This window comes from Coffea eugenioides, chromosome 6 (assembly GCF_003713205.1).
Source record: "Coffea eugenioides isolate CCC68of chromosome 6, Ceug_1.0, whole genome shotgun sequence".
In the NCBI taxonomy this organism is placed as follows: Eukaryota; Viridiplantae; Streptophyta; class Magnoliopsida; order Gentianales; family Rubiaceae; genus Coffea; species Coffea eugenioides.
Genome location: NC_040040.1, coordinates 52,125,333 through 52,197,030, shown reverse-complemented (window position 1 = coordinate 52,197,030; position 71,698 = coordinate 52,125,333). Strand labels below are relative to the sequence as shown.

Genomic DNA, 71,698 nt, shown 5'->3' with positions numbered 1-71,698 from the left:
TTGTCACAACTTATTTAATACTTTTACTATGCATGTATGCTTTATCATAAGCTGTAATATTCTATATATTTAAATTATTGAATGCTAGCTAATATTATGCTTGAAAATGTAATTAAGAGACATATAATTGTTATATTATAATATTGGTGAGGAACTAATAACAATGAAATAAAACAAGTTAGAGAAAAATAAAAGAATGCGATTAGAACAAATTTAAAATTCTATTCTCGGTATATGAAATATTAACAAGTGAAAGAAAGTAGCTACCCATCCTTTAAAATTTGCAGACAAAATCAAAGGAAGAAAATCACTTTTCTTTTGTTTTATTGTTAAAAAAAGAAAAAAAAGTATAAAGGAAATTTGACACAAGCGTTGACTGAATTTCTTGGTGAAAAAATAAAACATTTGATCATGGTTATGTTCATAAGTTATAATTGCATCTTCAATCCCAAATCGACATTATATATCACTTCATCGTCAATGGTCCAGCAAATCGGAGAACAACGACCAAAAAAAAGGAGGAAAACAACATACTTTTAAAATGCATAATAAATGATTATAGAAGTTTAGCAAATTTAACTACTGTTGTAAAAGTAAAATAAGCATGAGCTTTCATTTCAAATTTCTTTTTTCATTTTAAATAAAAATTATAAATAATTGATTGAAAACTTATATATGAGGATTTTGAATACAAATAGGTCTATGAATTGTTAACATGTCCAAATGTAAGTGGTTACACATGTGTGTTGAATTTTGTATTTATTATTTTGAATTTTTTAAAACAGGTTCGGTACTGAGTACCCGAATAAAAATCTAACCCACCCAATCAATAAGTTGGGTATCTCTAACCTAACCCAACAAAATCCATAATCCAATTAACCCAACCCATCAAGGCTAACGCAATTAACCCAACCCATTTTGGATAACCAACTTCTAGTACTAAAGCCATGGAGTGAAGGAATTGAAAAAGACTCGGAGATGTTCAACTCATCACTGCTATGGATACAAGTGTGGCATATTCCAATCCACTGGCTGTGTCATGCAACAGGCTTCAAAATTGGAGAAGTGTTTCACTTAGTTCATGAGGTCATTATACCACCAAGGGATGGAAAGGAAGGAAAACACATGAAGATATTGACAAATGTGGATATATCACAGCCGCCCATCAAAGGAATACCTGTGAAGCATAATGAAATTGAAGTTTGGGCAGAATTCAAGTATGAAAAATGCCCGGATTTTTGCTACAGATGTGGAGTGATAGGGCATGGGGACAAGTCATGCAATTTTGAAGAATTAACATGAAAAACACTTATAGCTAGTTTGGGAGGATGGAAATGAAAAGAAAAGAAGAGAAATGATAAGTTAGAAAAGAAAAGAAAGGATCAAAGTTTCTATCTAAGTTGTTTGGGAGTTTTAAAAAAGAAAAGAAAATGAGTAATTTTCTTTTGTTTGGGAGTTGAATGCAAAGGAAAGGAAAAGATACTTAAACAAATTATTTTACAAATATGCCCTTTCTATAAACAAATGTGAGAGGGATTCATCGGATATTAAAATATTTTGTATAGGATTTTAAGGGTAATTTGGTCATATTAAAAAATTTACTTAAACTTCTGTCCATTCCTTCCCTTTCCGCCCAATGTTAGGCGGAAAGTTTTACGAAAGATGGAGGGCGGTGGAATCTTTCCTATTCTTTTCTTTTTCTTCTCATTTTAACTCCCAAACAATGGAAAAACTTTCTTATCCCTTCAAAACCTTTCTTTTCTTTTCATTTCCATCCTCCCAAACTAGCTATTAGAGAGAAGGCCAATATGGATCATGGCTCAATGCAGGAAACATCATGGCTTCACCTCTGAAGTCACAGAAGGAAAAGAATGAAACAACAGAGAAGTCAAGGTTAGGAAAAGACCAGTAGAGAGCCCTTACACTTAGAGGGCATGATCAGACAAACATTTTGTAAGAAAAGGGACTGAAGTAGCAGGCAAAATACAGTAGTCCAAGTAGAGAGAAGAGTAGCGAAAAGCAAATGAAAAATAAAAAGGAAAATCTGGTATAAGCAAGTGTGAAAGGAGATGGAATAAAAATAGGGGGAGAGCAGAAAAAGAGAAGTACAAAGGAGGGAGGAAATGAAAAGATGATGCAACAAGACTAGAATATGTTGGAAGTTGAGAATGGAATTCAGTAGGAGAAGGTAGCTATAGAAGTAATGTTGGTGGATAGTAAAGGGGGGAGAAAGACGGGGACAGTGAGAAGCATTAAATAAGCATAGCAGGAGCAAAAAGTAAATCAAAATCAAAAGGAAAGGAAAACGGAAAACGGAAAAGATAGTCAACAAAAAGAGAATATAGGGGCAGGAAAAAACGGTAGAGTACTCAGAATAATCCCAAGAAGTATGAGAAATCCCCTAGCAGAAATCAACTCACCAAGAAGGGAGGAGAAACTAGGAGTAAAAAGGAAGTCCCAATTAAGAGATGAACCTGATGACATGCTAGTGGACACAGACTCTATGAAGCAAAAAGGAAATAAACTGCCTAGAGTAGAACAGTAAAGGGAACTCTAGGAAAGGGTGATGGAGGCAATCCCTGAAAGGCCTCCACAGTGTTAATGAAGGTTGTGGTGTAGAACTGTCAAGGAGCAGGGAGCCTATTGACGGTTCTCCAGCTGAAGGAGGTTCCAAAAAACTCTCTCTCCTAGCATCATTTTTCTAAGTGAAACAAAGAAAAACAATAAAAGTTTATGAATTCTGTAAAAAAATAAACTACATTTGATGATAGCTACATAGTAAATTTAGTTGGTAAATCTGGGAGTTTAGCTTTGTTTTGGAATACTGTATTAGGATTATAGATATAGAGGCAGACAATTTCTGGCTTAGAAGCAAGATATGAGTGGTGCTTCATTGGATTATATGCAAGTCCAGAGGATGGAATTAAGAAAATGCAGTGGGAAAAGCTGGAAAGGAAAATAAATGGATTGGGGGAAGGCGAGGGGGAAATGGATGATGACAGGAGATTTCAACGACATTGTCTCAAATGACAATAAATGGGGAGGAAGACTAAGCCCAGAGAGAAGCTTTCACGAGTTTAAAAATTTCCTAAAAAACATTATTGCAATTGATATAGGCTATGAGGGGAAACCTTGGACTTGGATGACTCACTGGGAAGGAAAGGAAATAACACAAAGGTTGGATCGAGTGGTAGTAAGTCTAAACTGGTACCAAGCTTTTGAAAGAGCAAAGTGTATGCACATTGAGAAAGAAGCCTCTGATCACTCCCTACTCCTGATAGATACAACTCTTGCACAAAGAAAAATTGGAGGCAGATTCTACTTTGATAAGAGATGGGGACAAAATCCAGAGGTAAAAGACTTGATAACAAAGGCCTGGAGAGTACAACAAAAAAGATCTCCAATGTTCAGGATAACCAGGCAAATAAAGAAATGTAAGTAGAGCCTAATGGAATGGAGGAGAAAGAACAACAGGAACTCAAGTAGAGAGATCAAACTTTTGAAACAATAGATTCAGGAAGCAGGGGAAGGAGATTATAACTAGAACAAAGGAAGAATTGCTTAGCTGAAATTGAAACTGGGATTGGCATATAAGGAAGAAGATATTTACTGGACACAAAATGCAAGGTGAAGATGGCTACAAGAGGGTGACAAAAACACAACCTTCTTCTATGCAAGGATGACAACACGAATGAGAAGAAATAAGATAATAGCCTTGCAGAATAAGAGAGGGGAATGGTGTGAGACTGAGCAAGAAATAGAAGATGAAATTTGTGGTTTCTACAAAAAGCTCTTTACATCAACCCAGCCAACAGATTTTGAATCTATTATTGAAGATGTTCCCTACACAATCACAAATGAGATGAATGCAGTGTTGATTAAACTAGTTGATGAGTTGGAGGTAAAAATTGCTTTATTTTCAATGCACCCTGATAAAGCTCTTGAACCAAATGGTATGACCCTTATTTTTTTTTCAAAAATTATGGCATGTCATTAAGTATGATACTATGACTGTTATCAGAAGCTTTTTACACAACGGCCACTTGCTTAAATCTATAAATGCAACTATAGTGACCCTGATTCCAAAAGTAGAAGCTCCTGTTAACATGTCCCAGTACAGGCCTATCTCTCTATGCAGTGTCCTCTATAGAATAATTGCAAAAGTGTTAGCTAATAGATTGAAGAGATTCATTCCCAAGTGCATTAGCTATGCCCAATCTGCTTTTGTTCCAGGTAAACAAATTCTTGATAATGTAATTTTAACCCAAGAAATCATCCATTTTCTGAAAAATAAAAGGAAAGGCAAGAATGGTTTTATGACCCTTAAGTTTGATATGTCTAAAGCTTATGATAGGGTAGAATGGCAGTTTCTAGGAAGAATGACGATGAAGATGGGTTTTTGTCCTATATGGACTAAATGGATCATGAATTGTGTTTCTACTGCCACTTGTTCCTTTAACATAAACGGGAGCCAAACTGGTTTTGTTAAGCCTTCCAAAAGGTTAAGGCAGGAGGACCCTCTATCCCCTTACCTTTTCCTCATTTGTGCTGAAGGAATATCAAATCTGATGAAGCACAAAATGAACGGCAGATTAATCACAGGGGTGAAAGTTGGAAGAGCATGTCCTGTGGTGTCCCATTTACTTTTTACTGATGACTCTCTTTTTTGTTGCAAAACTATTATCAGGGAGGCAATGCAAATGAAGGACATGTTGGCTACTTATGAGAAAAACTATGAGAAATCTGCTGTATTTTTTAGTGCTAACACTTGCAGGAGCCTAAGGAAGAAAATCTGCGCAACACTAGGGAACATGACTGAAGCTCTAAGTAGAAAATACCTAGACCTACCTATGATGATAGGAAGATCAAAACAACAAGTGTTTGGCTACATAAAGGAAAGCTTGCAAAACAAGATGCAGAACTGGAAGAGGAACCTACTCAATCATGCAGGAAAAGAGGTATGGCACTCCCAACATACACAATGGCATGATTTAAACTTCCAAAGACTGTGTAAAGACATATGCAGGATCGTGGCAAACTTCTGGTGGGGAAAGAAGGAGAATACTAGAAAATGAACTGAGTCAGCTGGACTAAAATGACCCAAGTAAAAGAATGAGGGGGGTTGGGTTTTAGGGACTTGGAATGTTTCAATAAAGCTCTACTAGCAAAGCAATTCTAGAGTATCAAAACTCATCCAATCTGCTGGTCAGTAAATTTTTAAAATCCAAGTATATAGGAGGAGGGCAAGACTGGAACAGAGAGCCCAAAGTCTATTTCTTGGGTATGGAAAAGCATACAGGGGGGAAAGAATGAGACATAGGGGAAAGGAATGAGACATAGGGTGGGGGATGGCAAAACTATACAGGTGTGAAAAGACAAGTGGATCCCAAGCTATGAGAAGGGAAAGGTCAAATCAGTAAGGAAGGAGAAATGTAGCATAGAGAGGGTGGAAGAATTAATCACAGAAGGGGAGTGGAACTTGAGGAAGCTAAACAAATGGTTTGAGTAGGAAGATGTTAGACAAATTCTAGCCATTCCACTAAGCTTGACCGGTGGAGAGGATAAAATGTACTAACAGTACACAAAATCTGGACAATTCACTGTCAATTCACAAAATCTGGACAAATCGTCAAAAGAAATGCAGAAGGGTGGACTGGGAGGGATACCTAGAAACTGGAAGGGAAAGATACAACAGGCATGGGAAAAATCTGTAGAAAAGTCCAGTGAACCACTGGTGGAAGAACCTGCAGCCATCAGAATGGGAATGATGATGGCACAGGAAGCTCGATGGAAAGCAGTGGAATTCCAATCAAACTGCAGAGCCATAGTAGACATGATTAGAGAAGAGAAAGTCGAGGAATTCAGAGTTGCAGCCTTACTAGAGGACATCCAAAAAATGAAAGGCTTGTTTGATCAATGTACTTTTACTTTTGTTAATAGACTAGAAAATAGTTGTGCACACAATCTAGCAAAATATGCCGTTAAGCTTGTTAGAGATGTAAATTGGGAAGAAAATGATTCATGTGGCTCAATGAGAGTGCACAAAAGGACCTGTCGGGTAGTAACCCTTTTGTAGCTGATCTTGTAATATCACGTTAGCAAATGACATATAAACTAACTTTTGACAAAAAAAAAAAAAAAAAATTAACCCAATATTCATATGGAGGTCACAAAGTAGATTTTTAAAATGTAGTACAATATTCACCAAAATTTACATTATAAAGAGGACGGACTCAACTAAGCCACTGGGGACTTGGACAGGATTGAAACATCAATTGCACTCACTGAATTTAATGGATAAGGAGCATGAACAGTTGTCAGTAACCATCGTCCAAAAAGGTTTTTGGCCGTCAACAAGATAAAAATTCAAAATATAAGGACCAAAAAACACCACAAATTCTAATTCAACTAACATGTAGAAGCCCCTATAAGTTGTAATTGAGTAGTATATAATTTATATTACAAAGATGTACAAGCATTTGGCAATGAATTATAACCTGTTGAAGAACTCTTATACCATTCACAAATAGTTATACTGACAACTGTTCCTATCCCACTCCTAGATTCAACGAGCTAGGAACTTGGTATGCAACTGGTGCATATACTGATCTTTCCGCTACTCTTGACGTCGTTGCTAGTCATGGCATGGTGATGGTAAAAGCTGCTCCTCTTTAGATAGTGGAACAGTGTCACTTAATCCTCTTCCACTGATCTCAAAAGGTAGAAGAGCCACAGAAAATCCCATCAAAACTATGACAGCTTCAAACAGAACTATTGCTACAGCTTGATGGCAGTCCCTTACTAAACCAACGGCTACAAGAGGAGATATTATACCACCAATTCTTCCTATAGATGTTGCACTTCCAACACCAGTTGTCCTCACTGAAGTAGGGAAAACCTGTAAAATGTCAATACATGTATTAGACTCAAGCCATTGAGATTCTTTCAACCTTGAGGTTTCACAAAGTATAAGCGATATATGAACCTCTTGCATGAGATATCTGTAAGCCATGCTTTTCAGGAAAAATTGAATTAAGCTGGCAATTGCAAATCATTTAAAGTTCCTTTAGCTTTTTAGAGAGGCCTAGACATTATTCTTGATTCTTTCATTCACTGATTTAGATAATTCAGTTCCATTGAAGGAAACAGGAAACTGGTGACATACTCATCAGTACTGGCAAACTCCTTAATCACCAAAGATTGAGCAGATGTAGGATGACCTTAAGCGAAATGCTTAATTAACTAGGATTTTGTAATTCAAATGTTTACTACTCCCTCCAGTCCCTTTTCTATTGGTCAAAATTCCTTATTTCGTTGTCCCTAGCTAACAACTTCCGAACAATTTACGACTAGATACCATCAAAATAGCCTGTGTTTTTGTTTATTTCCAAGATAATTCAAATACTAAGCTTGTACTTCTTATATTTAGTTTTACTAAACCAATACAAGTCTATAAACTTGCAGCTATCAAAAGTTTGGCATAAAAAGTTCTGGAATCATTAATAATCTGCTGCATCTGGATAGTTAAAAACTAGATATCCACAGAAAAAAATTCCCAAATCTACCTCGCTTGCATAAACAGTAGTGACACTGAAGGTTGCTGAAATGAACATGCGAGCACCAAATAATAGAGTTGTGGACACAATCTCATTGTGATGCATAATGAGTGGTAGAAGCAGAATAAAACTCAATATGCACGTAATCTCCATGGTGAGCTTCCGCCCTAATTTATCCACAATAAATGCAGGTATAACAACTGCAGGGAGATCTGTATAAAGGCAAAACTTCATCATAATGCAAGACATAATTATATGAATATGACAATGTAAAAATTCAAGGGAGTAATTACAGGAAAGTGTAGTTATATCTTTCCTATTGGTAATGATGAAAAGTTTTCAACATTTAAAAAGAAGCAAATGTCTTCTGCAAATATATTGAAACCTTTACCTGCCAAAGAATTGATAAAAGAATCTCTGTAGGGGTTATTATTCTTGGCATTCTTCAAAAACTTAGTGGTTGAACTACAATTACTTCCACTATTGCTCACTTCAGTGGTCAACAATATGACTCCTAGGACAGAGAATGTATTTGCGAAGTACAAAAACCATACCAGAAGAGTTGTCCTTACCAGTTCTGGTGAAAATAGTGCAAACAGTGATGATAGGCAAGTTTGTGAGCTATGCTTCTTTTCTCTATCTGATGAGATAAGAGAAGTATCTAACAATGGTGATTGTTCTTGATCTATGTTCATCTTTCGACCTAAGACAAGAATTCCTGGGGGAAGTGTTGCATTGTTAATTATTGAAATTGTCTCCAATAGCATATGGGCCTCTTCCATCTTGCCTTTCACACACAGGTGTCTTGGTGACTCAGGTGCGAGTCCAGAAAGCAGAAGCACAATCCAGGATGGTAGACAAGATAAAGCTATTAGCCATCTCCAACTCAATGTCGGCATGACAATCTGTAAGCAAGGGAGAGAATTTGGATGGTTACTATGTTAATGCAGAATAGTCCTCCATACTCATTATTGGGACATAGGCCATACATGCTGATTGAGGGTCATAATCAAAACCATTCAAAATGTCAGTGTCCAAGATTATTAGAAATTCAAGCAAAAGGACAATGTTAAAAAACTAGAACAGAGTTCATCTACATGGGAACATGGATAATTTTGAATAGAATAGTATTTACAAGTGACAATTACTAAGGTTCATTTAATTGAGTGTTCTGTCTGTAATGAAGTTGGATTATATTCAACAAGAAAACAAAGTGTGGCGTGAAATTCGGGGCCACTGTCCAATGCACATGATGCGTGCATTCTTGATTCATATATATGAATAATTTCACTTAGCTCATGCATGCAAATCTCGAAATTGTGAATTAAAAAAATGAAAACTATAAAACCTGGATAAAGAATTATCTGCAGTTAGTCTACACAAAGCTGAAAAAATAAAAAGGAGGCACATCCGACATTCCTGATCACAATGTGGAGATGACAACTATTTTGCATCATTAATCACCCTTAAATGTTAATAAATTTAGTACAAGAATAATAAGAAGACAATGCAATAGAACACCAAGCTCCTTTTGGTGAAAAATTTCATACATACCCATGAAAGTGAAGCCTCAATTACCGTTCCAAGTGACCAGAAAATTGACAGTAGAAACGCCCAAGCACCTCTATTTGGAGTAGGAATAAACTCTAAAAACCATGATGCAAATACATGGTTACCTCCTACACCAAAACCAACCAAACTACGAAAAACCAACAGCAGTATATAGTTTGGGGAGAAAGCACAACAAATTCCAGCTATAGACAGTACTGTTACTGCACCAATAAATCCTCTTCTGTAAATAACGAAGAGATGAAATAAATGCAACAATAATGAAAAAAAAAAACAACAAAGAATTGACAAAGGAAATAAAAGCAATGCTGAGCCATGAAAGTAAAGCATACAGAACTAGAACATACAGTATTTGATGAATGCTGGATAAGAATGTGTAAAAAATGGATTTTTAAATGAAGCAAAAAAGCATTTCGCTCTAAAGATAAGTAAGCTTCGAGATGAACAAGTTAATACATATCCTGGATGGAAGAAGAATCGAACACAAGGTTAGTTACAGAAGAACCGTGGTTGTGAGGCTGATCTTGTTTCAATTTATCCAAACCATAGGAAGTTTCTTACAGGTTCTTATCACCATGTAATGATGCAAAATGTTGGAAAGGCTTTTGTGTGTCTTTATATGGTCATCTGCTGCAACTGGCATGCTTCTGATATCCCTTCAGTTTCTAGAAAGTCCACGGTTCCTTTACAATACTTCGTGTGATCCTATGCTCACACCCATATATAGTGCTACAAATGACTTCTGTTTACTGTAGTGCATTTTTAGACTTATTTCCAAAAAAAAGAAAAAGAAAACCTTAAACTTTAATGGGCAAATTACATTTTAGCCCCCTGTAGTTTTCGAAAAAACCACATAACCCCCCCATCGTTCAAAAAGCTATACACAAACCCCCTGTGGTTTGGGTTGAACTGGCAAATAGACGGAAAGCACCCACCGTAACGATTCGTGGGCAAAACGCGCCTGTTCTTCTGGTAGCAGTAGGAAACATACCCATATTACCCCTGACCAATTTGACGTACCCAATAAAGCCTAGATGGGTGCTCCTCATCTCTTTCCATCTTCCGAAATACTTTGTTGCTGACTTTGCACTGAAAGTTGGTGAAGGAACCCAAGATAGAGAACGAAAGAAAAATAAGAAGAAATGCCGTGAAGATAGAAGCTGAACAAACCTGCAATTTTCGTTCAACTGGTGAGGCAGTGATGATAAGGTTTTATAAATGACTATTTTATAAATGACTGTTAAGGTTTTATAAATGACTGTTTTAGTTCTTGGATTGCACCTTACCTCCAAAATTTGGGAATTTACCCAAATTTTCCATTTTCTAATATTCCTACAAATATGCAAAATTATGCATATCCCTCAAATCTACCCAATATTAATGTTTTGTTAAACTCTAAATAACAAAAATATGAAATATATTATTTAAATATATTTTAGTTACACACAAGTTGGACGGGCAACTAGTGTGTCAGAGAGTTGCCATAATCTCCTTAAACCCGCATGCGGGTTTAAAGAGTATTCGGATATTCTCATATGCACCTATGCAAATCGAACCAACCGGATATCTTATCCGTATCCCATTTTTTAAAATAAAAATCTTATAAATTTGAAAAATAAAATCAAATTTAGATGTATTAGGGTTTTAAAAATATTATATAAGTGATAAAAATTTTATAAATTGTAAAAATAAAATCAAATTTAAATAATTAAATGTTATATTTGCATAAGAAATAATACAATAATCATAATAATGATAATACAATAATATTGGTGTAATAAAACTGCCATTAATTTAAATATTTACTTATAATGCCCAAAGAGCCTAATTACCAATTTTTTCTTCTCGCGCTCAAATATAACATTAACCCGCATGCGAGCTAACCTTGAAATAGAAAAAACACAGAATCCCGCTTGCGGGTTTCAACGTTATTATGCAGGCGGGATTTTCTTTACTCCCGAATGCAATTTTCTTTACCCTAATCTTAATGCATAAATTCAATTCTAGTCGATAAAATATTCTATGCTTAAATATGATAATACAGATTGTCCCAAAGCAGCAAAATTTTAAATTAATCAACGCTTAAGCAAAATAATCACTGATTTATTAACTTTCCAATGCCCGATAGTTTCTGTTCAAAAACTATGCAAGTGCATCTTATATGCTAAAATGATGTCAAAAAACTTACCAGATGCAACAACAGCTTTCGTGATGCTCTTTCACAGCTACTTTTTGGTCTTCAATGGTAGATCTTTGTGGGTTAAATTTCTCTCCTTCATTCGGTAGTCATGTTTTTCTCTCCTTTTCTCACGACAAAGACAGAACAAGGAAGAATCTGACTCATCTGCTTCCTTTTTGTATTTATATTAGGGTAATTTGGACATTTTGCCCACGAATCGTTACGGTGGGTGCTTTCCGTCTATTTGCCAGTTCAACCCAAACCACAGGGGGTTTATGTATGGCTTTTTGAACGATGGGGGGGTTATGTGGTTTTTGCGAAAACCACAAGGGGCTAAAATGTAATTTGCCCAACTTTAATTGTATTAAGATCCATGGTCTCATTATGTAGTACATGTCCTACTCTAAGATTTGTACTTTAGAGAAGATAAAAGATTTGCTTGATTTTGCCAGAGGTATCATTCTGATTGTTTTGATAAGAAAAAGATCCAGAGATTTGAATCACACTTTTAGCCTGGACAAGAAATAGAAAAAACTCTCACAATGAGACAAGGAAATATTATAATGTCTCAAATTACTGATCAAGTAAAACAGAAACATGAAAACACAAGAGGCATCATAATGCGAAGTCATGAATCCCAATGATATTGAGTAGGAGGTTTCACAATACAATTCAAGTTGGCTACCATGTGAAATAATATATGTTAGGCAAGAAAGAAAGGATTTTACAACTCAGTTGCATACTTGCATCAGAAAAAATGAATGGGACTCTTGGAAACTGATCTAATATGGGGTTGAGGCAATATAACGTAGATTACGGTAGTACATGTAATACAAAAGGTTGATAACTGGGCAATGAGTAGGTTGGCTTGTTTAATTTAGCTTCTAATATAATTAAAATCACGAACATGTAGACTAAATTTCTTGGATCCATCAAACTGTGGTGGAGTTGTTATGCTTGATAGGCAGAAATTAAGTTTGTGTTTTAGTAACATAGAGGTCCTTGTTTGCTCATTAAATTCTTGCTGGGTAAAAGCTCCATTGTTAACAACGTGTAGGTCCATAGGATTACACTTGGACTGCCAGAGACTGGACAGATTATGCTTAGTTGAAAAAAAATGTTGATCATCCCTCAGTTTAAGGAAATAGACCAACCCTTTTGCCTTAGAATCAGCCTCTTAATCCGACCTGGTAATTACTTTGCCTAAGCAATAAGATTTAGAGAAGTTTCACTGATAATTACATTAATTCAACTTCATAATATCTTGCAGCAGGCCCTTTTTCTTTGCGCTTTTTCAGTGCTGAAAAATAGACTCGTAAAGTTTACCTGAAGTCGATAAGCAATACCATTACCTAAAAGTCAATAACACATATGATGGTAGTACTTAATAGCATATCTTCGCTTCTCAAAGGACATGTTTCAGTTTCCAACATCAAATCTAATATTTTCTCAGGTGGATGTTGTCAAAAACTTCTTTTGGTACCTCCGCATTCTAAATTCAAGTAAGAATATGTCCAGATATATTATTTTGTCAAAAACTTCTTTTGGTCCCTACACATTCTTCAAGTAAGAATATGTACAGATTTGCTGAGTGTATGGAGGAGTTTTGCCAATAGCTTCTGTTTTTGCAAGAGTAGCTAACTTACATGAACATCTCAACAACTATGGCATGCCAGTTAGCAACACAAATTTCTGAACAGCACTGAAGTTATAAATAATTAAGGGAAGTATCTCTCCCCATGAACAGATACAACTATGGACCTGCTTAAGCTAAAACTGAGCTGCAACATTTGTTATATTTATATGACATCCCAAAAAACTTGTAACTGGAAACACAAGGTGTCATAAAAAGTACAAAGGATTACCTTCTCCCATAAGCATCTGCTATGGTGCCCCAGAAATAAGCTCCAACGAGAGTCCCAGCCATCACCACGGATGTTAACAAGCTTTCTTCGCTAGGAGAAAGCTTCCACTCAGATTGTACTGCTACTCCAACCACGGAGAGAAGCATCATTTCCATTGCCTCTGAAATCCAACCAAATCCAGCATAAACTAGTACGAGACCCTGGAATTTCCCAAATCCAATTGCAGAAATTGCTTCATCCGGAGTATATGTCGGTCTCTGGTCCCCCATCTAATAAATCAATGAAAATCAGCTATTTGTCAAACTTAGGCAATAAGAAGAAAATCGCATGTTTCACAAATAAGCGATCACTAAGAAGTACTGTTTGAAACTCCACTTTCATCTCACAACTCAAACATTTTTATTATCTAACCATCAAAAAAACGAAGCATGGAATATAGCACTGATGTCTGAGGCCACAAGAAAAAGATAAAGCTTAAGATACAAAATTGGCAACTCATGTTATTATGCCGTGAAAATCCCTGATTAGTGCTCATAATAGAAATCAACCTTATTCACGACAACTAAAAAAAGAAATAAAGAAACCAACCCTTTTCCCAGTTTAGAACAGAAAGGATTATACCTTTATTCAAGCAGAAATATATGAAGAATGAGGAAGAATTTGACAGCCACTCTCTTCAACTCAGAATAGCCTCTTGACAAAAATCTTAAAAGAGGGTACAAGAGACACTGAATCAAACCAGCACAACTTACAAGAACAAGATCCTAAAAACCCAGAAAACGTGGAAATCTTATCCAGCAAAAGCCTTCTTATTGCTTGTGCATATTTTCGATCATAACAGGCGAGGGGTGTAAGAAAGGAAAAATCAGTAATCCATTTGGGCCTGCCAATTATTGAGGCAATGTCACAAGCAATTGGAATACAAAACGAAAGTGTTGATAAAATATTAATAAAACCAGAAAACCAAAAAATCACTACCATTTGCTTTGAGTGTGACAACGTCCATTTTGAACCTAGTGCTAAGTCCTGACAATACTTATAATACTAATCATCGTACAAGATGAAAAGCCACAGTGCATTAAAAGAAATGGATAAAAGACCGTCGCATTTCTTTAACGCAGAAAACAGATATGAAAGCATTTTTATTACCAAGTTGCTAGATTCTTGCATATGCTGATATGCAAGTAACAATGGCCACAACCCGCCAAACATAATTGACCATGATTAACCAACTGATGGAAAATGTTCATGGTTGAGCTAGTTTGTCAAACAACTTGAAAAGGGTAAATCTTTAGTGGAAAAATGTACCTTAAAATAGCAAAATGCTATTTTTTTGTTCCGAATCGACTGGTCGCTGGACATTTTAAAAGTACATTTTCATGCAATGAGATACATATTTCATACATATAAAGCATATTCAGTCCAGGGTGTAAATTATTAAGAGAACAAATAAACAAGTTAGAATTTATGATTAATCATTTATTAATGGTAACAAATACTAACAAAAATAATGAGATCAAAGGAAATAACCAATAGTGATTGAATGAGGACATTACAGCTAATACTTGAGTAGACCTCATTTGTAGCCTCATTTGTAAACTATGTCATATATTCAAGAGTTAAAGGGATTTTCTTAAATTATTATACATTTCCCGCATCATAAGCATAATCATATCTATTACTATGTAAAAAACATGATGAGTCTTTAGTGTGAGTGAAAGCAAAAATTGATCTTAGTTTCTGTGATACTAATATTGCCCTCGACACTAATAAATAAACAAGATTACATTGCATTTTCTTAATGTTTAATAAGAATTATGCTAACAGTGACAAAGAAGCAATCCTTGAATTGTGATGATTTTGGTGAATTAAATCATAAAAAGAACAACCAATTCATTGCATTTCATCAATAATTAATATCAATTATGCGAACAATTACAAGAATGAAAAACATTCCCTTGAGATATAGTGAATTAAATCGAAAAAAGAAGAATAAATTTTATTTATAAATTATAAAAAAAAATGGTGAATCTTAGTGGTTAATAGTGTAACAAAAAATGATATTCGTTTTTGTGATGCCAAAATTACATTTCTAATAAATGGACAAATTGCGTTGCATTTCATCATTAATAAATAATATCAATGAGAAATACAAGTAAGTTTCACCAAATCAAAACATTTTTCTTCAAAGTTATGCTATTTAAATTTAAACAATGGAATTTCAATATATTTATATACTATTAGAATTACAATAGCATTATAGATCATTTTACAACCACTTTAGCAAAAATAATAATAATTATTAAAAAAACTCACTAAAACTAATAAACAATTTATAGAATGACTTAAAGGGGAGCAATAAATTATTCAAAAAATTAAAAATTTAAATTCAAATAGCATAAAAAAAGAACATCTAGATCATCTAAATTTAACCAAAAGACAAAAATATTGATACTGTTACAAAATAAAAGTGCTCTTGGAACAAAGCATGATTTATTGCTTGTACATGTATATTGGTTAGAGCAAACTAAGTTCAGAAAAATATAAAATAATATATATATATTAAATATCACATTTTTTGTCTCAATTACATTTATTCCTTCAAAATAATTGATTTTCTGAAAATTTTAAAGTAAAAAAAAAAAAAAATCTAAAAGCATCATCTTCACGTGCAAAGCACGTGCTCCATTACTAGTAGCTCTAAAAGGGGCTCTGAAAGGAAGAATAAAATCTAGTATTCTAGTTTACCTAAATATTTTCCATAATTACGTTGGAAGGACATCAAAAGATATATTCATGATAATAGTATCTAACTGCAAGAAGGTTGTAGTGTGATGAGAGGAGGGAGAAAATGAAAGCTAGAAGAAAAGAAAAGAAAATGAAGAATTGTAAATTGACCGTGGCATTGGAATGTACATTCGGTTCAAGTGGATGGAAGTCATTATACCATCTTTTTGGTTGGAAAAACTAAAAATAACCAAAAAAAAAAAAAAAAAACTTTTGATAAAAAGCCCAAAAGATGGAGAATACCTTTTCATGTCTGTGCCATTTCTTGATCTTGAGGACACAAATGATGTGGATTATTAGACGGCAGATCGACGTTCAAACGTTAAGGTTAAGGTGATGAGTCAGGATTTCATGTTTTTTTGTCTATAAGATGCTAATGCTGAGAAATGGATCTCCCATAAGGGAAAGGGAATTTCGCCTCAATTGCCAGACCAAGACTCATAATTCAGTGATTAATTCATGGATATCTGCCTTGCTTTTGCATGGAGTTCGAGTTGTTCATATTGCGGTGCAGAAGTACGAGGAGAATACTGGAGGTTTACCAAAGTCAGATTTTCACATGCAGAACACTTGTGGTACTGAAATTGTACAGAGTTGAAGTGAAAGCTCCAAAATTGGCTTCTTTGCCGAGTCTCAAGGTCCTGCGTCTAGAATATGTGAGACTACTTGATGATAATTCAGGAATAGAATCTCTCCAAGGAATGTCCTCTGCTTGAGAAGTTGGTGAAAGATAGTTGCCTGATACCATAGTTCGCCATCACGGGTTGTGGTCGCGTCGCAGTCTCAGTTGTTCCATATCTGTCACAGCATATCGGTTGAATATCGGGTGATACGCACATTATAGCACATAAAAGTTTCCAAAATTTTTGAAAAAATTACTAAAATTAGAAAATACAAAAAAAGACACAATTTAAAAAAATATCCGAATCGACTCCGAGTGGACTCGGATGTATCGGCTGATATCATATATCACGGATTCGAATCGGCCAATATCGGCCGAGTCAGAGCGAGTCGTTGCGAATATGGTAATATCTGCAATTCGGGAATCGGTATCGTACTGGTCTCCTCCGTTCTGATTACGACTCGGCCAATACGTATTGGTATCAGCTGATATTGCGAACCATGCCTGATACGTGACATGCAAGTCCAAGGGCATTAGCGATCCCTACACCAGTTGCCCTTGCAGAAGTAGTATATAGCTGCACAGAAGACATCTTAGAGGTCATTCAAGACAGTTTTGTGCAAGCACTGGACTAGAATCATTTCTGTATTTCTAAGGAGCAAAACAGGTGCATATTAAATTAAATGGCTTCTGCAAATATTTGCAGCTGGGAAATGACAGAAATTGTATGTATCATGTTCACCAACCGGGATGTTTGAATACAACTGAAATCTAGAGAAGCATGGATTACCTCTGGACAGTAAATTCCAACAACCGTGAAGGTCCCAATAAAGCCATGTTTCATTTGTGGCAAACTTGGATGAGATCTTGAGTGGCGATACGTCCAGCTTGAGAAAATGTACAAAGCCATGTTTCATTTGTGTCAAACTTAGATGAGATCAATGGTAGCAGGAATGGCGCCTGTATTTCCTATGGGCAAAATTTGTAGGATATTGAGCAATAAAACCGGTGTATTCTGCCAACAAAGCATATAAACTAAAGAAGGAACAACTAAGATACAAATGTTAGCTATAGACATGTGAAATAAGTGACCTAAAGTTTGTAACTTGGTGAATGACTGATGTTGAGTTCTATGTGCAAAACTCCTTGTGCACTTGCAATCTAATTGTGTTTCTTGACTTAGAGATAAGAAAAATCGCAACCAAGATTTTGTAAATTGTAGGCACTGTAGATAGAATAGAAGTAGGTTGGTTAGGTTCTAAAGTTGCATATAAGTAACAAAAAAGGAGAGCATGATGAAGAAATCAGGAAAAGAGAAAAAGAGCTAAAACTCTTAACAAGGCGTCGGATGAGAACTGTAAACTTTTCCATTTAGAATCAGTCTGTAATGGTTTCTGGATTGCAGCTCTTCATACATGAAGTTAACAAATCTATCTCTGCAGTAAAGATTTTTGAAACATTTCGCTGCCAAAGATATACTGAAATAATTGCACATATTCAATTAGTAGAATCATTTCTTGCAACTTCCATAGATGAACTCAGTTTAATATGGAGACCACAAACAAGGAAAAAACTTGCCTTCTTCCATAATTATCTGAGATAATGCCCCAAGCATAAGCTCCAATTAGCATCCCAACAAAAACCACAATGGTTATTAGGCTCTCTTGGATGGAAGAAATTAAGCAGCCAGTCAGCTTTAACTGATGGTCCTATAAAAAAAGAGAATAATCACCTCCATTGCCTCTGATACTGACCCCAAGTCCGGCATAAAGAAGCACAAGGGCTTGGAACCTTCCAAATCCCACCAGAGTTAGCGCTTCATCAAATGTGTACGCATGATCAGTATTATCTGCCATCCCCTAAGCTATACTAAGACAAACAGTCAGATTTGAAAGGTACCATAATTTCGTTATCCTTAAAGAGGATGACTGTAGAGCATTTACCATCATTTTTCATGATGGCATATGCTCATAGACAATCAGTTGAGGGTGGAGGCCAGAGAAATGCAGATGGAACAGGATATGGACATTCTTTTTACTCTTTTGTTTTATCGATATTTAACATATTTGGTTTTACCATCTATCAATCTTGTTAATCATTACATGAATCAGTCACATCTTACTGTCACAAGACCATACAAATAATACATTTAAGGGATCATTATTGTCATTTGTGCATATATATATACACATATCACTTTTTGTCATAGCTATTAAAGTTGAGCATTTAGTGCTAGCTGCAGATACATAACAGAGGAGTGTTGTTCCTATGCAACAAGATATCAAATTCCCCAGTAAAAAAAAACCCTTAGACGACTGAAACCATCAAGTGATGATTAGGCCAGCTAAGTATTTGCAGCATGAACTACCCCTAAAGGCCCGTGCTTTATGCTGAGCTCTATATTCCTCGCTGTTGCACCGGAATCATTGCTAGCAGGTGCAGTTTTGTACTTTGTCTGAGGAGTTGTAATCAATCGAACTGAAACAAAAAAAGGAACTTCCTTTTTTATCTTGTACAAAATCCAAAGTCAAGACTTGCATGCTCGATTTCTCATATAAACAAAAGAAACAATTGATGGCAAGAGAGTATCATGCATCCTTGAAGTGTTGCATTAATGTCCAATATTTCTGTTAATTGATGATGACATCTATAAGGTGTAACTGCTACAGGCCCTCAAAGGGACTACATTCGAATCAACTTTCTATGTTACATAATCCAAGGAATGTTTACATATTTATCATGTTCGTGAAACCTTGAGCTAAAAGGTAAAGCTGTTAGCATAAGAACTAAATATATAGAAAGAAGAAAACTGAAGATCAAATGATTATATCCAAATCCTGACCAAATAAATTGAACTCATTCATCAAATCCCAACTCGATCATCTTTTACAAACTTGGACTGCAGAAGAAATCAAAGTCCAAAAAAAAAAAAGGAGAAAGCAAACTATCCTTGTCCCATTGTGCATTAGAAAGGAAAGCACCTCCAAGAAACTACAGCAACTATCCAGTTAGCCTTCAGCCTTCTCAGAACTACACCAACCAAAAAACTCAGTGCCTCCTGACTAGGATTATAAGCATATTACGTGCATAACATTGATCCAGCATTTCTCCCATCTGGACTCTCTACTCATTGAGGTGGTCTTACCAATAATGAGAAGGAGATGTGCCAATAACTTTGACATACAAGAAATACATTTTCATACAACTTGTGATTTTTTATAAGGCCATCCATCTGGTTTTAACACTGAAAGTATTTTAATTCAAGACGTAGCTAAAGAATCATGGCATTTCTTTAATCAAGAACCAGATGGATGGACATATTTTGTTGTCAAGTTGTCGGCTTGTTGGACGCAAACATATGAACATTGCTTGCAGTTTTTATCTTGTACATGTTCAAGTTGGCGCCTGGCAGAGGATGAAAATTGTTAAGTGCCCAACTAACACCGCTAACTATGAAATATACACCTTCAAACTTGTAGCTTTTATACCTTAAAAGGTCGCTAAAGTACATGATGCATTAATCTTAGTGAACCCATCTCATCAAAAAGTGCTTATACTTTTTTTTTTTTTTGGGATAAACTTTGTTTCTTTTTAAGTTTTAACTTTGAAGTGAACTTGAAACTAAAAAATTTTTGCAACTCTAAATACTTTCATGTGCTTTTCAGTTGGCAAATTCACGATCCTTTTTGAACTTCATGCACTTTAGTGTACTTTTTAATCACTCCATCACAAAAGAGAACTACGCATCCTACATTTACCTTCAGCTGTTGGCTTTTTGCCTTTCAGGTGGAAGCACACGGGAGTATGAAAATCAATAGCATCAGTTATAGGGGATGCATAACATCCATTTTGTCATGCCAATGGTGCCTAGCACCTGTTGAACTGCATTTCTGAAAGGAGGATTGAGTTGTACAGTTAACCAGTCCTGGACAATTTCATAGCATCCTCGCATGTTCAAGATTTTAGAGCAAGTTCAAAATCCCACCACCGAAATTACTGTTAAAGTCTAACGTAGCTCCCCAGATGTTATACTCCACTTGTACATGTTTCTCCACGCAATTCCAATCCCTCCTCAGTGTTCCTTAATTTCCAGTGTACGTAGATAAAAGGTTTCTACGAATGTCTTCTGCAGTCTCAAGAAGTGAAGAACTCTTGATTAAAATTGGCACCCGCTGTTCTTACAAAATTGTGGGAATTGAGGTCAGTAAGCATGCATGGAATGCTGCTGCATCAAGGCATCAAAACATTTCATTCAATCTAAAAGTGCTCTATCAGGAGACCTGCTGTGAAGATTTTGCTTGCCACGATAATTTTGACAGTTCGATTTCCGATTTCAAAAGATAGAAAACTCTACAGTTTGCCTTGCATAAGAACTTGAGCATTGTAGTGAGACTGTTACTTCTATCTTCACCCAAATCTCCCTTCTTGACGATAATCAGACAACCAAATTGCTATATTAGAAGAACTCCAAATCATAAGGCAATGAAACACAAAATTGGTGGATCATAAGAGTGCACTACCATACACCATGCCAGCAGCTGCATACACACCACCAACTTACTTTGTTTTTTTTTCCTCCATTTTTTTTTTAAAAAAAAAAATCTCTCTTTTTGGAAAAGCCATTGCTCGTAAGCATTCTTCAGCAGTCAGTTGTAAACTACAAATATTGCTTCTCAGAAAGGGATAGAGATGGAAGCATCACCTTTGTCACCGCATTGTGTTTTGTTGCCTCAACTTGAAGCTAATCCAACTGCTCAGTAGAAAGCTAGGAACCAATAGCATCACAAGAATAATAAAAGCTGTAAAACAATGGCAATACATGTGTGTTACTCTATTTGCCATTCGAGTAGAAACAAGAAAGGACTTCAGCAATTAATAACGAACAAAACTGTTTGGAGAAATGTTGAGCAAGAAAATCTATTATGTTTACCTGCCTCAATTGCTGGTGTTGGATATGGCAAACAAACCTTTCAGAAACATGTATTTTGAAAGCAATAGTTAAAGGGTGGATAGAGCTACAAATCTATGAAACTGGAAAAAACAGCACAGATGCAATATACAGATACCGCCCTTACCAAACTGGGAACGTCTACTTATCACGACTGCCTCCAGCACCAACAATCCAATTCATCAAGAGATAAACTTTCATACGTTTATTGTACAAGGCAAAGATAACACTGACAAGAAACTTTCTACTTATTGCTTTTTTGTTCCTTCGATTATATTGAAACTGGATCAAAGATAAGGAATGGTGAGAAGCCATAGATAACAAGTCAAAGTTACTTTTAACATATGTACTGCATTTTTCATAAATGACTGAAGAAGGGACCTATTTCTTTACAATACACAAAGAATTGCTTAAGCAATAGCTTTAACTAACAATCTAAGCAGCATTAATGTCGTGTCGTGCTGACTGAATTGGTTCAACTAGAATTACATGCAGCAACAGTATCAGTTAGTTTGCGTCCCTTGGTTTCAAATGGGAAAAGCATAACGCAAATCCCTGAAAGAGCTATTACAACGTCAAAGAAAACTAATGCTGGAACTAGATGGCAACCAGTAACCAACTGGACAGCCACAAGAGGACATATCATCCCTCCAATTCTTCCAACAGCACTAGCAACTCCATAGCCGGTTGACCTCACAGCAGTCGGATATATCTACAAGAAAAGGCTAAGGTTCATTAGCTAGAGTTGCATATTTTGACCCTTTTGAGCCAAATTAATCAACTACTCAGGATAAATTCAAAAAACCGCTAAAAAAGGAGTTAGATTAAATGCAATGACTAGTATTGGATGTCAATATCATAACTTTCAGACAGTCAAATTACGCCTTTTGCATGTCACAAGCCCCAAAAGTTTCAGCATCAAACATTTCTCTTCAAGATAGCCGTGTTAACACATATACTGAGGATTTGGAAAAAATAACAAATTCACATTGCCTCAACAGTCGCACAAAAGTTTATTTGTCAAGAACCGATATTCACATAATATGATTGAGCATGAAAATGAAGCTATTATCTTGATGTCTTACATAAAAATAAAAAAGGGGGGGGGGGGGGGGGGACAATCATTTTGATGATTGAAAGACAATGAAATAACGCGCGGTTTTAAATTTTTTTTTTCCCCACAATGGATAACCAAAATATAGGAAAGTTGCCCAAGGGACAAAAGGGCATAAGGCTACAACCGAGATCTTTCGTTCAGAAGTGCAAAATAAAAATGTCATGGTTAGGGTGAAAGTCTTGCAACACTTGAGAATTTTGTGGACTACAATGTGGTAAGAGGCACTGTTCTTTCAAACTTCTGGATCCTCTAAGAATTACAGAATCTCTGTGTGTGCAGTGTGTTAGTGAGATTGAGAGAAAGAGAACAAGATCAGAGTTTAGAGACTTACCTCTGGACAGTATATACCAACTATAGTGAAAGTTCCAATCACAAACATGCGAGCTCCAAATAATAAGCCCGTAGTTAGAAACTCATGCTGAGGCTTAAAAAACAGTGGTAAGAGGAATATGAAACTGAATAAGTACATAAGTGCCATGGATCTTTTGCGACCAAGGAAATCCACAATAATTGCTGACAATATAAGCCCAGGAAGCTCTGGAAAAAGGGAAAACAACAAACTCAACGTAACTAACTTTTGCTTAAAAAGTGGAAAAAGAAGAAAAAAACAGAAGGAAATCTTTTAATACAAGAAAGCACAATCCAACTTAGAAAAAGATAGTACAGCAATGAAAATGAACCTGCAAAGCTAGTGAGAAATACATCTCTGTAAAGGCTAGCATCATCAGAAATTTTTGAATTCAAAGTGGCTGGTCCACATTCACTTTGTCCGCTGCTTATCTCTGATGTCAGCAAAATTATGCCATAATACGCGAAAGAATTCCCAAAATAGACCACCCATAAGAGAAGAGTAGTTTTAACTAATCTTGATGAGAACAGCATTATAACTGATGAGAAGCCTGCTTTGAAAAATGTGACTTCATTACTTCCAGAAGAAAGCAATCCAATACGTTCTTCTGGAGCAAATTCTTCATCCAACTCTGGTCTTCTATCAGAAACAAGCATTCCAGAGGGGAGTTCTGTTTGGTTGAGTATAGCCATTTTTTTCAGAATGTTATACACATCATTCATTTTGCCTCTCATGTATAGGTATCTTGGAGATTCTATCACAAATCCATAAAGAATCAGGGCTGCAAAAGATGGTATTGATGAAAGTGCAAGTAACCATCTCCAACCCAATCTTGGCATAATGATCTACACAAAATCATATAAAAAAATTCTTTAACAAATAAAAACGAAAGAAATTTTTCGGAAGTCCATGTGAGGAAATATAAAACTAGAATATCAACCATATTAAAATTCTTCAAATGAGACTTCTTGGTAAAACTGATAAAGACAAGAATGCCATGAAATCTTTATGCAACTTATAATTACTAGGGTAAAGCACCCAAACTCTCAAGCTCGTCTCATTTAACCAAAAAGAACGTTTTACACATAGATAGCATAATACAAGTCGATGCAAGAGAAGAAAGATTCTATAGTCAAGGAAAGGTAAAGTCCCTTATTGTCAGTTTTTAGACTAAGATGCCCCATTTCAGAAGTTTGACTTCTGTGTAGACTGAGGAATGAAAACTAAAAAGGAAAATATCCCATGTTTGATGAGAATTAGAATATCATGTAGGGAGGAACATACCCATGCCAATGAAGCCTCAAGGATTGTGCCAACTGACCAGAATGTAGAGAAGATAACCATCCAGGTTCCCCTTTTCTGTGCGGGTACAAACTCTAGAAACCAAGTTGAGTACACCGGCCCACCACCAAGGCCAACACCAACGAACACTCTCAAAATAATCAAAGTTATGTAATCAGGTGAGAAAGTACTCAGGAATGCAGATATGGAAGTAACTATTGCTACACTCAGGAGACCCTTCCTGGTGATGGAGAACAAAAGCAGGGAGTGGTTGTCAATGTCAAGCTAAAGACTGAAATATAAGTTGAAGATAAGTCCAAATAGATATTTAACGAACTCCAACAAAATAAGTGTGAAAAACTAAACTGATTTTGAGCAATGTGAAAGCGAAAAGGAAAAGGAACACAATAGTCCAGTACAAATAAGTTGAAGAAGTAAGTTTGAATAAAGGGAAAAAAATTCTGATTCTCAACAAAGCAGGTTCTCTGATCTTTATACTGGGAATTTTCAGATACCAGATGGGATTCTATTACAACTAAGGGGAATTTGTACAGTAAGCAGAAAGTTTCCAGTCCAACAGTTTTTAGAATATGTTCCATCAGGTTTGACCTCAGTTTATGTTAAAGCTGACAATAGTTCAAAACTGTAGTTCATTATTCTAATCTTTCCTGCACATCTTTCAAATTGCTGCAAGTAACTCAAGAGTTTAGATGATCCATGACACTTTGTGTACACTTATTTGCATCAACATTTTTCATCAGCAGACAGGAGGGTTTTCCTCTACACAGGACAGTATAGGAACCAAGCAGACAAACAGAAATTATTTAGATTGACAATAAGCAAGTGACTTTTCCATTAGAATTGCTACTAAATCTGGTATCCTTCTACTCCAGATTAGGAAAACCTTCCTTGTCAAGGATTGCTGATGCTGCTGAGCATACAGGGTCCAAAATTACCAAAAATGGGTTCACATACAGAACTTTCTAGCACTAGCTGTAAAAGTTTTCACCAAAGACAGTTCCTGCGCTGAATATGGCATCGAATAAATCCTTCAGATTAGCTGGAAACCCAAAAAAAACAACCACCAATCTGACTGATGATGAAGAGACTAGTTGTTTAAATTCATAGACAAGAAATCCATAAGCACCATTAGCAAACCAAATCCTTTCACATGTTCTTATCATAGTTGTACAACCTAATCTACGCATTGCCTCGAAAGCCATTGTTATTCAAAAGAACATCGACATGCTTTCTTCCATCGCTCCGACAAGATCCCAAACCAACTTTTCACATTGCCCCCCATTAAGAGTTCAGTCAAGTGGTCTTGCAATACCATTTTGGTATTATCCTCCCTACTGGAAATGAGAATGCAGAAAAGTTTTCAAAATAGAACAAAGGGATTTTTTTTTTTTTAAAATATCAACCCCCAAAAATATACATTTCCAGGCAATCTGATAATGCCCCGGATACAAGCCTTTAAAGCTTCTATTCCCAAAACAGCCTAAAAAATCCCCAGTAATTTCAGACAAAAAGCAGGTTATAGAAACTCTATATATCTGAAAGGTGATTGACTTTTATCCTACTTAATCAGCGGAAATTTCACATAAAAGATGCTTTCAAACCAGCTAATTCAAACTTTTATTTGGAAACAACGACACAATATCTAAGAAGTTCAATAAAGGAACAAGGGAACTTGCCTTCTTCCATAGTTATCTGAAATGATGCCCCAAGAATAAGCACCAACAAGCATGCCAGCAAAAACCACAGTGGTTATTAAGCTCTCTTGAGCAGAAGAAAGTTCCCACTGAGACTTCACAGCTGGTCCCACGAAAGACAGAATCATAACCTCCATGGCCTCAGCAATAGACCCAAGTCCAGCATAACAAAGCACCAAAACTTGAAATCTCCCAAAACCCACAACTGCAAGTGCTTCATCCAGTGTGTACATCTGATCGAGATTCCCATCATTATTTTCCACCTGCCATAAACCAACAACTTTAACAACGAAGAGATACCAACTTTAGCTAATATCTGTCACGAAAAGAAATGGGTTTGTGACAAAACTTGATCTTTACCTCATCATGATCCATATTGGGACTTTATTGCTGATCAGCTAATAAGCAGTTCAGGTTTTTACGCATGGAGGAGACAAGGGGTCCTCCAAATTTCCAGTTGGGAAATATTTTTGACCTGAGATTCAAAGATCTGCGACTTTCTTTAACTATCTCGGATTGGTTGATGATCGGACTTTTGTCTTGACAAAAAAAAAAAAATTTGGTTTGTTGTACCCCTTCAAAGGAAGACGTATACGAGCACAACTTTAGTGCTTCCGAGAGGTGCTGAGATTACATTATTGACAAAGACCATTATTGATATGGCAACAAAAGTAGGCACCTGTCATGTTTTCTGTAGTCACATGTTGGAATCTGACGATGCAATATGCATGTTTCGCGTGGAGAAATGATTGCAGTTTACTACTAGGATTAGTTACTTGCAGTTACTAATATGGATGCCAAATCTGGTAGCTCAGACAAAATTCCCTTAGTCTTAGGCTTTGGCCAAACTGCAAATTGGTCCACCAATGTTGAACAAATTAAAACTAGTTGCCAAAAATTTAGGCCGATGCCAGATTTGGATTGGAACTAAGGAGTTCTATTTTGCATGAATTTGATAATAACATGAATCTTTTGGGTATCATGGAATACAATTTTCAATGTTGCTTCTTTTAATGGAGTTCTAGATTATTCATGTTCTTTTGTTCACAAAGCTTGATACAAAGTTTAGCTAAAGTTTTTTTGTAATTTTCAATGAGTATATTGGATGAGCTTAGGGTGGGTAAAGAAAACAGACTTTGCTCTAATATGCTATTTTGAGAGGGATCATGGATAAAGTTGAAGGGCAAAACTTCAGACATGTTTCTCAACGCTTTATGGTCAAAAATGCAGCAAAAATTGTATATAGATGAAGAGTTGGATTGAGAGATTGTTGACCAAAAATAACAAAAAAGGTTAGAAGATGTTACTGAGCCCTTTACGGTCAAAGTATGTAATGAAAATTGTAGACAAAGAAAGAATTAGACAGAGAGATTGAAAACCAAGACTAACATAAAAGGTTATGATGAGGAACGATGAAGTAAATCATATCCCAAGGAGCCCTAGAGCAGTGACCCTAAGGGGGTCAAAATTTTTCTTAACAAAATTATTTTAATACGCTATATTCAAAATAATTTTCATCTATTTAAATATATAGCATCTAAAAATATCAAATATTAACTTTAATTATAAAGGTATGTGGATTTCATAAATATGTAGCATACTAATAATGAAAATTAAGACAAAAATAACTTTTGATTAAATATCTTATAATATCAAAAAATACCCAAGTTGCACATTATGAGAAAATGCTCCAATATGTCGCCTATACAAAATATATATATATATATATATATAACTATGCAACATAAATATAACTATTTTTTTAACTAAAAAAAGATAAAAGTTATGTTAACATCTTTTCTTAAAAGTAAATTGAGCTCTACATTCTTTTTAGAAGTAATTTATCTATGATTGAATCAGTGCTAAATATTTCAACAACTTTCTTTTCTATATGCACAATTAGGCAATCATTCAAGAAATTATCTTCTATCTTGTTTTCGGAATTGTCTTAATTTTCTTCATATTGAAAATATCCATTCTATAGTTGTAGTTGATACAAGAAGAATGAGAACAAGTCTAATCAATTGGGTTAAGTTGTATATTTGTATATGAACCAATAAAGTAATCGCTTTTGTTTTAGCCCATTTTTAATTATGAATTGGGTCTTTTATTACAATATATCAGATTGGGTCAATTTATGTTTACTTTTTTGAAAGTTAAATAACTAGCACAATAAAAAATAAATAACCTTTTGAAGAAAAAATTAATTCAAAGGTGGCTAATTCATATATATATATATATATATATAAACTCTCATAATATAAACTAAAATTATGAAAATTTAAGGAGGGTCAATTTTGTTTTACACACATATTTACACACTATGAATTAAAAATTTCAAAACTTAGGGGGGCATGACCCCCCTTAGCCCCCTTAGACTCTGTCATTACCCTAGAGAAGGATACTGTCAGGCTGCACAATTCATGTTCTTAAGCATAATAAGGGCTCAATTGAGCATTAGCTAGTTTAGTTAGCTGAGTAGCTAAACGATGTCGCTCGAGAGTTGTTAAGTACCACAAACGGTGCCGTTCCACTTAATCAGACAGTTATGCATTAGCTCAGCTGTTAGTTACTGTCAGGTTGTTAGAGTTAGTTATATAAGTGGGGCCCACTTTGTAAGGGACACACGGAAAATATACTGATTCTCTGATATTTCCAATTCCCTCTTATTCTCTCTTTCTCTCTCTCAGTCTAATTCTTTCTCTGTTCTTCCCCAATTTCCTGATTCTACAATCAATTAATCTTGATTTCCTACACAATTCCAGAACTATCCTCGAGGTCGTGACAAAGTGGTATCAGAGCAAGCGATCCTTGGATTCTGTACCATAGATAATGGCGGAAAGCACCAGATTCCGCACCATCGAAGAGCAGATGAGGAAGCAAGAAGCTAAGCTCCAGGATCTTGCGGAGTCCCTGCAGGCGTCCAAATCTGAACACCAGCAAGTCAAGAAGGACTTGAAGACGGAGCTGGAAGAAAACAACAGGCGCATGGAGAACTTGTTATCCGGAATGGAGCAGAATTTCCACCAGATTCTTGAGCAAAAATTTAGCGAACTGTTACTGAAGATGACGCCTGGGAAGGAGAAAGTGACCGAAGGAGGTAGCCGGATGATAGATCAGGTGCCGCTCCTACCAACTCCACCAGCTCATCAGAGGTTATCAATGGATGGCGAGGCTCACAGGACTTTCAGGAAGGATTGGGGTAAGTTCCAGCTTCCAAATCCTCCTAAGATTGATCTATACATGTTTACTGGAGAAAATCCTAGAGATTGGTTGCGCAAATGTAACAAATACTTTCTGAACTATCAAGTTCCTGATGAGCACAGAGTAGAGGTAATTGAGATGTATTTAGAAGGTAAGGCTGACCGTTGGTTCCAAGGAGTTAAAATGGAGAGGCCTAAGCTTAATTGGGAAGAATTTGGAGAACTGCTCTGTTGCAGATTTAATGACAGGACTTGTAAAGATGTAGTGGAGGAATTTAATAAACTGCAACAGATAGGGAATGTTGAAGAGTACCAGGAGAAGTTTGAGGAGCTGAAGGCCTTAATGATGATGAAAAATCGAAATCTGGATGAGAAATACTTCATTTCTAGTTTCATTAGTGGCTTGAAAGAGGAAATCAAACCTATGATCAAGATGTTAAAACCTCTGACCCTGACTGAGGCATTTGAACTAGCTCAGTGGCAAGAATATTCTTTGAAGTTGCAGCATAAGAGTTCTAAAGAGAATGTCAAACCTCTAGGAGAAAACAGACTGGGGTTGACACGGGGCACCACAACAACTCAGGGAGCTAATTCATATAAGGTTCCCTTCTACAACAACCATAAGCCTACTAAGTTGGGGAATTGGCAGGAAGGCACTAAGGATACTAGGAGACTTTCTGCACAGGAAATGCAGTTTAGAAGGACGAATGGGCTATGCTTTAAGTGTGGGGACAAGTATGGGGTAGGACATCAGTGTAAGGTAGGCCATACAAACTGCATGATACTGGAAGAGGAGGAGGAAACTACATTTGAGGATGCCCTGGGGGAACAGGATGAACAAACTGGAAATCCTGGGCAGACCATGGAATTGTCCTTAAATGCCTTATCTGAGGCACTAAAGAGGAAAACTATCACACTTACAGGGGTCCTGAATGGAGAAGAGGTGTCCATCTTAGTGGACACTGGGAGTTCTGATAGTTTTATAAACAGTGAGCTGGTCATTGGAATGGATCTCAAATATCAGTGGGTGGATCAACCCTTCTCTGTCCTCATGGGCAATGGAGATTGTGTCACCAGCAATGCAGTATGCCCAGGTGTGCAATGGAGTATTAATCAACATCACTTCAGGTTTAATCTCAAGGCAATGGAACTAGGGGGATGGGATATCATTCTGGGGGTAGATTGGATGACACACTTCAGTCCCATTACTTTCGACTTCCAACAACTGAGAATATCATTACACCATGAAGGAGGGGAAATTCACCTACATGGACAAGCAGATAATTGTGACTTGGACCTGATCAGAGGCAAAGACTTGAGGACCTTTATTGAATACAAAAGGCAGATGTGCCTGGCCATGAATTTACAGCAGAATGAAGGGAGCAGATTAGATACCACACCACTGGAGGTGCATCAATTGCTGCAGGAGTTTGAGGATGTATTCCAGGCACCACAATCACTACCTCCAAGCAGAAGTATAGATCACGAGATAGCCCTTAAACCAGATGCCCAACCCTTCAAACTCAAACCTTATAGATACCCTCATTGTCACAAGGAGGAAATAGAGAGACAGGTGACTGAAATGCTGCAGAAGGGCATTGTCAAACACAGCAACAGTCCATTTGCCTCTCCTGTATTGCTGGTCAAGAAGAAGGAAGGCACCTGGAGATTCTGTGTGGACTACAGGAAGCTGAATGAGCTAACTGTCAAGGACAGGTTCCCAATACCCAATGTAGATGAGTTGCTGGACGAATTAGCAGGTTCTGTATTCAAAACCAAATTGGATTTGACTGCAGGTTATCACCAGATCAGGGTCAAACCACAGGACTCTTTCAAAACAGCCTTTCAGACCCATTGTGGTCACTTTGAATTTCTGGTAATGCCTTTTGGTCTTACCAATGCTCCTGCAACCTTCCAGTCGTTGATGAATCAGATATTCCAACCTTATTTGAGAAAATTTGTCCTGGTCTTCTTTGATGATATATTAGTATACAGCTCTACCTTAGAGGATCACATCCAGCACCTAAGACTTGTGCTGAATCTGTTGAGGGATAACCAGCTGTTTGTGAAGAAGTCCAAGTGTGCATTTGCTCAGAGGAGGGTAGACTATCTAGGACATACTATTACTGACAAGGGAGTTAGCATGGATGACTCCAAGGTTAGTAGCATTTTAAATTGGGCCGTACCTCAAAATGTCAAGGAATTAAGGGGCTTCCTGGGGCTAACAGGTTACTACAGACGATTTGTAAAACATTATGGCCAGGTGTGCAAACCTCTGACTGAACTGCTCAGGAAAGATGGGTTCAGGTGGAATGAAAAAGCACAGGCTGCCTTTGAGCACTTGAAGGAATTGATGTGCTCAGCCCCAGTTCTCATACTTCCAGACTTTACCAAGGCATTTGTAGTGGAAACAGATGCCAGTGGGGGTGGTATTGGAGCTGTTCTGATGCAGGAAGGACATCCAATTGCCTTCCTGAGCAAGGCATTATCGCCCAAGAATTTGGGACTATCAGTATACGAAAAGGAACTCCTTGCTCTAGTAATGGCAGTCACTAAGTGGAGGCATTATCTGGTTGGGAATCATTTTGTTATCAGAACTGACCATCAATCCTTAAAGTATTTGCTGGATCAAAAATTGAACACTGCTCTCCAGCATAAGTGGATGACAAAACTCATGGGATTAGACTATGAGATACAGTATAAAAAGGGGGTTGAAAATAAGGTTGCAGATGCTTTATCTAGAAGACAGGAGACTGTTTCAAATCCTTCCTTCAAGACATGCCTGGCTATATCAGCAGTGAGGCCAGGGTGGATGGAGGAACTGCAGAAAAGTTATGAATTAGATGAGCATTGTCAAAACATCCTGGCTCAGCTACTACTGGATCCCACTTCTCACAATGGCTATACTCTGGTGGATGGAGTGCTACGTTATCAAGGAAAAATCTATGTGGGAGGGGCCAATAACATCAGAAACCAGATCCTTCAGGTGCTTCATGCCTCAGCACTGGGAGGTCATTCAGGACAAAAAGGCTGTTGGCAGAGGATTAAGTCACTGTTTTATTGGCCAGGGATGAAACAAGAGGTGATAGCCTTCGTACGTAGCTGTGATACCTGTCAAAGGAATAAATCTGAGAATGTTCCATATCCTGGTCTGTTGCAACCAATTCCAGTTCCCACACAGGCATGGACTCACATTTCCATGGATTTCATTGAGAAGCTACCCAAGTCACAAGGGTTCGACACCATTCTGGTGGTGATTGATAGGTTCACTAAGTTTGGGCATTTCGTTCGACTCACTCATCCATTCACTGCCAAAGGGGTTGCACAAGTTTTTCTGGACAACATTTACAGAATGCATGGTCTACCTGAATCCATCATCACAGACAGGGATAGGATTTTTACCAGTGGATTCTGGAAGGAGCTATTTAAGGTGCTAGGGACAGAACTACACTACACTTCTTCTTACCATCCTCAGTCTGATGGTCAAAGTGAAAGGCTGAATCAATGCGTGGAAAACTACTTGAGATGTATGACAGGAGAGATGCCATCACATTGGACCAAGTGGCTGTCTATGGCTGAGTGGTGGTACAATTCCACCTATCACTCTAGCCTCAATATGACACCCTTCGAAGCTTTGTTTGGATATAGACCCTTGCCACTGCCACTGGGGCCTTATTTGGATTCTGTAGTTCCAGCAGCCTCCAATATGATCCAGGAAAGGAACAGGATCTCTCACTGCATAAAGGACAACTTGGCCAAGGCTCAACAAAGGATGAAGCACTTTTCTGACCAACACAGAACTGAGAGAGAATTTGCTGTGGGAGATTGGGTATTTTTGAAGCTTCAACCCTATAGACAGCAAACGGTAGCAGTAAGGAAATGTCTCAAGCTATCTGCTAAATATTTTGGACCTTTTCAGGTGGAGGAAAGAGTTGGTACAGTGGCATACAGATTGAAGTTACCAGCAGGTACCAGATTACACCCTGTGTTTCATGTGTCACTGCTGAAGAAAAAAATGGGACCAATGCAAGGGAGTTCTACCAAGCTACCAGAACTGGACACACATGATCAATGCCCTCTGCAACCAGAAGCCATATTGAGCAGGAGGGTTATTTTGCGCAATGGGCAGACTATCATTCAGTTCCTGATTAAATGGGAGCAGCTGGAACCTGAAGAAGCTTCTTGGGAGGATAAATCATTTATCGAAAGCCAGTTTCCTGCGTTCCAAACTTGAGGACAAGTCTGTTTTCAAGGGGAAGGGATTGTCAGGCTGCACAATTCATGTTCTTAAGCATAATAAGGGCTCAATTGAGCATTAGCTAGTTTAGTTAGCTGAGTAGCTAAACGATGTCGCTCGAGAGTTGTTAAGTACCACAAACGGTGCCGTTCCACTTAATCAGACAGTTATGCATTAGCTCAGCTGTTAGTTACTGTCAGGTTGTTAGAGTTAGTTATATAAGTGGGGCCCACTTTGTAAGGGACACACGGAAAATATACTGATTCTCTGATATTTCCAATTCCCTCTTATTCTCTCTTTCTCTCTCTCAGTCTAATTCTTTCTCTGTTCTTCCCCAATTTCCTGATTCTACAATCAATTAATCTTGATTTCCTACACAATTCCAGAACTATCCTCGAGGTCGTGACAGATACAAAAAGGAGAAAATCCATTCAACCATAATGAAGGGCTTATTTAGAGTAATTAAGTGGACTTACATATAATGTCCATCCATTTGCAATAAGATACTTCTTCATGACCTAACACTCTACAAAACTATAACCAAAGCATATTAAGCTTTTAACTTTTGCTCTTATCTAAGCGTACATATACAATCGAGTTAAAATATATTATTATTATATATATTTTTTTAAGAAAGACTCTAAACCTTAAGAATTTGAAAGCTGAGAAGACAAAAGAAAAAAAATTATATATATATATATATATATAAAGAAATGAATGATTTGTTGCATACTTTTTGAATTTTGAGAGCGATAGTCCTACCGCTCTAAAACTGTGCTCAAACCCAACCCTGTGTCAGGAATTAACGTGATGATTTCTCGGAAGACGAAAATAAGGAGGAATAAGAAGAGGAAGGTGCATGAATTGAGAGAGAAATGAGGGAAGTAAAGGAAGATTTTATTGATAATACTTTGTGATGAATCTTGTCTGCCAAGCCTTTCTTCTATTTGGCTATTTATAGAAATTTCTTACACCACCATGCAAACGTGATTGAAGCTGACAACTAACCATGCAACTAACTGAAACGAATTGCAACAGAATTCCTAACTAACTTCTTAAGTGCAACGACACCGTATTTGCTAGAAGTGTGAGCTTCCCTCAAAACTACGCCGCATTCCCCAAAACTACGTCGCATTGCCTAGTGTTCCTGACACCCTGACTCGGAAGCCATAGTCGAGACGCCAGAGGAACCACCACCCTTTGGCGTTGGTACAGAACCCAAACCACAAAATTTCATTGGTCTGGTGCTTTCCGCAAGATTCTGACCCGAGATTCAGAGGGAACGATTCCCGGTCGAAGATTCCAGAAAAGTCAGCAATTACCCATCTGATCTAAACAAATGTAGCATGTGATTAAATTCGGTTTTGACCAAAAGAAAAAGGAAAAAGTTGTCAATTTCCTCCCCCAACTTTTTTGCTTAAACTATTTTCGTCCCTGAACTTATTTTTAACTAATTCAGTCCTTGAACTTAAATTCTGTGACCAATTCCGTTCTTTTTGCGGTGCTGCTACCAAAACTTTGGTTGAAAAAAAAGAAAAGAAAAATCATCGACCACATGAAGGTATATGTGAAACTTCAGGCAAAGCGTTGTATCATTCAAAAAAGGAGTTGCGATAAAAAAAAGTTACTTATTTTGATGATTATGACCCTAGTTTCCTTTAGTTCTCTCACTCTCAAATATTGACCAAAAATTTTACAGAGTAAGCAACTCTTTTTTTTTTTTTTAAGTTTTAACACAATACCTTGCCTAAAGTTCCAAATATACGCTCATGTGATTGGTGATTTTTTCATTTCAAGGCAAAGGTCTTGTAACACCACTGCAAAAGGACCTAATTGGCCATAGAAATTAACTTGAGGGATTACATTGGTTCAAAAACAAGTCAAGGGACGAAGGTGGTTTAAGTAAAAAAAAAGTTGAGGGACGAAATTTGTGATATATCCATTAAATTAAATTAATCCAAGATCAAATCTTTTAAAATCTTTCCATTATAAAGACCGTATAGGTCAACAAGAAGACTGAAAAAGCTCGTGATTTTGGACAAAATATAACCAATCAAAACCAAAAAGTCTTTAGAGGCTGCTGCTGCCTTTTTCTTTTTTTTTTTGTCTGCCTCACCGGAACCTTCCAGAATCCACCCCCGGATCCTCCTCAACCCCACATTAATTCAGTAATCTGAAAACAACCCATTACAGATACAGGAAAAAGAAGCCATCCCTTCAATTTTCTTCTCAAGAGATCAAGAATAAGCTATCCAATTTGTTGTAGAAGATTGAAATAAAGATAGCATTTTTGTAAATGGAGGGTGGCGGTGCAGCTGCAGTATCGGCGGAGAAGCAGCCGGAGGCGGCAGCTACGGCGGCGTCGTATACCTATTGGGTTAGGGAAATGACCCAGGACGCTGCACCTCTGCCGGTGCCGCGGAAGCTCACCTCTGAAGACATCTCTAATCAAGGGCCTAATCATATCGGCTCCGTTTGGAATCGGGTATTTATCTCTTTCCATTTATGTATGTGTATATGTCGTGGTTTTACTACTTTATTTTCTTGATTACGCTGGGCTTTTTGAAAGATAGAAGTTTTTTTTATTCTTGTTTGAATTGATTTTTTTGGTCGAGAGCTGGTGCTAATTGTACATGTTTGTTTCCTTTTGCTTTGCTTTGGCTGATAATGGTGATGTGGGAAAGGTAGAATCTCCTGATAAGTTGTTAGATTTACGTTGTGACTATCTCTTTTATGAGAGATTTAGTTGTTTGTGCTCTTTGAGAATTATAGGTTAACTATGGGAAAGAAAGAGAAAGATTTTGTTGCTTTTTGATTGAAAAAGATTGTGGTTCAACGGTTGAAAATCGTACTGTAAATACATCATTATGAATTTGAAGTTTTCCCAGGATAACGTAATGTGTATATTTTTGTATGTTGTCGTCAAAAGAGTATTCAAATGCTTCCAGACTCGTCGGAATTGCGGCAACTTATGCAACGTAAGAAAACCGTAGTTGTATCGCATAAGACAGATAAGCATTGAGCCAGAAGAATGAGAATTTAATCTGCTTTATGTGATGTCGATCAGTTATTTGTTACAAAGAATGGATAGGTTGGAGAATGAGAATTAGAGATTATTTAGTATAGTAAATGGGACATTTAGTTGTACACTTGTTGCGTGTAACATGCATATGTGAGCTTATTAGGAGATTTAGAATTAGCAAGTTGCTACATCCTTTTTTTTTTTTAATTCTTGGTATTTCTGTTGAGAATTTGCTGGAAGTTTTATATGTACAAAGTCGCAAACAATTGAAGAATAGTAGTTTACTGAGATGATTTTACAGTTTTCCAATCTGTCAAGGTTTGAAGTGCTTCATTACTTAGAAGGGGAAAGTATTATCTGTTGAGACTAATTCAGATGAGAGATTCTTTTCTCCTTCTACTGTTTTGGTAAAAGATCTGATTGATTGACGTGGTAATAATTTTGTGTCTATGGTAAAGGTACTATCATATCTCCACACTCCGTAAAAGTAGTGGGACATTTTTGGTGACTTGTAATGATACAAAACTATTTACGATGGAATTCCATTGCTCTTATTCGGCCTCATTTATGTTTAGAATAAATCAGATTCAAGTTGGGTACAAGTTATTTTGTCCATTTTCTCTGTCACAAGTACCAGATGATCGATTTTCTTCCATTTGTTCCTCGATTAACATTTACACTGACTTCAGCTGAATGGATGCTGCATGTTGAAATTCTACCATCTTCAACTTCATCTGTTGGTTGAAGATTCTGCTGGGAAATTGGTAGTATGAATGCTGGATAACGTTTGTTGCGACTATATCAGGAATTTACTTTTCCCTTTTAGGGCATTCCAGGATTGCAAGTCTGTTGTTGACTACCTGGATATTCTTGATGCTTAATAGTAGAACCACTGCTTTAATAAATATCTTGTATTTCTCCAAAATATGAACTTTCTTGAGGCTTGGTTCTAACTTAATGCATGTGAATGTTGTACATGTACACTGTGGACAAGATTTCAGTTAAAAAGGGAAACTGGGCCTGGATCTTTTGTTCTTTTGGTGTCCATGCTTTCATTTCATTTCATTTCATTTCATTTCATTTCTTTGCTCTATTAGCATAGTCCTGCCACAGAATTCTGTTTTCTTCAATTTTGCTACTATTTATCTCATGAGAAGGAAATTTATGGGTGAAATGTGAATACATGCTTGGCTGATTGCTGTGATGCTTTTGCTACTAGTTTGTCTTGATATCGTGTTATCTTATAGTGTACTTCTTTTTGACAGGCTGGAACATGGGAAGAGAAGAGCTTGAACAAATGGGCAAGCGATAGAATAAAGGTGAGAAAATGTAGGAATTCAGATTTTCTTGTCCTTTTCACTTTGACGGGAGAATGTTACATTATCTTCCTTATTTTACAAGGGCAATCAAAATAATTGATGTAAGCTATTGGAAAAGGTTCCATTTATGTGTTCCACCTTTAATTGCATCCAAGCACCTGGTATGCTAGCTGTCCAGTTACTTCAATGTTATGAGTTACCCATCCCCTGCCAAATGTATGGGCTAAATAATAGATCTTGGATACTGCTATAACTAATAGTGCTAGTAGGTATTGCTGATACATTGTCAAGAATACTAATTGTAGATTCTCTTGTGAACGGCAATTTCAGATTGAAGTTGACAGTTTCCCTGAGAATGGAATCATCACTAATGTCGTAGTTTCTGTCGAGTGAATTATAGAATTCACTTGATGAGAGACAAAATCAATGCTATCTAAGATTCATGTTTGTTTTCAATTTTGCTTCTAAATTAAATTGTATGTTCTAAAGTTGGTGGTCAATGGCAGGAGTTGCTTCAATCTGTTCAGTCTCTGGAGTTTTCTGGTGGCAATGCAGAAATATCAGAAGTAACGAGATGCAGTGGAGATGTGAGTTCCCTTGCGTTAATATCACCAGCTTGAGAGTCTTGTGGATGCTTAATTATGATAACAATCTGTCATCTATATAACTTAGGCCACTATAATACACATTGATCACCTTTGACATTGTTGGGAGTTTTCAAACTTGTTTGTCAAGGACTATTTGCCTGCAGAACTCATAGAGCATTTCAGATAAGGATCAATTTTCTATGCACTCTGAGAGCAACCAACAAAGGATGATTTTTATGAACTCATATGTCATTCTTGGTAAAGAATCATTTTTACTAGTAGTTTTGAGGCACAAGGATCCATTTTCAATATTTTTTAAAATGTTCTGAAGGATTTTGGCTATTTTATAAGCATTAAAATCAATTTGTCAAAGTAATTTGAGGCATTATAATGGGGTGGTTGTTATATCTATAATACTGCATGGTTTCATTGATAAATTTGAACAAACTATGCAGGCATTCTTAGTGACCGTGCGCAACAAAAAACGTGTTGGCTACACCTATGAATTAGCATTAAGAGTGAAAGGTAACTGCTACTTCTATGGAACGGTATCTCATTCGTGTAATTTACTTTCTTCTCGAAAAACTTTTCTTTATTGACCTTGATTTTCCTTTCTGTGTCTCTAGGGGAATGGCTCATTGGGTCGGAGAAGAAGAAGGTTCAGGGTTACATAGACATTGAAGAATTTTCGTTTGGTGAATTAGATGACTTGCAGGTAATTAGGTTGTGGATGAACAAGGCAGATATTTTCAGATAAATGCAGTCAGTTAATCAGCAATCATTTATTTTCAAAAATATATGCCATTTGCAGTGTACTAGATGTTTAATTGGATTATTATGTCTTTCAATGCTCCTTTGCCCGCAGATTCAAGTTAGACTTAGTGAAGAAAAGGATCTTCAGCAGGAAGACAAGCAGCGGATTGTCAAAGATTTGAAACAATTTTTGCAGCCTGTTCGAGAAAAGTTAAATCAGTTTGAGCAGGAACTCAAAGATAGATAGGAGGGGTCGTAAGCTGTCCTTTGTTGTGCTTGGATTCCATAACAATCGTTGGACTTCTTGTCTTGTTCTTTGACTAAGGCTCCGTTTAAAACTCTTACATAACGGAAGCTAAAAAGCTTTCAAGGCTTTCCATGTAATCTTGGTACATAGGACTCTTCTCAACAACGTACTTAATCTGAATCCTGCAATTGATAGATGTGTTCTTTAAGTCTCTATGCAGTTCCATGGAAGGAGAAATTACTCGTCAAGCCTATGATGTTACCCGTATATGCTTTATAAATCTTCTTGCAAATGCTTCTATACTTCAATTTAAGCTATTCTTTCCTTCCATTGCGACTAAAAAGGTAGGGAAAGTGACAGAGAAAAAGAGCAGTAGCCCCGTTTAATACCTAGGATTTACTTGAATTCCCCATAATAGGTGATACTTTATATGATGAGGCATGTAGCATCGAAAGCATTGGTCTTCTGTTTTAACTCTCAACATCAATATGTAATCAAAAATTCTGCAAGACAAACAGTAATTGAATTTCATATAAATTAATCGATACTCCACAAATGAAAAATAGAAAGACTCGCTGCTTGAACCTATAAAGCTTTAATAACAGTTGCCGCTAAGTGTCACCGGTTTTGGCTGTCAAAAAGAGCCACATCTGCAAGATGGAACATAAACATGCATTGACCATTAAGAAAAAGTCGCCTGCGTTCAAAGAAACGAATTGTGTTAAATATTTTTGTGTAGCAGGGCTAGCTAAAATTGAATCATCAAGACAAACAGCAAGTTCTTGCAGAAATGTGCAAGGTCCAACTCAAGACAACCCAGCAGTGTGAACCTCATCTGGTGGTTGAGTGAGACCACATCCAACAATGTCACGTTTTCTTGGATTGGGAATTTAGTGCTAAGCAAAAACCCCAAGGACATCAGCTAGCGGTCTCTACCAAAGAGTTATAACCCTTAATCGAGGAACATTGCCTTTCGTTGCCTTTTAGCACTCATTTTTTCTTGACCACTTTCTTCCGTGAACCACTGACTGCTGCTTTAGCCTTCTTCCACTCTTTCATGGAGGCAGCACTTCTCTTAAAAGTAAAGGTTTCAGGCATTCCACAGTCTCCCATAGAGGTCCTCTTTGCCTGTATTGGTTGTTTCTCGCTGAATGGTAGATTGTAGGCATCGTTGCTTGACTTACCTCCCTGCAGCTTCTTTACTGAATCTAATTGGTTCTGGCTAGCATGGTTAGTCTTTGAATCAGCTAAAGAATATTTTGGGATATCAACTACAGGCTGAGATTTAGAAACATCAGTGATGAAATCACTTTTATCAGTCTTCATAAAATCCTGCCTCCTTTTTGTTGAAGTTGAACTATCAGTGACATTAAATTGTGGAATCTCTTGCTTTTCTAAATTTAGACCAGGCAGAATCTGAGAGATACTGAACGAGCTGTTACTACCAACAAGCTGCATCCACGAGGATCTGTTTAGGAATGAATTACCTTCCCGTCCCTTATCAATTCCTGCATTTGGCGTACCACAAATGGTTTCAGTAGATTCATTCACCACTTTAATCTGGGATGATTGGCTTGGCGGGTCTTTGCAGTTTAGCAGAGTAGAACTATCTGGTTTCGACTGCATTTCTCCTCCAGTATCATTACTTTGTAGGATATCAGATATACGAAAACTATTTTTTCCGTCACTTACCAGATCTCTCCTTATAGACTTTTTAGGGCGCACATGATGGTAGCTTGGTTGTAGAACTCCTGCTCCTGGTTCTGCGACTTGATCTGGAATAGTATCAAAATCTTGAGCTGCTTTCCGCTTCTTCTTGGAAAGCACAGTAGCTTTTTCCTGAATTTTATGAATTCTCTGCAGGGATCTGGATCTAGAAGGTTCCTAGACGTGCAGAAAAGAAAAGGAACTCAATCTTGAATCGCGAAAGATAAGTTAATCTTGAATTAAGGACGATGTAATTGTCAGTAATTTGGAGATGGAGGTACCTGGTTGCCACTAATTGCATTTTGTTCCCAAGCATCTGCTGTAGTGATACCACTGTTTGACCCAGCAACCATGTTCATAATAAGGTTATCTTCATCAGAAATTTGATCTCTCTCCTGATCGACTTGAATATCATCAACTGAGTTCCTTGAGACGAATGCCTCCGTAGTGAATCCGACCTTGGTACAAGCAGTCTCCGAGGTGTTCTCCCTCTCAAAAAGTTTGTTCATCACTGATGTCATCATGTTCAGCTCTTCTTCATTGATCCCATCATTTTCATCCTCTCTATGAAAAGATTTTTTAGCTGCATCTGATGAACCAGAATGCTCCTCACAATCACAAAGGTGAATTGGGAGAGGAGGAACCTCAACCCGTGGAAAACTGTATTTGTGCTTTCCAGTTCCTTTCAGAGGCACAGGTTTCACCTGCACAAGAAAGTCCAAATAATGTGAGCTTGGCATAATGACAAGAGTACCGACCTACTTAAGGGCCTAATTCTGCTGCTGGCGTTGAAAAGTTGCATAATGCAATCATGCTTTATTTTGACGGACATCCAAACCTATTGATAAAGCGAACAAATAGGTAACAAAATTTCCCAATATAAAAGTTTATATCAGACGAAACAAAGGCACAACCTTCCTTAGCTTAGGAAAGAAAATTCTGAGTTGCGTATTTTCCAAGTTGTGGGCTTTCACCGGTTTTTCCAAAGAAGGCATGTTTACAACGGCATCCCCATCAAAACTGTTGGAATCAATGGAAAGCTTGGCATCCTCCTCCCACTCACGCCCCAATCTAAGTATGTAGTGTTCTTTAGCCTTCTCAAGTCTGAGCCTTCCCCCTTTCCACATACATCCATTATACTGTAGAGATGCATATTAGATGATTAGACTATAAAGCCCATGCCTGAGAAAATAAATTGAAAGTAAAAGCAAGATAGCTGTCAAACATCTAAAGCTATAAGATACTTCCTTGACCCCAAATTTACACAATCCTCAAATAACAAGTTTTGTTTATGGTACTTCATATAATATTCTTCGAATTTCTAAAGCTTAATATACTAGATGCAATTCTCAATAGCCATATTATTTGATCATAGCATGTCTCAAGTTCAATTCCTTTATATACAATTCATCATGATTTTCGGCATGCGTATCTTCACATTTCAGCACTTTTATGCATCATTATGAAGTTATTTTCCCCCTCAAGCGACAGCCCCAATGCCCCTGCTTTTCAATGCATTACTCCTCATGTTATGCAAAATTTCCACCATGAACAGCTCCCCTAGAAGAAACTAAACAACTTGTAAATCCTATTATGTGCAATGCTTCAAAATCTTTAACATATGCCACAATTGCTATTCATTTTACCTCGAGAATGCATCTACATCATTCCGTCATCTACTTAACAGCAGCATCATACAGTTGTGGCAGCGACTTCAACAACATTACAAAATCAATGCATGAACCAAGTGCACTACAAAAAGCAACTTAAGAACTGACGAGTTAACCAGAAAACTAACAGAAAAGATTTACAAAGAAAATTGACACATTAACCAGAAGAGTACTTAAAATCACTGCAAAACTAACAAAATCCCTGAAAACCTCCAAATTTCCTGAAAATAACAAAAATCCAGGAGATAAATTAAACGAAATTAAAACATAAAACATGAAGAGAGAGGAGAGAAACCGTGCTGAAGAGCTTGGCGAGGCCTTTGTCAGAGGAAGGAACGAAGTCCAAATAAGCAAAGCTGCGGCCTTTGGTCCGTACAATTTCAACGGATTCTACAGAGCCCAACTGGGGCGAAGAGAAGGTGTTTTTCAAATCTTCAGCAGTTACATTTCCTCCCAGTCCCCCAACGTATATCCTATGTGATGCTGCAGCTGTGGCCGCCGCAGCTCCACCGCCGCCGCAGCCACCTTCTTCTTCTGTTCCCATTAATTTTGCTTCTATCGCGCCAAAATTGTCGAGTGGATTTCCAGGAAATGGAAAAAATTGTGAACCAATTAAAAGAACCGGGTAGAATTTGTTCTTCAATTAGGAACGCAAAACCCTAGTGCATCATCTATCAAGTCGGCTTTCCCCTATTTTACCTTTCTCTTTATCCATTTTTTTTCCTTGTTTTATTTTATAGTTTTACTATTCTAAGCATCAGTGTTTTTTTTATTCTTTTTTTTATAATAATAATAAAAAAAAAACACTGATGCTTAGAATATTAAAACCATAAAATAAAACAAGGAAAAAAATAAAAAAGCATCAGTGTATTTTTTTTTTTTTTTTGAGCATCAGTGTTAAAAATAAAAAAAGCATTACTGTCTCGAAGAATGGCTTATGGCTTGAGCTGTTAATCGGACTTTTTGAATTGCGTCCAGTTTTGGCTTACAAATTATATGGACTTTCAGATTTTGGGCTCATATTAAAAGGTTCAAAGTTAACTGACACATCATATGAGATTCAGATTCAATTGAGTTTGTTCCAAACTCAAAATTAAATACATAATTATATATATTTTATATTTTATAATTATAAATTAATACAAATTTATATATAAATTATTAACATTTTATGTCATAATATGTATAATTATAAATTATAAATAATAATAATAATAATATTATTATTATTATTATATATATTACATATATAATTATACTCATATATCAACCGAATTTTAATCAGGTTTGAACATAATACGATCCAATCTTGGTTATATGTAGTTTGGACCTAATATTTAGGCTCAAAATCTACCCGACCAAATTAAGACTTAGGTTCAGTAAGCTTTTGTCGGGACAAACGGGCTGAAGTCGAACTAATTCAACCCCATTGATAGTTTTAGTCGTGACGTATTGATATAAGAGTAAATAGCGAGAATGATGACTAAGCTATCTAAAATGACATGATCTGTTGATTGAACTTTTTTTTTTTGGCCAAAAAAGTAATTTCAATTCCTTAAAATGGACATTTTGGAGCACTCTTTGCTGAATTAATCGAAAATGACCTGTAGTTTAGGACATTTTTATCCCTAAAAACCTAGAATAGCAAGTAAAAATGTGTTTCTTTTCGATTGCTTTATAGGCTAAATTAGTCAAGTGAAGTGATTATTTTGGTCATTTCCTCATTTTTTTTAGTGTAACTGGGAACTCGAGACTTTTTGCTTACACTCCTTAAACTATTCAACGCATCCCTACCCTCTATTTTGGGCATTTACACTTGATATAAATACACCAAACGACAAATGACTTAAGAGCGATGGAGATAAACTAAAAGATGTCTCACCTCTTTAATTTTAGAATTTTCATGTTTATTTCTATCAAGTAGAAATGTCGTGATTTTCTGTAGACACCAAATTTTTGTCAATTTTTAATATTTTCTCAAGATTTTTCTATTTAATGAATTATTTATTTTCTAGTATTTTAATGTGCATTTTTCTCATTTTTGCAGGTTTGCTTTTTAAAAAAAAAAAGGAAAAAAAAAGAAAAAAGAAAAACAAACAACAAAAAAGAAAATAAAAAAAATCATCATAATCATTTTCTCTACCAAAACCCCTATTAACCCATTCCACACTCAATTGCCAGGCACCTTTCTTTTCATTAGCTAAGAAACCATCATTTTGGGCAATCCAACACACAAGCTCCACTTTGGCTACAAGTCCCTCTCGGTTCTCTGCTCTCTAGACGGACATAACAAGAAGAAAAAAAAACTCTTCACTCGGCTCTCCCTATCACAGAAGAGAAGCCACAAAAAAAAGAAAAGAAACACACTCCCTCAATTCAGCTCACTCTCGGCTCTCTCCCTCACAGAGCAACAAAAAAAAAACACACAGAGAAAAAAGGGAGGCTCTCGACCCTCTCTCTTGGATGGACCGAAAAGAAGAAGAAAAAAAAGGAGAGAAAGACTCCACCATTTTGGCTACAAGTCTCTCTCGGCTCTACCCCAGGGGAAAAACAGACAAGGAAAAGAAGGGAGGCTCTCGGCTCTCTCTCTGGGCTCTCAACCGAAAAAAAAGAAAAAATTTTCCCTCCCTCTCTCGGCTAGCTCTTAACAGACAGGGGACAAGCCACAAAAAAAAGGCACTCCAATCCCTCTGGGCTCACTTGGCAGAGGCAGAAAAAAAAAGGAAACGCACGAGAGAAGTGGAAGGGAAGCTCTCGGAATTTTGCAGCCTGACCCCTCACTCTCACTCTCTCGGACTTGGGTGGAGGAAAGAAACAGAGAAAAAAAATCTTCCCCAACTCCTCTCGGTTCCATCTCAACCTCACACACACCTGCATTGAGGTAATTTTTAGTTTTGTCTAGCACATTAAATCAATGCTTCATTGTTTAGTTTTCTTTCGTTTCTGCTTGCTACTTTGCATTGTTGTTGTGGTATTGCTGAAATTTGGGAAATAGCATGAACCAGATAAAGGAAAAGGAAATGTTTCTTGTGAATGCATGTTAATTGTTTGAAAAAATGCCAAAAAGAATTTTAGGGGCTGTTTTGCTTTATTTTGTCCATTTTATGTTATTTTCTTGTCAAAATAAAATCATATTTGTATTGTAGGAGATGCAAGAGTGTTGTGGCATAATTTTTATGATTTTTGGTGAAGGGTATGTTGTTTTGAAAAATCAAAACTGGACTGATTTCTTGTCATTTTGGCCACTTTCGATTCCTTTTTTGTTAAAACTAAGCCCAAAATTGGAATCTACGCGAAAAATCGAGTTGGGGTGTATATTTTGATAATTTTTTGTGACCGGAAAAAAAGTTCGCCGGCGACCGACGGCAGTCCGCGGTGGCGGCGGCTGACATGGCCGCCAGCTGAAGCTTCTTCGGCTGGCCGAAGAAGACAGAAACGTATGGGGAAGAAAAGAGAAAGAAAAGAAAGAAAAGAAAAGAAAGAAAAGGAAAGTGGGTTGGGCTAAGTTATTTTTTTTTTAGTGGGCTTGTTTCTTATTTTTTTGGTTGGGCTAGAAGGTCGGAGCCCATGTTTTTTTTGGTTGGGTTTGAGGGATAAAAAGACGGGCTGGCCTGCTCGTTTCTTTTGGGTTTCGGTTGGGCTTAGGTAGTATCCGGCCCAAATAAATAAAAATAACGGCCCGATGGCCTTTCTTCTCCCAAATCAGAAACCGAATTTTGCACTTTGGCCCCTGATCTTTGGAGTAGTTTTACTACGGCCCATAACACTTTAAATTCTTTTCAACTCGGTCCTTATAGTAATTGCACTTTGGTCCCTGAATTTTATCTTTTATTTAATTTTTGACCTCTGAACTTTGGAAAAATATAATTTTTATCCCTGAAAGTTTTTCAATTTTTGCAATTCAGTCCCTGATGAATTTTGACTCTCTTTATTATGATTGTTTCTTTTTTTTAATAGCTAATTATGCTACTTTTGAATATACTTAACTTGTAATTTTTAGATTTGCTTAAATTTCTTTACGTCTGACATATTAGTGTGAATTTAGTGCTTGTATTATTATTTTCTTTTTCAATTAAATTGGTGCCATGATCCTTTTGTTCATTGTGAGTATAATTAGGACAATTTGACTCCATTTAGTCACCACTTCAAACGGGAGGTACCCCTATTTCTATTATTTCAATGTCAATTACGTGCTCTTATGTGCTCTTATGTGCTCCTATGTGTTTATATTTTTATATGCTTTATTTATTTGATTTAAATATTCATTCAAATTTTCTTATATATGTTTTAGTTAATTTTTACAATGATTCAAGAGGCATTTAAATACCTCAAAAATGTAATAGATAGGATAATTAGATTTGTTTTATTATATTTTTCCCTTCTAGATTGTAGTTAGGCGCTCCCCGATGTAATAGATAGGTTGCGTGTTTATGTGGTTTATGTGTTATGTGTTTTATCCGCTTTTCTTAGGATTTTGGCATCTAGATATTATGTTTACGTGTTATGTGCTACGTGCTCTTATGTGTTTATTTGTTTTAATTTATGTTTTATTTGTTTCACTATGAATTGTTAATGCATGACGTCACCACACTAGTCCAACGCTAGTTGTGGTTTCTCCATCCGCTTACTTGCTAGTCCAACGCTAGTAAGGACTTTTAGAAATGGGCTAGTCCAACGCTAGACCCTTTAGGTCGTCTTGCGCTAGATTCATCTTTGTGTGATTTTCACTACATTTTCATGCATATTTTCATTTTTAGGATCTTTTCTCATTTGCATGATATTCCCTATTATATTATCCCCTACCCGCTATAGGTGCTAATCATGTCATTTAGAATTGCATTTCATTTAAGCTAGTTCATTTGCTTGTTCATGTTAGGATAATTATTTTTTTTTCAAACATGGGAAATGGGTGATTATAACTTTCTAGTTTAAATACCCTATTAACCCATGTATAAGAAAATTATGTCACGAGTTTTTTTTTTGCCTCCCGTACCCTTTATATTGCATTCTCTTTTTCTTTGATCACTTATATATATGTATATAATTTAATTTCTTTTCTTTTATTTCATTTTCTTTTTTCATCATTTGCATCCTCGTGACACCTTCGAGGGTTCATTTTGGCCTTCGCAATAAATGTGATTGGTTCAATTAAATCCTTGAATGAACATTTTGTCCCTTTCGATATTTTATAAATTTAGATTTGCATTCATGTAGGAAACATCCAAACATGATAAAATTAAGGGTTAGATTAGGAAAATTTTGGCTAAACCTCGCAACTAGCTTAGACTAGGTTGAAAGGGTGCCTTAGGTTTGAGTTAATCGAACATTTGCCTTCCTTTTCTTCAATCGTGACTCCCGAACTCATTTTCTCTTGTTTTTTAAAGACCTGGAGTTGTCGAAAAGGGTTTTATTTTATTTTATTTAAATACACTTTTTGGGTGACTTGGTACACCAAAATTCTATACCAAGTGGCGACTCCTATTTTTCCAAAAAACCCTTTTAGACTAAATTTTTGGACCCAAATTGTCGCATTTTTCAAAGTCTCATTCTAGGTCCTATTTTACTTGTTTTAAAATAAAATTACATTTTTTATAAACTACCTTCTTATTTATTTTTCCATCGCGAAAAAATGGGGCGCGACATTTTCAATGACTTTTTACAGGTGAAATCTAAAATTTTTTGTGTTTTTACCTTTTTACACGTTTATATATTTACATTTCAATTGTGTTAGTGTTTGGATTGTTGTGCATAATAATCACTAGCAAAACATAATTACATAGTGCAATAACAATTAATCTGTCTCAAAGAAAATAAAATATTCCATCCAAAAAGTAAAAGAGTCAGATAATCCCCCTAGATTGGCAATTCAAAAGATTTTGAGTTACAGCTCACAGGATGGTCATTTACTCTTAAGAATACAATTGGTGCTTCTAAAATCTTTCTTTAGAAAAATTTCAATATAAATGGCATGTGAAAATTACAGATGTAAAACAATTCAAAACAATTCCGTAAATCTCTATGATCTCATGAGATTGGAATTTAATATACCCTAACATTAATCCAAAATCTATTTTGTTAAACTCTCTTGATCTAGGGTGAGAATACGTAATATTAGACCATAAAATTCTTCTGCAATTAGCAACAGCATGGAAGATTACATAGTAGGGTTGGTTGTAGCAGGTGTATTCTTCTGGACAATATTATTCTTATTAACAAAAAGGATCTTTCAAGAACGTTCATTTGATTTTAGCCTACGTGTGGTTTCTTCAATCCATGCAATTATAGCAGTAACATTGGCTTCTCTCTCCATTCAAGATTGGAGTTGCCCAATTTTTCCATTGGCCTCAAAGTCTTCTCCCATGCAGATCCAAACATTAGCAATCAGTGGTGCTTATCTCATTTTTGACTTAGCATGTTGCCAATTCAGCGACAGCATTAATCTGGATACCATATTTCATCATTTAGTCTGCATTCTTGGAATTTGGGCAGGCCTTGCCTCTGAAAGGTATGGATCAGAAATGGTGGCGGCATTATGGCTTGGAGAAATTTCTGGTCCATTCCTCCACTTAAGAGACCTCCTTAAAGAACTGGGGTACAGAGACACAGACCTAAATTTGGCCATTGATATTTTGTTTGCAATCATATTCACAGCTGCAAGGATGATAGTTGGACCATATCTCACGCACTGGCTCTTGGACTGCAACTTGTCAGTGCTTTCTGGGTATACAAGATCGTAAGAATGGTTATATACAAACTGTCTTCCAAAGGCATGCCTTCAAGCCAGCCAGCCGTAGATGGGGAAGCAAGTTACAAATGTTGTGTTCCACCTCTCAGGCGGCTGCTGACCGCCACAATAACCATATATATATACATGTTAGCTAGAGCAAATCACAATCTGCCTGGTCAACTTTTCAGCGTTTGAATTATGTAAATTCTAGAGCAAATCCCAAATAGTGGGCTTTTTTTAAAGATATTCCCATTAGCCTAGTATTTTTTTTAAAAAAAAAAAACTTTTTTTCAACGGATGAAAATACATTTAATGAATGCAGTGTTTCTGTGAAAATAATGCATTTAGCGAAAAAAAAAGACCATAAAATATCACAAATATTCAAAAATTTGAACTTAAAAGGATGTTTAATAGATCAATTAAGTATTTAAACTTAATGGATTAAGTGCTTTATTCTATTAGGTTACTACATAGTTGAGAGTTTGCTAACTAATACGTCTAGTGCAAAAATTTTATGGCAACCAGTTTAGATTCCTATTTTTAAGAGTTTTTGTAGGAAAAAATGTATCGATTTGATGTATGTGAGATAAAAAGATGATTGAAAAATGTATTCATGAAAAATATAAAAATTTTTCTGCAGAAAACTACAATCCAAACAAGGAAATTCAATATATATTGAAACAAACAAAAACCTACTTTATAAAACTCTCTTGACCCACGCAAAAACATGCCATTAAGAATTTTCACACCATCACAAAATGACAAATATCGGAGAATGTAACAAGGAAATTTGCTGCAAAGTTTTGAGTTTGCTAACTAATACACGTCTAGCTAACAAGGAAATTTTATTGTAGAGACTCTACTTAAGCTATGCTACAAAATTCCAACAATTGTAAGGTTGGAAAATGGCAAACTATACGACTTCTCTTCTTCTTCTTCCCCTTTCTTTTTTCTTTTTCCCTTTTCTAATGAGGATGTTTGGAAGGTAGACAACATGTCATCGTCCACAAATCCCTAATGAACAAAAAACAGTTAAAATTTAGATTCAAACCATTTTTTTTTTCTTAATGCAAGTGTCCAAACTAGTCCCACTCGGTGACCATTTAACAAAGTTCTAACCGGTGCTGCTCTTCAATGGATCACTGTATCCACATGATTAAAAAGTGTTATTAGTACTCTCTTGTTACACATAAATAAACATATGGATAAACATCAAAATTTTCTTTCATTTATCATGTTGTTTGCTTCTCCTCTTGTGAACCACGAAATGAATAAATATTTGTTGCCTCCAAAGTGGCAAAGTCTTCTATGTTCATAAACTTTGTACTCTCTCTTTGAAATTTGGAGTTTCTAGGAAGAATCTATTTGATATAGCATGCTTGGCATCAATTCGGTATAGTTTAGATGTCAAGGTCTAATTTCATATGGTATTATCTTAAACTAAGGGGTTGGTTCATGCATTTTCCATCTCTTGCTTCTTCTTTCACACCCCTCTTTCACCCCAAAAAAAAAAAAAAAAAAAACCTTGAGTTGTATTGTTATGCATTTTATGCACTCGTCAAAAAAAAAAAAGAACAGTTTTCAATGTACTCAAATATAGGTCTTAAACTATCCTTTGCTGAAAGATTGAACCCAAAAAAAAAAAAAAGAAAATGTGGAGTTATCTAAAGATTTCAATGCGCTCGAACATAGTACCAACTACCAACTTTTTTTTTTTTTTGTCAAAACGATAGATGTCCTATAACCTAATCTAGCTTAGTCTAAGGGGAAGGGGAGGGGGTTCGATGTGAGTACAAACTCCATCATAGTACCAACTACCAACTTTTTTTTTTTTGTCGAAACGATAGATGTCCTATAACCTAATCTAGCCTAGTCTAAGGGGAAGGGGAGGGGGTTCGATGTGAGTACAAACTCCATCGATGAAGGTCAATTAAGACCGCCACAAATTGTGGCAAATTTGTGGGAGGCAGGGATTGAACCCCTGACCTCCAGCATCACCTTTAATGGTGATGACCACTGGACCAAATGGCCAGTGGCGTACCAACTACCAACTTATCTATCAATTTTTTCAATTGACATTTTGGACATATGTGCCATTGACAAGAATCTTTCTTTAGACATGTTTGTAAAATATGTACCATTGACCAGAATCTATCTTCTTTATTATTATTCTAATTTTAAGTTAGCGTCACTTGTTTTCTTCTAAAACCTCTCTAATATATAGCTTTCTTGTACGGTATAATTAAAGTTTTTGGCGGTGAGAAGAACAAGTATAGCTCTAATATATACTTCTTAGGTACGGTGCAAATAGGTATGAACCCGACCAGCCAACAAAACCATTCATTATAATCATCGAATTCTTTTCTTAATATATGCTAATTATCTAAGGTAATGTCAGCCAAGAAATGCTTATCATCCGAGGAAAAACGTAGACATGTGTACATACATTCATCAAAACTTGTGATATTGGAGGAACAGCACCAATCAAGATTCAAGATACAGATTGAAAAATGCCACGATTTGTATGGCCAGTCAAATTATGAACCTATGTTGTTGATTGTAGGTTTAATCAGTAAGGTTTAATGCAAGTGAATACGGCCACGTCAATTTTTTTAACCTTTTTTCCTCAAACAATTCGCAACGGATCTTCTGTCTCACACCCTGTGTCACTCTCTGTCCCACTTTTTATTATATTTCTATTTCTCCTTCACAAACATCATGTTTTAATTCTTTTTTGTTTTAACATCATGTTTTAAAGTCAATTTTTTTAACCTTTTTTCCTCAAACAATTGGTACTGATGTACAAATACTTATGGGTAAATTACGTATAACCCCCTTGTAGCTTTGTATAATGCTAGATGATCCTCCTTAAGATTTCAAAATACTCATTTAAACTTTCCCTAGGATTTTATGTAAAATGAAAAATGGACAAAATGCACAATGAGTAACAACGATTATATAAGACGCACTCCAAAAATGTGTGTGATAAAATCATAATATCTACTTAATTTTCTTATAGTTTGCATAAATATACACTTTACCCTTCTTAATTTTTATATTTGTCCACTAATTCCCATGTGGTTTTATATAAAGTGATTAAGTCGTTGTTTAATTTAGCATTTAAGTAAGGGTACTATTGGTATTTCAACTAATGATATTACATAGACTATTTTCTGTCGAATTTTCGCATTACATGAAATCATAATAAGGTGTAGTGTACATTTTGAAACGTTAAAGGAGTCATATGACAATAGATGAAATCACAAAAGGGTTATTTATAATTCACCCAATATTTATTTATTGAATGATGAAGTGGGCAGAGATGGTTCGATATGGGAAACTATGAGATGCATTTCATATTCACGCATGCGGAGGTCCAATCAAAAGTTGTAAATGTATATATATGTGTGTTTATATATATGTATGTATATATACACCTTGTACAATCATATAAGTTTTCTTTTATTATAATTTCATTTAATATTTTGCATCCTAAAACCTAATATCTTTGTATATCTCGTATAGTTATCTATGACATCTAGGGACAAAACTAGAAAATATACTTTGAGGAAGCTATTTTTATACACATGCAAACTTTGCAGTCAAGACATAAGTTTTTGAAAGTTTTTTGGGCTCTGAGGGAGGGGGAGTTCAATTTATAAAGGATACTGTTGAAAATCTTCAAAACTTAAGGGGAAAAAATGATTTTGAAGAACTTTGGTGGACGGTTTTCATGCAAGATATGCGATATTTTGCTTCTTCCAATATCCAACATTCCAACCTATTTCACTTTTTCCTTCCACACCCGTCTACTATTTGGTAACCAATCCATTAGGGAATACTAGGCCAGGATTTCCCCTTTCCCAGTTCCTTGCTGGAGGATAAAGAAGTAGTAGAAGAAAAGAGATGGACCTAATATCCAGGCTGCAGCATCGCTTTGGCGGAACAGCAGCTCAATTGTCTCCCTTCACACGCAATGCTATGCTGCTAGAACTGATTTGCTCGTTTCCTTCACGTCTAACAACCAAAAGATTTTATGTGTTCCTAAGAAGAATACAATTAGTGCTTCTAAAATCTTTCTTTAGAAAAATTTCAATCTAAATGGCATGTGAAGATTACAGATGTGAAACAATTCAAAACAATTCCGTAAATCTCCATGATCTCATGAGATTGGAATTTAATATAACCTAACATTAATCCAAAATCTATTTTTAAACTCTCTTGATCCAGGGTGAGAACACCACTCAAAAATCACAAATATTAAAAAAAAAATTGAACTTAAAGGATGTTTAATAGATCAATTAAGCACTTAAACTTTTAAGTGCTTTATTCTATTAGTTTACTACATAGTTGAGAGTTTGCTAACTAATACGCTTATCGTGAAAATTTTTGTAGGAAAATATATCGATTTGATGTATGTGAGGTAAAAAGGTGATTGAAAAATGTGTTCAGAGAAAACATAAAAATTTTTCTACAGAAAACTACAATCCAAACAAGGAAATTCAATATACACTGAAACAAACAAAAACCTACTTTATTAAATTAAAATCTCTTGACCCACGAAAAAACATGCCATTAAGAATTTTCGCAATATTAGACCATCACAAAATGACAAATATCGGAGAATGTAACAAGGAAATTTGCTGCAAAGTTTTGAGTTTGCTAACTAATACACGTCTAGCTAACAAGGAAATTTTATTGTAGAGACTCTACTTAAGCTATGCTGCAAAATTCCAACAATTGTAAGGTTGGAAAATGGCAAACTATACAACTTCTCTTCTTCTTCTTCTTTCTTTTTCCTTTTTCCCTTTTCTAATGAGGGTGCTTGGAAGGTAGACAATATGTCATCGCCCACACACAAACACTTTGCAGCTGTAGTTACAAATCCCTGATGAACAAAAAACAGTTGAAATTTAGATTCAAACCTAATTTTTTTTTTCTTAGGGCAAGTGTCCAAACCACTCCCACTCGGTGACCATTTAACAAAGTTCTTACTTGTGCTGCTCTTCAATGGATGACTGTATCCACGTAGTCACATGATTAAAAAGTGTTAGTAGCACTCTCTTGTTACACATAAATAAACATATGGATAAACATCAAAATTTTCTTTCATTTATCAAGTTGTTTGCTTCTCCTTTCGTGGACCACGAAATGAATAAATATTTGTTGCCTCCAAAGTGGCAAAGTCTTCTATGTTCATACTACACTAAGCAATTTCTAAACTAGCTGTCAAGGTCTAATTTCATATAGTATTATGTATCTTAAACTAAGGGGTTGGTTAATGCATTTTCCATCTCTTGCTTCTTCATTCACACCCCTATTTCACCCAAAAAAAAAAATCTTGAGTTGTATTGTTATGCATTTTATGCACTTGTCAAAAAAAAAAAACAGTTTTCAATGTACTCAAATATAGGCCTGAAACTATCCTTTGCTGAAAGATTGAACCCAAAAAAAAAATGTGGAGTTATCTAAAGATTTCAATGCGCTTGAACATAGCACCGACTACCAACTTATCTATCAATTTTTTCAATTGACATTTTGGACATGTTTGTAAAATATGTACCATTGACGAGAATCTATCTTCTTTATTATTATTATAATTTTAAGTTAGCGTCATTAGTGGTTAATAACAAAAACTACCAAAATAATTAGAAGTTACTGACTCATGACATATTCCATGATGGTTGATAACTTGCTAGTCCCATATTACTTGTTTTCTTGTAAAACCGCTAAAGAAGCTTTCTTGTACAGTATAATTAAAGTTTTTGGTGGTTAGGAGAACAAGTCTAGCTGTAGTATATACTTCTTAGGTACGATGCAAATAGGTATGAACCCGACCTGCCAACAAAACCATTCATTGTAATCAACGAATTCTTTTCTTAATACATGCTAATTATCTAGCTAGGTAATGTCAGCCAAGAAATGCTTGTCACATACATTCATCAAAACTTGTGATATTGGAGGAACTGCACCAATCAAGATTCAAGATACAGATTGAAAAATGCCACGAATTTGTATGGCCAGTCAAATTATGAACCTAGCTATGATGTTGATTGTAGGTCTAATCAGTAAGGTTTAATGCAAAAGAATTCAGCCACGTCAAATTTTTTAACCTTTTCCTCAAACAATTGGTACTGATGTACAAATGCCTATGGGTAAATTACATATAACCCCCTTGTAGTTTTGTATAATGCTAGATGACCCTCCTTGAAGTTTCAAAATCGCCATTTAACCTTTCCCTAGGGTTTTATGTATAATGAAAAATGGATGAAATCCACAATGAGTAACGACGATTATATAAGACGCACTCCAAAAGTGTGTGTGATGAAATCATAATATCTACTTAACTTCGCTATAGTTTGCATAAATATACACTTTACCCTTCTTAATTTTTATATTTGTCCACATAATCCCCCTGTAATTTTATATAGAGTGATAAGGTCATTGTTTAATTTAGCATTTACGTAAGGGCATTATCTGTATTTCAACTAATGACATTACATATGTTATTTTTTGTCAAATTTCCACATTACATGAAACCATAATGAGGTGTAGTATACATTTTGAAACGTTAAAGGAGTCATACGACAACAGATGAAATCACACAAGGATTATTTATAATTTACCCAATATTTATTTAATGAACGATGAAGTGGGCAGAGATGGTTAGATATGGGAAAACTATGAGATGCATTTCGTATTCACGCATGCGGAGGTCCAATGGAGAAGATGGAATGCAATTTCGTAGTATCCGTACAAGACGGCTTTAGACATTGAAAGAGTTTTTTTTTTTTTTTTTGGGCCAGACAAAGGGAGACACATGCTTCTTGGATTAGAGATTTTTTTTTTTTGGGGCGGTGGGGGTTGGAGGGGGGGGGGGAGTTTGTAGGGGCAGATACAGATAAATTTTAATTAGGTGGTTTTTTATTCGACATTTATTCTGAGAATTTTAGATTTTTGTGTAGGTTGAAGAAAAACAATTAAAATATGGTTCATGTACAAATGCATACGTTACGTTGCTACATGCAAATAAGATGGACTATATTTGTTTGAAGTGATGCAAAACGGCATGCCTAAAGGGAAAGAAAAAAGGAAAAAAAGGAAAAAAGGAGAAGAAAAAGAGGAGAGGATGAAGAAGGATTGACTGTACCTATATGTTAGATAAGAAACAGAGCAAATTTTATTAATGAATTGTTTGACAATCAGCCAGCAGAAAATTAAGGCTGAATGAAGTCTGGATTGACTGTGTTTTTTTTTTTTTTTTTTTGTCATTAATCTTGATTTACTATTTTAGATAGGGCTAAATTATGAGGAAAGGTAGAAAATTAAGGAAAGCAAAATTGGTTCTGATTTTCGGGTTTTTTTACTTGTATAATGATCAGTATAGGAATTCTTTTAACGTATTTGGAGTTTTTTTTACTCCCTTGTAAAGCAACTTGTTCCTATAAATCAATGAAATGAGTTTCTTTGCTCAAAAAATTTTTCAACAATACATTTTAGTGTTTTTATTATATTTGTATAAGGGAATCTTATGACACCCTTAAGTATATAATGAAGGAACCAGAAAATATATTTTGAAGGATCAACTTGCACACACATGCACACTTTGAGATCAAGACAAAGAATCTTGAGTATTTTTTGGTAGGTACGAAATTTACTTTATAAAAAAGATTTTTGAAAATTTTAAAATATTTAAAGGGAAAAAAAATAATTTTCAAAGACTTAGGGGGACGCCTGCCCCTTCCCGAGTCCGTCCTTGCCCTTAACTGCAACCAATGGTCCAAACAGTGCCTTAAATGATTGATTTGGTCACCGAGAATTAATTATTCCTGTATTTACTATATTAACTAGTCAAATTTGGTGCTTAATTGATTCCAACCAGAACGTCACAGAAAAGGTTCTCTTTTAAAATTAAAATATCTTACCCAAAACATCACAAAATTATAGACCATAGTTAACATTCGGTCTGTCTAACGGGTGCTCTATAGGCACTCGTTAAGATGTATTTCAGATGTTATATTTTAGAAATATAAGATTATTTAGGAAAAGTGTATGAATGCAACAGAAAACAATAATTGTTAATATGTACATATACACAATAGATTGGATGGAATACGGGTGTTTTAACGAGTGTTCATACTGTAGCACCCGTTAGAAAAACCCTTTTACATCTTAGCCAACTGCAACCAATAATATATATACACATACTTAGCAAGTGGATTAGATACTGGGAATCTTTTGTGCAACGAACAATTCCAATTAGATTACCTGTAAGAAAACATTAGATTTTGTTTGGCATTTAAGAGTCTTAATCACAAGTCAAGTCCACAAGCTAAAGAAAGGATTTACTCTGCTAAACAACATCATACATCACATGCATGCACAAAGTAGGTAGTACGTACTCAAACCAAAGTGCATTGAGATATAAATTATAAACAAGTCTTTTCTGTTGGCCAAACTATATAAACATACAAAAGTTGATGGATGCAGCCACCCTCAGAGCTCAAAACCCTCAAATATTATTATACAAGGAGCCGCCCCTCCAAAATTCCTTAAATATGCTGTAGGTCATATGGGAAATAATTTATATATATATATATATATAACTATGCTAGTTTGTTCAACATACTAATTATGATTTTATCCATAGTTATTTCTTTTCTCTTTAATTTTTCCTATAGCAAACCAACTCCTATATGAGGATTAGTGTAATTAGGGTAAAGATGTTAACGAAGAATAAGAGAAAGTTAACCACCATTAAAGTTTTACTCATAAAAAAGAAATTAAACCTCCACTAAAATTCATGACACATGTAGTTACTCAATTCGAGTCTTTAATTTAAGTAAATCTTACATTACAATTAATAATTTCAATTTATTCTTATTTTTTTCATCCACAATTAACATTGTCTTGATTACCCTCCTATAATTTGGCGGTGAAAACTCCTTTCTTTGTTCCCAGTTCCCAATTGTTTAAACTTAATTCTTAATAAATTTTAGTAAATTCTACCTTCGTTCAATGTAAGAACATACTGGACAAAGTTTTAGTTATATTAATTATCTAGATAATATTCATTTGGTAGCAGGTCACATGTGTTTGTTTATGTTTAGGTGTAATGTATAGTTTTTCTTTTGTTGGTCGTGCATAGGATTATTTTCTTAAATTATCACTACAAAAGAAGGGCCTCTGAAAATAAGGTAATCCTTTTAAATATTTTACTATGCTTCATTTACCACAATATATTTGTTTGTTATATGTAGCAAATTGAAGAATTGAGTTTTGCCATAAAGCAATATCCAAAAAAAAAAAAAAATTAGTCTTATTACTATCAATATAAACAAAAGGCATGTAATAGAAAAAAAAATACCACTACATCACTAATATAAACTACATAGGGAATAGAAAGATGTGCATGAATTTATTCTGTTACACCCTTATTTATTTAGGAGGAAAAATTGTCTTAATGACTGTAAATTGATTTTCAACATAATTTTATTGTGAGTTAATAATTTGATTTTATACATGCAAGATCTCAGCCGCTTTATATATACCCCAAATCTGCAAAATAACAAAGCATTATTTGCTGCTAGAGTTCTAACTTCGTATGTATAACATATATTCATTACATGTTAGTATCCTGCTGAAAACGCTATAAAATATTGAACCATACTTCAAAAGTTTAGCCCGATGCAAGAAAGAATATTTGCGTGCTGCAAGTGGTTTAGATGCTCGGGAATATTTGCCACAATTTAGCTTACAACCACCAAGTATATATAATTCCTCTAAGAAAACCACAAACCAGGCACAAACATTTGGTCTACGACGCAAAAACAAAGTATTAGGTAAACTGTCACATGCACTGCACAAACACACACATGCAGCTTTCACCATGTACAGCGCATAATATTATCGCCTTTACAAGACTCAAGTCACTATGGACAACAAGCTCTAGAAAACATATATACACACACACACGTTATCCCTTCACTTTTTTTTTTTTTAAAGTGTAAGCGGGAAGGTGTGAAACTCGAAACCTCTCACCTACACTCCTTTTCTCCGTACCATCCAATCCATCTTTCTCGCCCCAAAATGCCTTTATCTTGAAGAAGCTTGGTGGTGCAAAAATCCAATTGTTGATAATTGCTCATAACTTGCTCGTGCAACATACACTCCAAATCTATAGGAATGGATTAATGTCTCCTCTACAATTGGCTGTAAATTGATTTCTCACCTGTCGTCACTTCTAAATTTAGACAATCAACAAATATCAGTTCTTTCATTCTTGTTCTCCAATTTGTAGTTGGCATTTGGCTTCTTTTTCTGGCTTTCTAACTTTTTCCTTACACTGCTATTTCACTGTCGAAGAGCAGGACAGAAAACTTGCCCCTTCAATTGTTTCCGCTAGATGCACAATAATGTCTTGAACATGTTATAATTCATAACAAAACTAGTATAATATCCGAACATGAATTTAATATTTAGATGCTGTTTACTAATGCCCTTATTGGTTAATTAGTCAATTGCGTCGATATTATTGAAGCGCTGGACCAAATATGCTTTTCTACAGACGAAGGATTTCGGCCAATTAAGAATCCATCTTCTTGGACGACAAAGATTGTCCAGGTAGGCCCTTTTTTCCTATATATAATATATATTTCTCTGTGAATTTTGGTGCCAGAAAAAGATAACAGTTTAAAGATTCAGAATATTTCTTTGCATCATTTTTGCAGACAGGAGGGACTGGAGTACTTCAACTTTTTCGAAATGGTCATCAACCAGACAAGATTGTATATCCACCACCGTCAAGTGACCATTCTGCACAGGTCTTGGGAAAGAGAAAAGGAAATAGATCAATCAATCATGAATGTGACACATAGCACCTTAGGATTTGATTATTTTATAAATAGCTTAACAAACATTTTCTTATCTCATCGTAATAAATATTGAACAAGTAACGACATAATTTCTAGAGCATTGATTAATGCAAAGGTGCCTAAGCACCTATTCAACTATTTCTCAAGGTTGGTGGTAAATATTGGAGTGACTTAACATTTGCTAAATAGCTTGGAAGCAAATGAGAGGCTTGTGGAATTGAGGTGAGGATGAGGGGGATAATTTGGGACTCTTTTCAAGTTTAGTATCGTTTTCAAAAAATTATTCCAAATAATTCACTATCCAAACAAACTCATTCTGGTAGCATAGCAAACTCCAAGCGAGCGGGATTTGAACTTAAGACTTCTAAATCTTGGAGTTTTAAACCTCACCAGCGACTATGAAGTTAAATACAATTTGAAAAGAATATGCACTCAAGATATTTTAACCATGATAGATATTTTTCATTGCGGTAGGTTTTAGATTTAACTATGACAAAGACTACAATTTTTTTTCTATAAAATATCATAATTTCATTAAAATTTACACCAGCCTATATTGAGGTGGGTTAAAATTCATCTATATTGGGGTGGTCTTTTTTTTATGTGATGTCAACAATTATAATCGGTTGCTTGTAAATATATTCAAGCATAAATTAAGCCCTAAATGTGCTCAACAAAGCATATATTCCAAAAGACATTTAGTATATTATTAAATATTTTTTTATCCTCCCACAATTCTCCACGTCCTTTTACGTCGAATTGTGAGATATAAGATTCAAACCCTAAATCTGATAGTGAAGAAAACTCTAGCAGCCTTTTCCTAGCGTTAAAATAACTTCAGATAGCTAAACAATTAAGTCAACAACATTATAAAATTCCTATAGCATTAATCCCAATCAGTGACTTTTAGGGGTTTTGAACCTGTCTATCTCATCCATATATGTTGGAATAATTAAACCAAATTATTTAAAAGTTTAGTACTTTTAGAATTAAATTTATTATTTAATAATTATATTAGATTTGGTATTTCAATTGATTAAGGAAATAGAGTTGGATTGTGTTTAGGTATTAGTATTATAATAAGTTCTATATTTTTAAGTGTCTATTTAAAGGCTTGATGTCCGACTATTCTTGTTGATGAAAATTAGTCTTTGATTGAATTATTCATCCTCCCGTGCCTTCTTTATTCTCTTTGATATTTTGATATCTTCAGCCGTTTGAATTCTTTGCTTCTTCCATTGAGACTAATAAATTCCAGGAAGTTTACACTACGTTTGTTTCATCTATATCCACGGCTGTATAGAGAGTTTCCTTGGTTTATTGGTTTGTGAGATTTTAATATTATTTTCGTAGCATGTTCTTTTATACTAATAAATGGTATGAGAACTCTAAATTCAAGAGGTTGACCCTAGGGTGTCTATAGTGCCTGTGCCATAGTAGGGGTAGCGATATGAAAGTTGTGGTAATGTACTCGTATATTAGAGAATTAGACTACGAAGGTTGGTCTTCGGTACTCATTCATTGATTGACAATTAGGAAAAAATTGATCCTAATTGGATGGAGGTGTAAAAAGAGAAACTCTATCAGGATTATTGGTACTGATAGTGATAAAAAAAATTTTGGTTTGCATACTTTATTTGCATTTGGGATCCTCGGTGACATATTTTCTATGCCAACTCAATGCCACCAATAGTGTTGCGCCAAGTGTCATGTTATTATTTACACTTTAATTTTCTAATAATTCAACTTGGCTTGGTTTAACACAAATGTAAATAATAACATGACACTTGGCGCAACACTATTGGTGGCATTGGGTTGGCATAGAAAACATGTCACCGAGGATCCCAAGTGCTTTATTTGGCGTAGTTGATGAAGAAAATTTGACAATTAAAGTTTTAATTTGAATGAAAATGTGCATGAAAATGCTTGTAGGGTGGATGAATCTAATGAAAATTTTTATAGTGAAAAAATTAGTAAAAAAAAAAAAAGACATGATTTATTGCTTAAGGATTGTGGGGATATTCATTATCCAAGGAAATATGGTGGGTATGATTTTGAATGGGTCAATATGGAATAATCCTTCAATCAGGAAGAATTAGCAGTGAAATTGTATGCAAAGAACAAATCTCGTCTGCTTCCATGCATGAAGAAGAATATAAAGATTAATGGCAAATTGGAGTTGTAGTCAGTTACACCATTGTAGAGATTGCAATTGCTATTCAATCTCGTTACGGCATTGGAGATGACAATATCGAAAAGTTTAGTTGAAAAGAGACAATGTTGGAACAATTAAACGAAGTTATTTAGAAGTGTAGCAGTTTTAGATTTAAATATATTGTTTGATAATTATATTAGAATTTTTATTTTAATTGATGTATGAAATAGAGTAGGATTGTGTCTAGATATTATTATTAGAATAATTTTTATAGTTCTATGTGTCTATTTATGGACTTGATGTCCGACTATTCTTGTTGAGAAAAATTAGTCTTTGATAGATACTCCCGTGTACGTATTTGATATTTTGATATTTTCAACCGTTTGAAATGTTCTTTGCTTGTTTCAGTGACTGATCAAATTTTGATATTTTCAACCGTTTGAATTTTTTTACTTCTTCCATTGTGGCTAATCGAAGTCTAGGAAGTTTACGGTTCCTTGTTTCATCTATACCCATGACCGCATAGACGGTTTCCTTGATTTGTTGGTTCATGAGATTTCAATGTTACTTTTGCTTGTGTGTGTGTGTGTGTGTGTGTGTGTTTTTTTTTTCGGTACTAACAATATATACTCAGTTTGCATGAGATTCAAACTTTAATTTCTATGCAAATCGTTTTCTACCATGGTTTCCATAATTTTCTTACCCCCATGAACACCCTTTTTCTGTTCTGCAAAGTGTCTATATATCAGCATGGAATTGATCTGTAAGGTGCCGTGTAGTTAGAGGAATGTGGGCTGGAACCATTTGTCACTGATGTAAACCTTCCGAACAACTGTACAAAATTACAAATTTGAGCAAGATATTTGAACACAGTCACACATGACATGGAAATTTCCTATATATATATATATGTAAAGGAGTTGTTGAATGATTCTTGTGTGATTTTCATCTGACGTTTGTAGGGGTGTTTTGGAAATAGTAGAATAGTAACAGTATTGATTAAGCAAAGTGCACAAGTTTCTGCTACCTAATTTTGCATGGTTTACCTACTGTACCCTTTGGTAGAAAAATGAAATCAACTCTAATTTTGCATGCTTTGCCATTGATTTAGCAAAGTGGGTAGAAAAACGAAATCAACTCCTCTCAAGTATGTTCAGCTAAATTGATTACACAAATTAAATGCATTTAAGACAGTATTAGTGTGCTCAAGCTAAAGATGAATGTTTGAATTGTAATGATAGAAAGCTTCATCTTCTTCATTCTTAAAGCTCAAAAACGATTAATTTAGCTCTTGCACGGAATGGCACTTATTTGAATCAATAACTACAGCACATTGATGAGGCCGTTAAAGTGTGAGAGGGGAAGAATCATTTGAGGTGAACGTTGATCTCCCATCTTCTTCAACATTTGCTCATCAATTTGTAAAGTAGGTTACAATAATGGCTGTTAATAAGATACAAAAGTATGGATTCAAATGGCTCTATTGCACAGTATCAGAGTTGGGTTTGTAGAGATATGCTCAATTTTGCTCTTGCTTTTTGGTCTATGGGATGTATAGCTTCCATTCGACAATCAAAATCATGAATAAACCTTTGTACTTACTATTGCAGGCGGGTGAAGTGTGGAGCGATCTCGCTCTTAGATTGCAATTTGTTGCTAAGATATAGGATAACTCTGTATTCCCACTTGATGCATGTCATTTGTTGATTAAATGTGATTGCAATTGTACTTGATTCACTTGAATTGTGTGCTCGAATGAACAAGTATGTGAATGATTGTTCCACTTTGAAAATTATATTGCAGTTGATGCAATTTATTGGTTCAATAGTTAAGTGACTGAGATGTTATGTATGGATAGAAATTGCCATTTATTATTTTTGTATTGAATTTCATAGACTTGATAGTTGTTTGATGCAAGTTAGTGTTTGTAATGAGGAAAATTTATTTCCTCTCTAATTATTTGTAGATGCATGTATTGATCAAAATAATGATTTTTAGTTGTAGTAGTTCAGCAAACAAATAGTATATCTAGATTTTCTATGTTTAAGAGTAGGGCTTGTGGGTTGAAATTTAGGATGGATCAAACAAACAATATCGATAAACTTAATGCTAAGAAGCAACTTCGAAATCAAAAGGCAAGAAAAAGATATGCATTGTTATCAGTGAAAGAAAAAGATAAAAGTATGATAGAAACAACGAAAAATAAGCGTAAAGCATAGAAAATACAAATCCGTTCTGTTGAAACAACTAAACAAAACAATGGTCTTGATTGAATAACCCAACTTTGTTTGAAAGATTAAATGTAAGGAAAAATGATACATATGATAATACCATCGGCTTGCATTTGTACTAGACATTGAAAAGGAAAGTTGGGGACCATGCCAACAACCTCTGATTATTATGTGATGCCAAGTTTTTTAACCACACTACAGGTATCAATATTCACGCTTGGCGTGCGCAACGGATCTTTTATCCCACATTTTATGCCACTCTCTATTCTATTTTTTATTATATTGCTATTTCTCGTTCATAAACATCACATTTTAGTTTTTTTTTATTACCATAAGATCCAATAACTATTAATTGAGTAATGCACAAAATTTAACAAAATGCATTAAAAAAATGAGATTCTGTATTACTCAATTAATAGTTATTGAATCTTAAGAAAATTAAAAGAGAACTAAAATATGATATTTATGAAGCAGAAATAACAATATAATAAAAAATGAGACAGAGAACAACACATAGTATGGAACAGAAGATCCGTTGCGCTTTGCATGGAACTTACCTCTGGTCCCGTCGTACAAGAAAGAAATACTTAGCGGAAATTTTTGAATTTAATCCCATCTGTCACCGCCTAATCACCAATAGGGAGTTGTGACTATTATTTACCGTATAGTAATTCCATAATTCAATATACAATTTTGCTTGTTCCATACTTCCATGTGCTTAGATTACCGGATATTCCTGCATCAAAAAGTTCCAACCATTTGATTCCCTCTGTAGTCCTCTTTATTAGATCCGCTGTAATCTTATAATGCACATGATTCTGATCAATCTGTTCGTCTTCTTTTATTCTTTCGACAATTCCTTCTTAACTCCATCGTAGGACTACGGCAATACATTGTCTGCATCCAAGTTTTTTTTTTTCTTTTTCAAAATAAGAAGTTGCATTAATGTAAGGTAAACCCAAAAATGCCAGCGAAAACTACGACAAAGAACCTTAAAGGCTTTTACAAAATGCACCCAAAAGTGGGGTCATTTGGTACCTACCGAAAAAAAAAAGGTCAGTCCCTCGACCACCCCACCTTATATATTGTACACTTTCTATACAGCACTTCTATCCATCAAAAGTAATCTCTATTACTCTTTTGTGCCCTGTTCATCCTCGTGATCATCTTCAAGATCATGGGTTCTTGTGGTTTTCTAGTAAATGTGAAGAGAAGTGAGGTTGTTGCAGCAGCTTTGCCGGTGCAAGAGCACTGGTTGCCAATGTCAAACCTAGATTTGCTCCTACCTCCTCTGGATGTAGGAGTTTTCTTCTGTTACAAGAAAAACAATGATACTACTAGTATCCCTGAGAAAAACCTCACGACTACTCCTACCGAAAACATGGTTGCTACCGTCAAGAAAGCTCTTGCTCAAGCACTTGTTTCCTTCTATCCTTTTGCTGGAGAAGTTGTCCAAAACCGCCTTGGAGAACCTGAGCTTCTTTGTAACAATCGTGGGGTCGATTTTCTCCATGCTTATTCTGATATTGAGCTAAAAGATCTTGATCTCTATCATCCTGACACCTCCATTCATGGAAAGTTTGTCCCATTCAAGAAGCAAGGAGTGCTTTCTATTCAGGTAATAATGTTGGAAATTCTTCATCTATATATCGTTTCCCCTCTCCAAATCCAATTCCCTATTCCCCAGCCAACAGCCCTCTCTCCCCTTATTGTTCTTCTCTTGTTTTGTTTAACATTTTTTGCAGTAACCCTCCATGCAAGTTCAATTTTTTAAGCCTTTTTTGCGAATTTAGCGACGGATCATATCCCTGCATTGCAGTCCTCACTCCGAAATTCATCATTTCAACCTTCAACTCAATCGCCCAAGAGTTTTTCTTGCTCCGTTCCTTTGCCTTGAATTATTCGGACCTCTGCCTTTTTAGTTAGTGTGTCATTTTTTGTTTTCATGGTTCATACTAATGGTACTTAGAGCCTCCCTTGATTATATATTATCTTCATTAGTTTACTTTTCTATCATTTTTTGAGTTTTAGCTCTTTACTTTAGGATGAGACTTTCGAAACATTCATGTGTTTAGCAAAACTTAGGAGTAACAAAAGTATCCACTATGAACAACATTATCTTCTCATAAGTTCAAGGTTCCAAATAATCACTACATCTGTCCCTTTGTTATTGACTTTGTAGAAATTTTAACAATGACTTTGTTGAAAGTTTAAAAATGAATGATAGAATGAATCGTGCAAATTAACTGGTAAGGCACTTAGATGTAATCGAGAGATCACGAGTTTGAATTACTAATGAGTAGATGATTTTGTAATTGAGAGCTCACGAGTACGAGTTATCAACATGTAGGCAAAAAATCACCGTTGATCCTTCTGGAAAATATATATATATATATATTGGTGCACTATAATTAGAATTCAAGAAGTGTCCAAACTTGGATCGGTGAATGGAGTACTCTTTCGACCAAATTTTAATTAAATATGTTAGATTTTCTAATCATTATGAGTTGTCATATATGCCAAAATAGGTTGTTTTAACTCCAAAAGCTTTGCCTCTGTTATAACTCCTGAATAATAAAAGTCAGATTTACAGTTATAAAGATGCTATAAAGCTGGAAAATGTTAAAAAAAAAAAACGCCAAGTAGACAAGTATTACTGTGCAGCTTATTCGTTTGAAAGAAAAACAATTGATGCAGCAGTCATGAAGGTCCTTAATTTATTGATGGCTGCTTGAAAGAGATTCTTGACGCTATAAATCAACAGATCTTTATTCTAGTGATGGCTTCTTGAAAGAACTGGACAATAATATGTCAACATTTTCACAACAAAAAAAGAAGGGAAAATTCTGCTACAATGTAGATAATTAAACGTATTGCTGAAGCTCGTATCTGACAAAGAATCATGTCTAGAAAAAATTATCCAAGTGAGTGTTGTATTACTTTCACCAACATAATTTGCAATGATAACATCCTTGCTTTCTTGAAGATAAGGATTAGAATCAAAATTGGATGACACGATAGGCAGTTGGTCCAACAAATCAATTGTCTGTCATTATCAAAGTAAAATCACTTTGGAGCAAGTCAAAAAAAAGTTCTTGTTTGTTTTTACGTTTTACTTTTTTAGTCAAAATTTTTAAAGAAAATTAGATTTAAGTAGGGAATGGCAATTTTTGTTGGTATGTTTCCTGCTCTATGTTATGTAATATGTTTGTCCATTTAACAACCATCCTAATACACCGGCCAATATACTACCACATAAATTTATGCTATATAATTTGTCGTATACAAAACATCTTTACTCTGGACGTACTATATACTACATATATTTATAGTGCTATATAGTTACTGTATACATATCATTTCTACACTGGCTATGTTTGTATAATTTTCTTTTTTAATCTAATACTATCTTATTTTCCTTCTTGTATTGTTTCCTAGGATGAGATTAACAGATGCAATGCATCAACTTAATTTGTTTTTTTTTTTTTTTTTTTTGTCAAAACATCAACTTAATTTGTTATACAGGTGACAGAACTCAAATGTGGTGGCCTAGTGATTGGATGCACATTTGATCACAGAGTAGCAGATGCTCATTCTGCTAACATGTTCTTTACAGCATGGGCAGATATTGCTCAAGCAAAAGGCACTGCAACTTACACTGCACCATCCCTCAGGCGCTCATTGTTGAATCCCCGACGCCCTACTACCTACGATGCAGCAATCGATGACTTGTACGTATTATTGTCATCTTTACCACCACCAAAAGAGCTGAAAGCTAGCGATGATCGCCTCTTGAGTTGCATCTACTACATAGAAGGGAAAGAAATCGGACAACTTCAATCCATGGCTAGTTACAATGGATGCAGAAGGACGAAACTCGAGTCTTTCAGTGCCTTCCTGTGGAAAACCATAGCAGAAGGGAGTTGTGCACAAATTAAAAAAGTTAACCTAGGCATTGTCGTCGATGGACGTAAAAGGCTAAAGGGGAGGGATAATGAAGAGAAAATTTTTTCCATGGAAAACTATTTTGGGAATGTGCTGTCAATCCCATATGCGGAAGCAAGTGTATGTGACCTCAAGGAAATGAATCTTGATGGGGTGGCAGATATGATCCATGCATGCATAGAGGGTGCAAACAAGGAAGATCATTTCTTGGGGATGATTGATTGGGTTGAGGAACACAGACCGCAGCCAGCTGCTGCAGCAATCTATTGCAAAAACAATGAAGATGAAGAAGCAATTGTGGTTTCCTCAGGGCTACCGTTTCCAGTGGCTCAAATGAATTTTGGATGGGGAATGCCTGATTTTGGATCCTACCATTTTCATTGGGGTGGCCAGACTGGGTATGTCATGCCTATGCCAAGTGTGAGTAGAGAAGGAGATTGGATTGTTTACATGCATCTCATGAAGAAGCATTTGGATATTGTGGAATCTAAGGCCGCTCATGTCTTTAGGCCTCTGGATCCTGCTTATTTGAAGATGAACAAAGGTTGTTAGATGTAACTTTTCTCCGCATTGAAAAAGAAAGGAAAAAAAAAAAAAAGATAACTTCTCTCCACATTCCACATTCCAAGGGTAAAGCTCTTTCTACCAAAAATGTATTTTATTTGGGTGCTAAAATCAAGAGACCGAAAGACCATTTTAAGTATGTAGAAAGGTCCAAAAATCTCCGCCATCAGCATGTAGTAGTTTAAGGATGAAGTCATTGCATTTTTGCAGGGCTTCATCCTTAAATTAGTAGAGTGGACCTTTGTTTGTAATCAAGTCTTTTTCTATTGATGTGTTTGGCCTTTGGAACTCAACTTCTTTAAATCTATATTCTTCACAAGTTCACATTAGTGTGTACAAAAGCAAATTAGAGGGCAATCCTCAGGATACTAATTTAAAATGTAGCTACTAGCAAGAGACAAACATTTGAAGACAATAATGTCATTAAGCATTTTTAGAGGTGTGAGACTCACATAGTGACATAGAAGGTAGAATTGGTATATATAGAATAAAATCAAACTTGTGACTTGTAAACATGAAATACCAACTTTACACCACAAAAATAACCTTGTGTCATGTCGAAAAGGCCCTAGTCTAGTGACTAAGGTTAGAGTTTTAGGAATCAAAAGGTTGTGAATTCAAATTCCGCTTACTTCTTGAAATCCCCTCCTCACTTTCTGCTGGAAACCCTCCTTCAGATTGGAGACTTTTAAAAACGTTACTTCTTTGAGATTCATCACAATTATAAAGCAACCGTAGTGCTTAGCATCCCGCTATTTATAGGCCATTTCCTATAGAAAATCAAAATCAAATTTGAAAAGCATTATGGGTCCGTTTGGATAGGAGATTATTTGAGAAAAAAATTATATGAAATAATACTATAACACTTTTTCTGATATGATGTAATATGTGTGAAATAAAAATGTGGTCGAAATTTTTTTTGCAAATCTTGAAAATTATATTTAGAGTACAATCTTACACTTATCCCTTAATCACCTACCACATCAAGGTATTCTAGGTGGCTAGTCGGCTAGCCCAATCACAAATTAGATCCTCGATGCCATTTAACTAGTGACAACCCAGTGCCACTCCTTCGTCTGATTAAATTAACTGGATACTTGGCATAATTTCAGAAATGGCACTGAATTGCTATTAAAAAAGTGGCACCGAGGATTTCACTTGCCCCAACCAAAGCACAAGTCAGGTAGAAACATTTAGATTTTGCTTGGCATTTAAGAGTGTTAATCACAAGTCAAGTCCACGAGCTAAACCCAAAAAAAGAAGAAGAGGAAGAAAGAAACCACTCTAGTAATCAGCTTCATGCATCACATGCATGCACAAAGTAGGTAGTACGTACTAAAACCAAAGTGCATTAAAGATATAACCGTGTCTTTTCTGTTGGCCAAACTATGTAAACATGCAAAAGTCTACACTAGGACAGAATTAAGGCCGCCACCTCCAAAATTTCTTAAATATGCTATGGGTCATATTAAATTTTTTTTTATGTAAAACTACGCTAGTTTGTTCAACATATTAATTATGATTTTATACATAGTTACTTCTTTTGTCTTTTTTCCTATAGCAAACCAGCTCATATATGAGGATTAGTGTAAGGTAAAGATATTGACTAAGAATAAGAGAAACACTACAAAAAATAGTGTTTGGATTGTAAATTATTTGAGATATTTTTACTGTAGCACTTTTTTATGATTTGATGTATGTGAGATAAAAAGATAATTGAGAAGATAAAAAGGTGTATTAAAAATTGTAATAGTGATGTAAGCAAATATATTTGGGCAAATAATCTCCTGCCCAAACATGTTAGATCCATTAAAGTTCTACTGCCACTAAAATTCACAACACATGTAGTTAGTCAATTCAAGCCTTTAATTTAAGTAAATCTTACATTACATTTAATAATTTCAGTTTATTCTATTTTTTCTTCTTTTTTTTAAGAAAAATGTAAAATTTTTATTCAGGAAACAGCAATTCAAACAGGGGAGGGGGTAACGTTATTTCTTTTTGTTCTTTTTTTTTATAAATAAGTATTTTATTTATTTTAAGAAAATTTTGGCAGAGTTTCCCCTTATAAATGGACGAAACTCCCTACCAACAAACCCAAATTTTGGCAGAGTTTATTCTATTTTTTCAATAACTAATTAACATTGTCTTCATTACTCTCATATAATTTGGGGCAGCGAAAATTCTTTTCTTTGTTCCTAGTTTCCAATTTATTTAAACTTGATTCTTAATAAATTTTAGTAAATTCTAACTTTGGTCGATGTAAGAAAATATTAGACAAAGTTAGTTATATTAATTATTTAGCTATTATTCATTTGGTAGTTGGTCTCCTGTGTTTGTTTATGTTTAGATGTACTGTATTGTTTGTCTTTTGTTGGTTGTGCATAGGATTATTTTGCTTAAATTATTACTACTAAAGAAAGGTGATGCAATACGGAAGTGTTATAAACTAGAGAGATTACACGAACA

At 35.4% G+C, this 71,698-nt stretch overlaps 6 protein-coding genes across 8 annotated transcripts; 3 read left to right on the top strand and 3 right to left on the bottom strand.

Moving 5' to 3' along the window:
- Positions 1-6,271: 6,271 nt before the first annotated feature.
- Positions 6,272-13,961, bottom strand: LOC113776020 (organic cation/carnitine transporter 7-like). Its single transcript, XM_027321085.1, has 6 exons — positions 13,791-13,961; positions 13,170-13,438; positions 9,111-9,348; positions 7,948-8,461; positions 7,566-7,768; positions 6,272-6,898 (listed from the first exon to the last, which is right to left on the bottom strand). Exons 2-6 carry the CDS (start codon positions 13,436-13,438, stop codon positions 6,635-6,637), a joined length of 1,488 nt encoding a protein of 495 aa, XP_027176886.1. The 5' UTR covers positions 13,791-13,961; the 3' UTR covers positions 6,272-6,634.
- A 7,896-nt stretch (positions 13,962-21,857) lies between these two features.
- On the bottom strand, positions 21,858-26,584 carry LOC113775280 (organic cation/carnitine transporter 7-like). Its single transcript, XM_027320092.1, has 6 exons — positions 26,349-26,584; positions 25,971-26,251; positions 24,277-24,514; positions 23,324-23,837; positions 22,975-23,180; positions 21,858-22,238 (listed from the first exon to the last, which is right to left on the bottom strand). Exons 1-6 carry the CDS (start codon positions 26,361-26,363, stop codon positions 22,002-22,004), a joined length of 1,491 nt encoding a protein of 496 aa, XP_027175893.1. The 5' UTR covers positions 26,364-26,584; the 3' UTR covers positions 21,858-22,001.
- An 8,913-nt stretch (positions 26,585-35,497) lies between these two features.
- On the top strand, positions 35,498-39,604 carry LOC113774785. The gene is made up of 6 exons (XM_027319403.1): positions 35,498-35,913; positions 37,716-37,769; positions 38,276-38,356; positions 38,812-38,881; positions 38,983-39,071; positions 39,222-39,604. The coding sequence occupies exons 1-6, from the start codon at positions 35,725-35,727 to the stop codon at positions 39,354-39,356; spliced, it is 618 nt and encodes a 205-aa protein (XP_027175204.1). The 5' UTR covers positions 35,498-35,724; the 3' UTR covers positions 39,357-39,604.
- A 253-nt stretch (positions 39,605-39,857) lies between these two features.
- Positions 39,858-43,410, bottom strand: LOC113775901. Of its 3 annotated transcripts, XM_027320950.1 has the most exons (5): positions 43,029-43,410; positions 41,978-42,202; positions 41,345-41,767; positions 41,049-41,240; positions 39,858-40,976 (listed from the first exon to the last, which is right to left on the bottom strand). In XM_027320950.1, exons 1-5 carry the CDS (start codon positions 43,275-43,277, stop codon positions 40,347-40,349), a joined length of 1,719 nt encoding a protein of 572 aa, XP_027176751.1. In that variant the 5' UTR covers positions 43,278-43,410; the 3' UTR covers positions 39,858-40,346. The 3 variants fall into 3 exon arrangements, with proteins under 3 accessions (XP_027176751.1, XP_027176750.1, XP_027176752.1); XM_027320949.1 differs by having other exon boundaries at positions 39,858-41,240; XM_027320951.1 differs by having other exon boundaries at positions 39,858-41,240; positions 42,710-43,116.
- Positions 43,411-48,869: 5,459 nt separating this feature from the next.
- Positions 48,870-49,527, top strand: LOC113772986 (transmembrane protein 136-like). The gene has a single exon (XM_027317499.1). It carries the CDS (start codon positions 48,880-48,882, stop codon positions 49,468-49,470), a length of 591 nt encoding a protein of 196 aa, XP_027173300.1. The 5' UTR covers positions 48,870-48,879; the 3' UTR covers positions 49,471-49,527.
- A 16,370-nt stretch (positions 49,528-65,897) lies between these two features.
- Positions 65,898-69,217, top strand: LOC113774413 (anthranilate N-benzoyltransferase protein 1-like). Its single transcript, XM_027318953.1, has 2 exons — positions 65,898-66,338; positions 68,246-69,217. Exons 1-2 carry the CDS (start codon positions 65,898-65,900, stop codon positions 69,215-69,217), a joined length of 1,413 nt encoding a protein of 470 aa, XP_027174754.1.
- The last annotated feature ends 2,481 nt before the right edge of the window (positions 69,218-71,698 follow it).

Bases quoted from the DNA above. Each gene is read 5' to 3' on its own strand.
- LOC113776020 (XM_027321085.1), bottom strand. From the start codon at position 13,438: ATGGGGGACCAGAGACCGACATATACTCCGGATGAAGCAATTTCTGCA. The intron at 7,769-7,947 runs GTAAAGGTTTCA...GCCTTTATACAG, and splicing joins TTTTATCAATTCTTTGGCAG to ATCTCCCTGCAGTTGTTATA. The intron at 6,899-7,565 runs GTAGATTTGGGA...GACATTTTACAG, and splicing joins CTACTGTTTATGCAAGCGAG to GTTTTCCCTACTTCAGTGAG.
- LOC113775280 (XM_027320092.1), bottom strand. The intron at 24,515-25,970 runs GCAAGTTCCCTT...CTCCATCACCAG, and splicing joins TCAGATAACTATGGAAGAAG to GAAGGGTCTCCTGAGTGTAG. The intron at 23,181-23,323 runs GTTCATTTTCAT...CCCTTTTTCCAG, and splicing joins ATTTCTCACTAGCTTTGCAG to AGCTTCCTGGGCTTATATTG.
- LOC113774785 (XM_027319403.1), top strand. From the start codon at position 35,725: ATGGAGGGTGGCGGTGCAGCTGCAGTATCGGCGGAGAAGCAGCCGGAG. The intron at 38,882-38,982 runs GTAACTGCTACT...CTGTGTCTCTAG, and splicing joins ATTAGCATTAAGAGTGAAAG to GGGAATGGCTCATTGGGTCG. The intron at 39,072-39,221 runs GTAATTAGGTTG...CTTTGCCCGCAG, and splicing joins GTGAATTAGATGACTTGCAG to ATTCAAGTTAGACTTAGTGA.
- LOC113775901 (XM_027320949.1), bottom strand. From the start codon at position 43,277: ATGGGAACAGAAGAAGAAGGTGGCTGCGGCGGCGGTGGAGCTGCGGCG. The intron at 41,768-41,977 runs GTTGTGCCTTTG...TTTCTTGTGCAG, and splicing joins TCTTTCCTAAGCTAAGGAAG to GTGAAACCTGTGCCTCTGAA. The intron at 41,241-41,344 runs GTACCTCCATCT...CTGCACGTCTAG, and splicing joins ATGCAATTAGTGGCAACCAG to GAACCTTCTAGATCCAGATC.
- LOC113772986 (XM_027317499.1), top strand. From the start codon at position 48,880: ATGGAAGATTACATAGTAGGGTTGGTTGTAGCAGGTGTATTCTTCTGG.
- LOC113774413 (XM_027318953.1), top strand. From the start codon at position 65,898: ATGGGTTCTTGTGGTTTTCTAGTAAATGTGAAGAGAAGTGAGGTTGTT. The intron at 66,339-68,245 runs GTAATAATGTTG...TTTGTTATACAG, and splicing joins AAGGAGTGCTTTCTATTCAG to GTGACAGAACTCAAATGTGG.